The 72,089-nt window shown below is 31.5% G+C and overlaps 4 protein-coding genes across 5 annotated transcripts; 1 reads left to right on the forward strand and 3 right to left on the reverse strand.

The window, feature by feature from the left end:
• Positions 1 to 30,446: 30,446 nt before the first annotated feature.
• On the reverse strand, positions 30,447 to 35,763 carry LOC117908511 (putative pentatricopeptide repeat-containing protein At1g53330). 2 transcript variants are annotated; one of them, XM_034822141.1, is made up of 3 exons: positions 32,783 to 35,763; positions 32,564 to 32,666; positions 30,447 to 30,824 (listed from the first exon to the last, which is right to left on the reverse strand). In XM_034822141.1, exon 1 carries the CDS (start codon positions 35,582 to 35,584, stop codon positions 34,190 to 34,192), a length of 1,395 nt encoding a protein of 464 aa, XP_034678032.1. In that variant the 5' UTR covers positions 35,585 to 35,763; the 3' UTR covers positions 30,447 to 30,824; positions 32,564 to 32,666; positions 32,783 to 34,189. The 2 variants fall into 2 exon arrangements, with proteins under 2 accessions (XP_034678032.1, XP_034678031.1); XM_034822140.1 differs by having other exon boundaries at positions 32,564 to 35,763.
• Positions 35,764 to 36,362: 599 nt separating this feature from the next.
• LOC117909501 lies at positions 36,363 to 37,741 on the reverse strand. The gene is made up of 2 exons (XM_034823541.1): positions 37,378 to 37,741; positions 36,363 to 36,835 (listed from the first exon to the last, which is right to left on the reverse strand). Exons 1-2 carry the CDS (start codon positions 37,672 to 37,674, stop codon positions 36,815 to 36,817), a joined length of 318 nt encoding a protein of 105 aa, XP_034679432.1. The 5' UTR covers positions 37,675 to 37,741; the 3' UTR covers positions 36,363 to 36,814.
• Positions 37,742 to 42,126: 4,385 nt separating this feature from the next.
• Positions 42,127 to 57,975, reverse strand: LOC117908600 (epidermis-specific secreted glycoprotein EP1-like). The gene is made up of 2 exons (XM_034822252.1): positions 57,820 to 57,975; positions 42,127 to 43,485 (listed from the first exon to the last, which is right to left on the reverse strand). Exons 1-2 carry the CDS (start codon positions 57,968 to 57,970, stop codon positions 42,302 to 42,304), a joined length of 1,335 nt encoding a protein of 444 aa, XP_034678143.1. The 5' UTR covers positions 57,971 to 57,975; the 3' UTR covers positions 42,127 to 42,301.
• An 11,881-nt stretch (positions 57,976 to 69,856) lies between these two features.
• Positions 69,857 to 71,468, forward strand: LOC117908475 (epidermis-specific secreted glycoprotein EP1-like). The gene has a single exon (XM_034822072.1). The coding sequence runs from the start codon at positions 69,900 to 69,902 to the stop codon at positions 71,232 to 71,234; it is 1,335 nt and encodes a 444-aa protein (XP_034677963.1). The 5' UTR covers positions 69,857 to 69,899; the 3' UTR covers positions 71,235 to 71,468.
• Positions 71,469 to 72,089: the final 621 nt, after the last annotated feature.

A 72,089-nucleotide genomic window follows, 5' to 3' on the forward strand; every position in this document is an offset into this window, starting at 1 on the left:
ATAAAGGTGTCCACTGTGAGATGGCTACAAATGTGACTAAAGAATTTCTATCAACGATCCAAAAAATGAATGAGGTGTGAAAAACAACACTGTCATGAGATCGATACTCCATCTATAACAAAATATCCTTGATTCAACCTTCGACTCGAGCTCCATAAGATAAAAAAAAATGATAAGGTGATCGAGGCGAATCTCTCGAAAAAAGTGTGAATATGAAAACGTGCCTTTCACCTTTCCGTAATGAAAATATGAACATCGAGTCGAAAATTGAATCAATGATCAAACGAAGAATGAGGTATCGGGTTCGTGATAGGTGTACAATGCTAAAACAAGATGATCATGATCGATGAACATATCCCGAAGTATCAAGTAAGTGTCAACAAAGTGAAAGGATGTGTCGAGCCAAGAAAGAAAAACGAAAGCCCTAAGGAAAAACATGACAAACCCATCGAGTGAAAAATGTAATCCAAGGTGACACAATAAAGGTGATCCAACTGATACTCAAACTCAAATTGATCTCTGAGCACTCAACTAGAGACTAAAAAGAGGGAGTGTCGAATCCGAACTATGACCTCAGAGGCTCTGAAGGCTCTCAGATGCACCCACGTGTGAGGAAGGAATCCTAATCAAAGGATCTATAGCTCAACCTACAAGGTCAAGGTGGTTCTAAGAGGAAAATGGTAGACTTTAAAAGATCCCTAGCAGAAGCGATCGTACCCTCCGACGGTACGCAACCCTCTGCACGCCTCCAAAGAGACGGGGCGCTTCCATGCAAGGTGGTCATCACCTCCACACATGCACTACCTCGCATTCCAGGGGGGTTCCTATGGTGAAACATCTCAACACTCAATAGTCAACTAAAATGCACAGTGAGTGGTGTGGGTGCATCCGAAAACCCTATGAATCTAGAGCAGAAGAGGAAACACACTGGTCGCACAACTATCCATGGAGAAGAAAAAGTTGTCTTTTCTTAATTGGGTCAAAGTAAATGAAGATCTAAGCAAGAGTTGTGAAAATTTATATAAAAAAATATAAATATCTTAAAGAATTAAAGAAATATGCAAAGATGCAGGCAACATATATTAAAAAAAATCATGAAAATATATATTAATATAAAAGATATCTGATAAAGTAATTAAATTTTTAGTAAGAGTGAAGAATATATATTAAAGTAATATGGAAAGAAAATGTTTAGAGAAATATGGAAATAAAAGAATTAAATGAATAAATAAATAAATAATCTATTTTTTTTAAAGAATAATATATATTAAAAATAAAGAAATATAAAAAAGGGTTAAGAGAATGAGAAAGAGGCATAGAACATATGAATAGATTATTTAATTTTTTTTATGAAAAATATATTAAAGAATAAAGAAATATGAAAAAAGAATCCATGGGCAATAACAAGAATTTTTAATAAATAAATTATTTAATTCTGTATAAGAATTTATGAAAATATAGATTAAAGAATAAAGAAAGATGAAAAACAAGGTTTACTAAATAAACTATTTAAATTTTTTATAAAAAAAGGATAAAAAATATGGAAAAACAGTAGGAATTATTAGCAAATACTTAATTTTTTATAAAAAAAAATAAAGAAATAAGGAAAAATGCATGGAACATAATAGGAATGTTTAGTAAATATTTAAAATTCTTTGTAAAAAGAATAATATATATATATATATAACAATAATAAATAAATATGGAAAAAGAAGGTTCACGTGAAAGCATATAATTGGAATTTTTAATAAATAAAAGGGTATTTTAGATTTAAAAAAGTTGATCATGATTCTTCATACTTTTATAACTATATATATATATATTTCCTTCATGTTTTCCTTATTTTCTTTTTTCTAATTAATGTCTGAGGTTTGGCACTTAACCAGCTCGAGGGAAAGTACAAGTAAAAGAAGGTTCACACACTGGGATATAGATTTTTCAGACAGAGGTGATTCTTCAAATTTCTACAAGTAGTATAAATACAGATTTTTTCCCTTCATGTTTTCCTTATTTTCTTTTCCCTAATTTATATCTGATGTTTGTAGGCACTTCACATGCTTGAGCGAAAGCACAGAGTAAAAGAAAATAGAAAAGAAAAATAAGAAAAATAAAGAAACAAAAGGGTGAAGCAAACTAAAATAGTAGGTTTAAACTTCATATAAGATATTCTTACACGACTTTTAAAATTTGTTCCTCTTATTTTCCTTTTTCATAGAAAGAATAAAGAAGTTCAAAATGAAAGAAATTATAGTAGCTTCTTGATCCAACTAAGAGGCTAAACATGTTGAGTCAGCAAGCAAACTTCTTCTTTAGGTTGAGTTTGTAAAATGTATAAACCCTAAAGAGCCAATGCAAAGAATGTCTATGTATATAAACCCCACAAAGTCCCATACAAAGGGCTCACTGCAATAGACCCCATATCTTAAGAGCCCCCTCAATTTCTTTTTGAGTTAACTCTCTCACTGTTCTACATGGCAACGTCAAGCTCAATTTCCCTTATCTTTATTCTTGTACTGGTCTTCTCTATTCCAACTTTTGAAGCAAGAAAGGTGTTGAGCTTGAAGAAGGGAGAGGTCTCCTCAATGGATGATGAAGGTCATGCACGGGTGGTCAATATCAATGGGAGACTTTTCACTCTTCATCTTCCAAGCATTAATGATCATAGGATGCTCCCAGAGTCTATCCCAAGTCCTGGAGATGGTAATAGCCTACATTAGATGTGTTATTGTCTTCTTTCTATGCCAAATAAGATAGTACAATGTGTTTGTACTTGTGGTGATGACCAAATATGTTGTTTAAAGATATCAACCATGAATAAAATAATGCTACTCTTGTTATCCTCTATACCATTTCTTTTTACTAGTTTAATAAGGTGACAAGTGATGATTAATGAAGAAATGAAAATAATAGTGAAAAAAGAAATTTTCTTAAATAACTTTTCATTCTAGCACCATTTGTAATTTATAGAATAGTTAGAAAGAAAAACATGTGTGATAAAATATGGATGGACAATAACATTTTCTTGCTACATACTTGAATATATAGGTTTGGTTACAGGATCAAATAATATTTTTTTTAATTATTGAAAATGCACCATCAATTAGATATTGTCACATATACAATTTTTGGCTTTAATATTGCTTGTACATTAGTCCCATTTGTTAATAACCTTATACCTTTATCTCATTCATTTGTACCCTTATTTAGTAGTCTACATCTTTCAATACATATTTCAACGACACATATCTTTTATTCGATAGTTACCACTTCAATACCTTAACATTTTTATAAATATATTTTCCTTGATCATGGAAAGAAACTTATTAGGCTAGTAGCAGATGTACTTTCTATCTAATATATACTTTTGACTTCACATCCAAGTAGTCCACAAAATTCGGAGACTTGTAAATGTCCTTTCCAAATGTGGCCATCACAAAAAAAAAAAAAAAAAGTATATAATTGGACCTACCACTCTACTAAAGTTCATATGTTGTAGATAATTTAATAGGAAAAGTTTAGTTGATTATTGGAATGAGAAAATTGCTAGTAAGTCATTTTGGGCTCATAATCTTTAGGTTTTTGTCAAAATGTCACATGTACATGTTAGGTAATTTGATCCAAATGGTATCAAAATGTCACCTAGGTCCTATAATAAAAGAGAAATTCTATGGCACCTTCAAAGGTGTCACGCCTTATTTTATGTATCACATACTAGATTTGTTTGAAAAAAGCTATTATGATTAGGTTTAAAATAAAAAAAAATAAAAATTCGAGATACTGTGCTTTCATTATTATACATACTTTCTTGTAAAAATAAAATAAACAAAAGAATATTCTAATATCAATGCTAAAAGTGCTTGTAAACACCATCGGTGATCCAATTTTAATTGATAAAATCAAAATCATGTAGGAGTTACATTTTCCTAGTTCTTTGTACCATATAAATGACTGATCAATTTGCAAATCAAGTCGGTTTGATTCACCTTAAGATACTTCAAACTAGGCACAAACCAAACTGACTAATAGGAGAGCAATTTGAGTGAGTTGGTTGGACCCAACTTGAGCTCAATAGGATATTGGAACAAGCTTGAATAAACATTTTTCAAACTCAAGTTGAGTTTAGGTTAAGATTTTTTAACTTAAACTCAATTTGAGTTGTGCTCAGGCAAGGTTCAAACAACTTGAGCCTAACTCGAACCTAATTTAATGTTTTTATAATATTTATAATATCTATTATCTTGTAAAATAATATTCATTTTATTTTTAGATTAAAAAAATCATATATTAAATTATAATTATATCATATGTTTTTCATTTTTTTAAGAAAGATATATGTTATTTTTACTTTTTTATTGTTATCTTGAAATTTTTTTATTTACTCTTTAAATTTTGGTATAAATATATTAAAAAAAAAATGGTTTTTTAAAAACCACTACGAATGGATTTTGAATCATGTGACCCAATCAACCTAAGTCTAATCTAACCAATCCGAGTTTAACTCAATCAATCTGAATTCAACGAGTTTAGAAAAATGAGGTTGACTTCAACTTACATTGAATACCTCGAGTTAGAGATCAGGTTAGGTTGAACTCGGGTTGATTGTTTTATCATTCAAGTTGAGCTTAGGTTGATTGTTTCATATATAAAAAAGATGAAGAAACATAAAATTGATGAATTTTTTATAAATTTTAGTAAATAAATTATTTAATTTTTTTATATAAAAAGTTAAAGAAATATGGAAATATATATTTAAGGGAAAAGAATGTATGGAACATATATAAATAAAAATTCCTATAAATATGTTCCATACGTTCTTTTTCCTTTTATATATATATATATATATATATAAAGTAAAAAATTTAGAAAAATATGGAAATAGAAAAAACAAATAAATAAATAAACAAATAAATTATTTAAAATTCTTTGTAAAAAAAAAAAGTAATATATATTAAATGATAAAGAAATATGGAAAAAGAACGTCAATATAAATATTTTTTTCCTTCATATTTTCCTTATTTTAAAAACACAAGTGAAAGAAAATAGGACATAAAAATATTAAAAAAAAAAAAAGATGAAGCAAAATAAAAAATAGGTTTAAACTTCATATATAATTTTTTTTACATGATTTTTAAAATTTGTTCATCTTATTTTCTTTTCTTATATAAATAATAAATAAGTTCAAAATGTATAAATTTATCAAAACATCTTATTACATTTCTTTTTCTTTTTTTCTTTTTTTGTTTTGTAACTTTTTCAAGTAGTTTCATGGTCCAACTAAGAGACCAAACATGTTGAGTTAGCAAGAAAACTTTGTAAAAAGAGTAAACACATTAAATAATAAAGAAATATGAAAAATGAAGGTTCACATAATGATATATCATCAAAAAATCAATTGATAAAAGGATATTTTTGAGAAAAAAAAATTTATAAATATCGGTGATTCTTCAAACTTTCATAAGTAGTATAAATATAGATTTTTTTTCTCCCTAATTTATATCTAATTTCAAGATGTGTGACACTTGACAAACTTGAGGAAAGTAGGGATGGAAACAGGGCGGGTTTTTACGGGTACCCGCCCCGCCCCGCCCCTAATGGGACGGGGTTTAAATTTAATAAATGGGTTTGAGACAGGTATGAGATTTTTTTTTTTTTTACCTGGGGCGGGTTCGGGTATTGCCCCATCCCGCCCCACCCTGATTATATATAAAATTAATTTTAAAATTAAATTAAATTTTAATTTTAAAATTAATTTTATTTAAAATTTTATTTTACTATTTTTAATATATAGATAATAAAAAAATTAATAAAATAAGCTATAAAAATATAATAATTTTATTATTTATAAAATATATTTATTTTAATGTAATTAAAAAAATTTAAAGTAATTTTTTTAAAAAATTAAAAAAAAAAAAAAAAAAAAAAAAAAAAAAAGCTAAACGGGGTGGGGCGGGGATGGGAATTGTTTTTAATAAATGGGGCGGGGTTGGGATGGGGGCGACCCATCCCGAACCCACCCCGTTGCCATTCCTAGAGGGAAGGTATAAGTGAAAAAATAAAAAATAAAAAAAGTGAAACAAAATAAAATAATAGATTTAAACTTCATATATAAAAATTTCTTTTTTTTTTATTTAAAAAATAAAGAAGTTCAAAGTGTATAAATTTATGGTAGCTTCCTAATCCAACAAAGAGGCTAAATGTCAGCCCCTTAGCCCGTTGACTTAACCATAAAGGAATAGGCCTCATGGGTAGGCCTTGCACCCATGAGAGCCTATGATGAAAGCAAGGAAATCCTGGAGGTTTGGTGGTTCAAACTCCAGGAGCCATGTCATGTGAGGAGGTCGCGGGCGAGCCAAACACGCACCGTGCGTGCACCATGGGCAAGCCAGACGCGCACCACGGGCGAGCCAAACGCACACCGTGCGCGCACCACGGCGAGCCAGACGCACACCGCGCGCGCACCACGAGTGAGCCAAACACGCATTGCACGCGCACTGCGGGCGAGCCAGATATGCACTGTGTGTGCACCAGATGGGGATCGCGCGCACACCTGACTTAGGTGGTGCAGATGAAGGCTAAGGGACTTGGAATTTTAATTTATAATTATTTATTATTCCATTATGTCTCATCAGACATTTTGATGTCTCCTCCAAAAACAATGAAAACGACCCGTATTGCTTTTTAAGGGGGGAGGGGGGTAGGTGACTCAAAGGAGGGAGCCACCAAGAGAAGCCTTGACCGCACCAAGGGGGCACCATGGCACGGCCTTAGGCGTGCCTAAGACACACGATGCGACTTGAGCACGCACACATGGGCTCCACGACATGTGTGGTGTGCACCCCGTGGCCACAACGGCACGGGGCCTGGTGCAGCCTACCCCCCCCCCCCCCCCCCGGGCGCAGGCACGAGGGCACCTAAGCCTTGTGTGGTGTGGTGAGCCAGCTGATGAAACCATGGTCTGATGGCTCCAAGTGATAGCTGACTCGCACCAAGATGCCTACACCACAGCACAGGGGCACAATGCCTTGTGCACTAAGAGGGATCAGTCATGGGCGCAATGCCATGGCTCGTTGCTGGGAAGTTGGGAAGCAAGCAACAAGCCCAAGCCATGGGCACCTAGACATGGCACGGGCTCACACATCAGTGTGGGGAAGGCACACTGATGCACCAGATGCTTGGTCAGACGGTTGGTGCACGTTGTCTGGCTCAGAGGGCCTTGATCAAAGACATGTTGATGGGCACCCGGTCACAAGAGGCACCTTACGGGGAAGGGGTCGACTTGTTAGGGGGACTCTCCAACAGCTTGGCGAGCAAGACCTGAGGAGATGGCAGTGCAGCTAGCTAGTGGCAGCTAGCTCAATGACCAAGTCAAACCGTCATTTAACCTGCAATTGGCTGAGGGATGAAGGCTGGTGCAAGTGGGTGGCATGTGCAGGCCACTATCTGGGTGGTGGGTGGTTATGCAAGGTAGTTCAGGGCGGTTCTGGCCAGTTGCATAACCACCAAGTTGGCTCCAAGATTTGAATTAGGAAATTCAAATTTGTAACTACAGCTTGAGTCTTTTAAAAAAGGGCTCCTGTAGCCTTGAAACAGAGAGAGAGAGTTTGGGGAAAAAGGTTCCTTCTCGTACGCTTGGGTGAGAGCATTGTACTCTGGTTCAGGAAGCAATTTTGTCTTGTAATAGTGAAATAATACAAGTTGGGAAAGGATTCCCGTAACCTCGTGTGTGTGTCCCGGTTGCTTTGTTCTTTCTGTGTTTTACTCTGTTTTCTAAACGCTGGGAAGGAAGGTTGGCTAAGGAAGGATCCTTAGTACCGCACACTCGTGAAAAATTCAGTGAGATATTCAAGGGTGTGACACTAAACATATTGAGTTAACAAGGAAATGTCATCATTAGGGTTCAATTTGTAAAATGTACAAACCCTAAAGAGCCTAAGTAGAGGATGTCTCTCTATATATACATATGAACCCCACAAAATTCCCTACAAAAGGCTCATTCCAATAGACCTCATATCTCAAAAGCCCCTCAGTTTCTTTTTAAGTTGACTATCTCACCATTCTACATGTCTAAGTCAAGCTCAATTTCCTTTATCTTCATTCTTGTACCGGCCTGCTTCTCTCCAACTTTTGAAGCAAGAAAGATATTAAGCTTGAAAAAGGGAGAGGTCTTCTCAATGGAGGAGAGTTTGAAGCTTGCTTCTTCCCTTCCCAAAGGCCATAAACCAACTTCTTCTTCTTCAAGTTATGATAAAGGTCATGCACTATTGGTCAATATCAATGGGAGACGTTTCACTCTTCATCTTCCTGGCATTAATGATCATATGGTACTCTATGAATCTGTTCCAAGTCCTAGAGTTGGTCACATGAATTAGATGTATTATTGTCATCCTTCAATGCCAAATTTTCATCTATTTCTTGGGAAAATTCTAGGTTAGATCTTATCTTTTAGATCTGTTGGATTGAAGATTTCCTATTATTTGGTGTTTGTTAAGGGTTTGGATTTGATGCTTGGTTAAAATAAATTTGCATACATACATAGACCATGTGTATATATGTATAGTTGTTGATTGAACTTAAATAAGAAAGTATGAGTTTGTACTTGCAGTGATGGCTAAATATGTTATTCTTTTAGATGATGTACGTTTGTTTCTAAAAAGTGATAAGAAAAGAAAAAGAATCCTATGGAAAATGATTTTTTTATTATTTATATTTGGTTGTTTTATTAAAAAATTAAAAAATCAAATATAATTAAAATTAATTAAAAATTTATATATTTTTTTAATTATTTAATCTTTATATCAAAGAGTTAAGTGAAATGAGTTTGAAATAGTATATAAAGATAAGTTATTGGTTTTAAATCTATTTTCTAAACTTTATTTCTTCTTTTTTTCTGTTTTTTCTCTTTATTTTCTTTCCCCTACATTTTTTTCTAAATTTTTCGATATTGATATCAATCCTTATGAATAAAATAATGCTACTCTTGTCATCCTCGATACCATTTTTTTTTTACTAGTTTAATAAGGTGACTGGTTATGATTAATGAAGAAACTAATGAAAATGATAGTGAAAAAGAAATTTCTTACACAACTTTTCATCCAATCTCCATTTGTCCTTGATAAAATAGTTTAGAGAAATGATAAAATAGGGAGAGAGAAAAAAGTTTTCTTGCTAATTAACTACATATGTTTTCTTTATGGAAAGAAACTTGTTAGACTACTAGTAGACGTCCTTTCCAATATCTAATATATGCTTTGATTTCACATCCAAGTAGTTCACAAAGTTACACGACTTGTGGATGTCCTTTCCAAATGTGGCCCTTACAAAAAAGTATTGAATTGGACCGACTGCTACTACCAAAGTTAATCCATTGTAGATAATTTAATAGAAAAAGTTTAGTTGATTCTTGCAATGAGAAAACTCTAATAAGTAATTTTGAGCTCATAATTTGATCAAGCTTTTGTCAAAATATCACCTTTGTTGGGTGATTTGATCTAAGTGGTAGCAAAATGTCACCCGGTCCAATAGTAAAAGAGAAATTCTATGGCACGTTTGAAGGTGCCACACCTTGATTTATATATCATTTGCTAGATATTGTTTGAAAAAACTATAATCATTAAGTTTTAAAAAAAAAAATTAAAAATTGGAGATAACATAAGTTCATTTTTATACATTACTGGTGGTAAAAAGTCTCTTGTAAAAATAAATTTCTTTTAACAAGCACAAAAACCTTAGTTACAATAAAATATGAAATTTAATAAACTTAGCAAATGAAAACTAGTAAGGAAACAATATTTAAAACTTCCTTAAAAATTTTTAGATTTATTTTTATGTTGAATTCAATTTTGGCATTCCTTAACCAAATCTAAAATTGCATATTTATATTATTTTCAAGCTCAATGTCTTTAACTCAAACATGATAATGTAAGACTTAGTAATGGTATAATCTTGGACTAGTAATCTTTATAATAAAATTATTATCATAAATCAAAATACAATCATAAACAACAATATCCAAGGTTCAAATTTATTACAAACAATCTTTGAGATTTGGCTATGTGTAATCATTGTTTAATTAGTTATATACTAGCATGATTTTAGAGTTTGAGTTAGTGAAAGCCAACTTTTCTTTGACATGAAAGTATCTATTTACCTTGGCAAGCAAAGCTTCCATGGTATGTAGGTTGTTCTTATCCAATGAGTAGAGTAACTTTATGCTTCTAACTAGTTCTTGATGGCCGATATTATAGTCATTTTTCAATCTTTCATATCATAAGAATTATCTTAGTATAGAAACAACTGATATAATTTCTAAATAACTTCCTTCATGGTTGATTGTAATTTTTTTAACAAGATTAGGTTTTAAGAACAATTCTTAAAAACACTATTATTTTTAGAAACAAAATTCTATTTGAACACTCAATTTCGATAAGATGAAAAGAGAAAAAAGATGATGATGATGATGATGATGAAGGGAGCTTAGGGTTAGGGTTAGGATTAGGGTTAAGGTTATACGAAAGTGATGACAAACCTAAAATTTGTTCAAAAATTAAAATCACTCTTTTTTAAAACAAATTTTTTAAAAAGCTATTTTTAGTTCAAAGCTTTTTCAATTTGACAAATTTAAAGAACAAAAATACTAATTTTTTAACATATCAACACATAACCCTAATAAGCCAATATGTAACTCAATTGTCTTATTTTCAAAGCTTACATAACTCAATAGTCTCTTTTAATTTCCATAAATTCTCCCCCAAACATTATAACAATAATAGTAACCAATCAAATCATTAAAAAAATAAATAAATATCATTATTCCCACAAGTTAATGATCCAATTCAAAATTTTTACCTCGTAAATCAAGTTATTATTAATAATTGAGCCACTTCTTAAATAACTCAAACGATGACTCGTACCAAAAATTAGTTAATTTAATTCCCAATTCCAAGAAAAAACTATAATAAACTACAAAAGTAAGGCTAATCAATTAATCAAGATAGCCCAATCGATTTTTTTTTTCTTTCCATATTTCCAAGATTTCAATCATTTATAGTGAAATTTATAAATTCAAAACGTTGAAACTCATTGATACTAATCCAATTAATTCTCATGTCAAGCATTTTTTTTATAAAAAAAAAAACTATTTAAGAGATAAGCTAACATCAAACATAAAATCAATAGAAATCTAATCAATAATTTGGTCATATGAATCTCAAGCATAGTATAAATAAACAAGATAGAATGAGAAAAAATCTCGGACTGAAACATTATATGAATAAATATTATACAAAATTCTAAAGAAAAACTAGAAAAACCAAATAGATGTAATAGCCATCAATACAAGTTGAACGGACGTGCACACAGGAGAAAGAGGAAACACTACTAAGAAATTAGAGAGAGAGTTACTATTTTCCAGGTTTTAAAGTAATACGGTGGAATGTCCGACCTAAATTTAAGCTCCACAACTCTTTACTTATACAACAACAAAAAATCCAATTTTCTTGCCTTTTCTTTAGCAACAAGAGTGAACATAATTAGAAATTGATGGAGAAGAAAAGCTCGTTTTTCCTTGGATAAAAGTAAATAAATGTCTAAGGAAAAGTTATGAAAATTTATAGAAAATAATAATGTATCTTAAATAATTAAAGAAATATAAAACGATGCATGCAACATATAGGAATTTTTATTAAATAAATTATTTATTTATTTTATAAAAATTCATGAAAATATATATTAATTATTAAATAAAAAATGAAAAACAATACTTAATAAATAAATTATTGAATAACATAATATAAAAAAAAAATATTTACAAAGTTTAAAAATTTTAATCATGAATATTATTAAACATAAAAGAAATTTCACATTTTTTTTAAATAGAAAATATTAGAACTAATGTCATATATATAATTTTTATTTTAAATATTAAAAAATATATATATTTTATTTGATTTTTTTTATTCATGTTACAAACTAAATATTAGTATATATAACATATATCATTGATATAATATCATATTTATTGGATTTAATATCAAATGATATCATATCTTATTGAAAATCATATTTTAGGATATATATATTTTATTTAATAGGATATGATATCTTAAGATATGCACATATCCTATCAATCAAACGTAACATAAAAAGGTCATACATGTATATAAACCCCACAAAGTTCCATACAAAGGGCTTATTGCAATAGACCCCATATCTCAAAATTCCCCCAGTTTCTTTTTGAGTTGATTTTATCACCATTCTTCATGGCTAAGTCAAGCTTAATTTCCCTTATCTTCATTCTTGTATTGGTATGCTCTATTTCAACTTTTGAAGCAAGAAAGGTGTTAAGCTTGAAGAAGGGAGAGGTCTCCTCGATGCAGGAAAGTTTGGAGCTAACTTCTTCCCTTCCTATAGGCCCTAAACCGGCTTTTTCTTCTTCAAGTGATGATGAAGGTCATGCACCGGTGGTCAATATCAATGGGAGACTCTACACTCTTCATCTTCCAAGCATTAATGATCATAGGCTGCTTGTACAGTCCATCCCAAGTCCTGGAGCTGGTAATGGCATGCATTAGATGTGTTATTGCTTCTTTCTATGCCAAATAAGAAAGTGCAATATGTTTGTACTTGTAGAGATGGCCAAATATGTCCTTTAAGGATATCAACTATGAATAAAATAATGCTACTCTTGTCATCCTCTATACCATTTCTTTTTACTAGTCTTTTTACTAGTTTAATAAGGCGACAGGTGATGATTAATGAAGAAATGAAAATAATAAAAGAAATTTTCTTAAATAACTTTTCATTCAGGCACCATTTGTCATTTATAAAATAGTTAAAAAGATAAATATATGTGATAAAATAAGGAAGGAGAAAAACATTTTCTTGATAATTGAATATATAAGTTTAGTTATTGTATCGAATAGTATTTTTTTGGGTACCATATATATAATTTTTAATCTCATTATTTGTATTTTACTTTTATTTGTTTGTAACCTTATATCTTTACCTCGTTAATTCATTTGTACTCTAATTTAACGATTTACATCTCAAAATATATATATTTCAACAACACATCTCTTATTCAATATATACCACTTTGATATCTTACGATTTTTCTAAATATGTTTTCTTCGTAGAAAGAAACTTGTTAGGCTATTAGCATATGTCCTTTCCATCTAATATATACTTTGACTTCACATCCAAGTAGTTCACAAAGTTCAACCACTTGTAAATGTCATTTCCAAATGTGGTCATCACAAAAAAAAAAAAAAAGAGTATATAATTGGACTTACCACTCTACTAGAGTTCATTCATTGTATATAATTTAACAAGAAAAGTTTAGTTAATTATGGGAATAAGAAAACTTCTAATAAGTCATTTTGGGCTCATAATCTTCAGGCTTTTGTCAAAATGTCACCTGTGCTATGTAATTTGATCCCAATGGTATCAAAATGTCACTTGGGTCCTATAAAAATGAGAAACTCTATGGCACCTTTGAAGGTGTGACACCTTAATTTATGCATCATGTGCAAGATTTGTGTGACATCCCACATCGGATAGGGGAGAAAATTCCTGACGCTATATAAGTATAGACTCCTCTTAACCCTATAGATGCGTTTTAAAGCCGCGAGGGCTCCCTTGGGTCCAAAGCAGACAATATCTACATGGTTGGGTGCAAGTTGTTACAAATAGTATCAGAGCCAATCTTTGACCTCAGTGTGGGGGTTTGTTTGGCCTTGTAAGGGTGTTCATCTGTTTGGCCCCAAAATCTCGTAGGACACAACGAGAACGTTGTGTCTGCATGAGGGGGTGTTTGTGACATCCCACATCGGATATGAGGGAAAGTTTATAGTGCTATATAAGTATGGAATCCTCTTAACCTTATAGACACGTTTTAAAGCCGTGAGGACCCCTTTGACTCCAAAGCGGATAATACCTATACGGTTAGGAGCGGGTCATTACAAATTGTATCAAAGTTGATCCCCGACCTCGATGTGATGATTTGTTTAGCCCCTAGGAGATGTTTGTCTATTTGGCCCCATAATCCCATGGGACACAATGAGGATGTTGTGTCTGCATGGGGGGTGTTTGTGACATCCGACATCGGATATGGGGGAAAGTTCTTGGCACTATGTAAGTATGGACTCCTCTTAACCCTGTAGACGCATTTTAAAGCTATGAGGACCCCTTTGAGTTCAAAGCGGACAATATATACACGGTTGGAAAAGGGTCGTTACAAATAGTATCAGAGCCGATCTCTGACCTTGATGTGAGGTTTTTTTAGTCCCGTAAGGGTGTTTGTTTGGCCCCACAATCCCATGGGACACAACAAGGACGTTGTGTCTGCATGGGAGGGTGTTTGTGACATCCCACATCGGATATGAGGGAAAGTTCTTGGCGCTATATAAGCATGGACTCCTCTTAACCCTATAGACGCATTTTAAAGCCATGAGGGCCTCTTTGGGTTCAAAGCGGATAATATCTACACGGTTGGGAGATGGTTGTTACAAATGGTATCAGAGTCGATCTCCGACCTCGGTGTGGGGGTTTGTTTGGCCCCGTAATCCCATGGGACACAACGAGGACGTTGTGTCTGCATGGGGGGGTTGTTTGTGACATCCAACATCGGATAGGGGAGAAAGTTTCTGACGCTATATAAGTATGAACTCCTTTTAACCATGTAGACGCGTTTTAAAGTTGTGAGGGCCCCTTTGAATCCAAAGCGAACAATATCTACACGATTAGGAGCGGGTTGTTACAATTTGTTTGACATAAGCTATAATAATTAGGTTTTAAAAAAAAATTAAAAATTGGAGAAACTGTGCTTTCATTTTTATACATTAGTGGTAGAAAATCTCATGTAAAATAAAATTAAATAAACAAAAAAATATTTTAATGTCGATGCTAAAAGTGTTTGTAAACACCATTGGTGATTCAATTTAAAATGATGAAATCATGTAGCTGGGAGCTAAATTTTCCCAATTCTTTGTACCATATAGATGATTCATGAATTCAAAAATCAGGCGGGTTTCAATTTACCTTAAGAGACTTTGAACTAAGCTCAAACCAAACTGATTGATGGGAGTGCAACTTAGGCAAGTTGGCCCAACCCAACCTGAGCTCAACCCATGTTTGAGTGGACTTGGACAAACATTTTCAATACTCAAGTTGAGCTTGGGTTAAGTTTTTTCAATTTGAACTTAATTTGGGTTTAACTCAAGTTAAGGTTTAAACAATCCTAGTCTAATCCAAACCCGATTTAATGTTTTTACAATATTTATAATGTCTATTATATTGTACAATAATATTCATTTTCTTTTTAGATTTATAAAAATAAATATCAAATTATAATTATATCATTTTTTTTTTCACTTTTTAATAAAGATATACAAGTTTTTTTTTTTTGTTTTTTTATTGTTATCTTGAATTTTTTTTATTTACTATTTAAATTATGGTATATATATATATAAAGTTTCTTAAAAACCACTATGGATGGATTTGAATCATGTAATATAATCAAGCTCATTCTAATTAGACCAACTCGATGAATCCAAATTCAACCCAAGTTATAGAAAAATGAGGTTGAGTTGGACTTGAGTTGAGTAGCTTAGATTAGAGGTTGGGTTGGGTTAAATTTAGATTGATTATTTTATAATTTTAGTTATTTTATAAGCACTATAAACATATTTTTTTTTTCTTTTTTTTCTTTTTTCATAATTTATATCTAGCTTCAAGATGTTTGGCACTTGACAAGCTTAAGGGAAAGTACAAGTAAAAGAAAATAGAAGAAAAAAAATAAGAAATAGAAATAAAGAAAAAATGAAGTAAAATAAAATAATAGGTTTAACTTTATATATATATAATCTTTAAAAACTTTTAAAATTTGTTCATCTTATTTTCCTTTTTATAGAAAGAATAAAGACTTTTAAAATGCATAAATTTATAATAGTTTTCTAAACCTATATAGGATATGTTAATCCCAAACTAAGATGTAGGATATACATGTCATGTATCATAAACTTTTTTTTTATCAATTTTTTTATATTACTTATTTTTTAAAATGTTTTTTTATTATGAAATTAAATTTATGTTTAAAAAAGAAAACTAAATATTTATTTATAAAATGTATTGTAAAATAATATTAATATATGTATTATTTAAAATATATATGTATTGAAAACATAATATAAAAATTTTTTATCTATAAAGTTTAAATGTTTTAATCATGAATATTGTTAAATGTAAGAGAAATTTCATTTTTTTTCTTTAAATAAAAAATATTAGAATATAATATAATTTTTATTTTAAACAATAAAAAATAATATATATTTCATTTTATTGTTTTATTCATGTTACAAACTAAATATAAGTATAACATAACATAGTTTATTAAATATGTTATATTACGACATCATATCCATTGGATTCAATATCAAAGAACATCATATCCTATTATAAATCATATTTTAGGATATATATTTCCTATTCAACAAGATCATATATCTTAAGATATGTATATTTTATCATATCTCATCCCACCAATCAAACATAATCTAAAGAGCCCATACAGAGAATGTTCATGTATATAAACTCCATAAAGTTCCATACAAAGGGTTCATTGCAATAGACCCCATATCTCAAAAGCCCCTCAATTTCTTTTTAAGTTAACTTTCTCATCATTCTGGCTAAGTCAAGCTCAATTTCCCTTATACGGTCATTTTTATAATACTGGCTTGCTCTACTCCAACTTTTGAAGCAAGAAAGGTGTTTGAGCTTGAAGAAGGGAGATGTCTCCTCAATGAAGCTAATTTCTACCCTTCCTAAAGGCCCTAAACCAGCTTCTTCTTCTTCAAGTATGATAAAGGTCATGGACTGGTGGTCAATATCATCAATGGGAGACTTTTCACTCTTCATCTTCCAAGCATTAATGATCATAGGATGCTCGTAGAGTCTATCCCAAGTCTTGGAGATGGTAATAGGATGCTCACAGAGTCTATCCCAAGTCCTGGAGATGGTAATGGCATGCATTAGATGTGTTATTGTCTTCTATCTATGCCAAATAAGAAAGTACAATGTGTTTGTACTTGTAGTGATGACTAAATATGTTCTTTAAAGATATCAACCACGAATAAAATAATGCTACTCTTGTCATCCTCTTTACCATTTCTTTTTACTAATTTAATAAGGTGACAGATGATGAGTAACGAAGAAATGAAATGAAAATAATAGTGAAAGAAGAAATTTTCTTAAATAACTTTTTATTCGGGCACCTTTGTCATTTATAGAATAGTTAAAAAGAAAACATGTGTGATAAAATATGGAGGGAGAAAAACATTTTCTTGCTACTTAAATATATAGGTTTAGCTACAATATTGAATAATATTTTTTTCGATACTTATCAAAAAGACACCACCAATCAGGTGATGCTATATATACAATTTTAGTCTCAATATTATTGGTACCTTAGTCTCATTTGTTTATAACTTTATACATTTATTTCATTCATTTGTATCATTATTTAATCGTCTACATCTTACAATGTATATTTCAACGACATAGATCTCTAATTTGGTAGGTGCCACTTTCGTACCTTAACATTTTTCTAAATATATTTTTGTCGATCATGGAAAGAAACTTGTTAGGCTACTAGCAATTATATTTTCCATCTAATATATACTTTGACTTCACATCCAAGTAGTTCACAAAGTTCGATGACATGTAAATGTCCTTTCTAAATTAATGTGGCCATCACAAAAAAAAAAAAAAAAAAAAAAGTATATAATTGGACCTACCACTCTACTAAAGTTTATCTGTTGTAGATAATTTAATAGGAAAAGTTCAGTTGATTATTGGATTGAGAAAATTTCTAATAAGTTATTTTGGGCTCATAATCTTCAGGTTTTTATCAAAATGCCACGTGTGTTAGGTAATTTAATCCAAGTGGTATCAAAATGTCACCAAGGTCCTATAATAAAAGAGAAATCCTATGGCACCTTTGAAGGTGCCACACCTTATTTTATGCATCATTTGCTAGATTTATTTGAAAAAAGCTATTATGATTAGATTTTAAAAAAGAAAAATTAAAAATTCAACATACTGCACTTACATTATTATACATATTTTCTTATAAAAATAAAATAAATAAAAGAATATTCTAATGTCAATGCTAAAAGTGCTAATTGTAAACACCATCGGTGATCCAATTTTAATTGATAAAATCATGTAGAAGCTAAATTTTCCCAATTCTTTGTACCTTATAGATGATTGGTCAATCTAAAAATTGGGTTGGGCTCAATTCGCCTTAAGAGGCTTTGAACTAGGCTCAAACCAAACTGACTGATAAGGGTGCAACTTGAGCGAGTTGGTTGAACCCAACTTGAGCTCAACATGATGTTGGAATGGGCTTGAATAAACATTTTTTATACTCAAATTGAGCTTGGGTTAAGTTTTTTCAACTTGAACTCAATTTGGATTGTACTCAAATCAAGGTTCAAACAACTTGAACCTAACTCAAACCTAATTTAATGTTTTTATAATTTTTATAATATCTATTATCTTGAATAATAATATTCATTTTCTTCTTAGATTCAAAAAATTATATATATATATATATATATATATATATTATAATTATATCATAATTATATCAAATTATGATAACTTCTCTACCTTCAATTCCCACCAATTTTCAAAGATTGCTTTACAAAAACCATACTTATTTCTTGAGTGTATTTATGCTTATTTTCCTTATAATGCTTAGAAAGATCTTGTTTTAACATAAGAAACTATCTAGAAGAGAGTAAATGTGTAGTCTAAGTGATTATCCTCATAGTTTTTATCCTTATTTGGATGTTTACTCTTTTTCCTTATATATCAATAATGTGTGTAAAAATATATCAATCTCACGCACAATAAAATTCATCACACAATTGACACAAGAATTAATATGGTAAAACCATCTAGAAATCCCTAGGATTTAAAATTATGGGTGGTGTATCAACCTCAAAAAATCCACTAAATATGAAGGAATCTTACATGGTTTTACCCGATTCACATGCTTCTTCCTACAAGGCTTATACTGACTAGCACCTACACAAATTCTTCATATATGTGATGCAACACTCCTTTCGTGTTCCTTAGTAGATCACCTCAAAAACCATATTGTGGCTTAGTGGCTTGAATACTCAATCTCTTGTCTTCCTTCCCTAAAAGGATTTTCAACTTTCTCTAATCGAAATCATAATTATAAGGCTTCTTGGATTAATAGTAAAGTAATGATAAAATACTTATTTTCTCTCTGCATATATTTCCTTCCTAGGGTTATGAAAAATAAATTTCTTTTTATAAGCACAAAAACCTTAGAATAGAATTTAAAGTTAAATAAAGTTAGAAAGTAAAAATCAATAAGGAAACAATATTTTTAAACTTCCTTTCAAATTTTTAGACTTCTTTTTATATTAGATTCAATTTTTTCATTCTTTAACCAAATCTAAAATTGCATTCTTACAATGCTTTCAACTTGAACATATCACTCTAAGATTTAGTGATATTGAAGTAGGCTTGGAGTAGTAATTTTTGGGGCAAAATTCCTAACATAAATCAATACATGATCATCGTTACAAACAACAAAAATAAAGGTTCAAATTTATCTTAAACATTCTCTTAGGTTTCGTTATGTACAGTTGTTTAATTAGTTACTAGCATGATTTTTCTAGTTTGAGTTAGTCGAAGTAGACTTTTCTCTAACATAAACATATTGATCTGCCTTGGCAAGCAAATCTTCCATGGTTTCTAACTAGTTAGTTCTTGGTCAATAAGTAGACAACATCATGCTTCTAACTAGTTCCTCATGAAGGCCAATATTATAGCCGTTTTTTTGCCAGCAATGTCAAAAATAGTTTTAAAAGGACTAGGTTTTAAGAACAATCCTTAAAAACGTACATTCTGTTATTTTTAGAAACAAAATTCTATTTGAATACTAATTTTTTTTCAGATGAAAAAGGAGAAAAAGAAGATGATAATGAAGGGGGCTTAGAGTTAGGGGTAGCATTAAGGCCATATGAAAATGACGAAAACACTTTAAATTTGTTCTAAAATTAAAATCACATTGTTTTTAAAGCAAATTTTCTAAAAAGTTATTTTTAGTTTAAAGCTTTTTAAATTTATTTTTCAATTTAACAAAGTTAAAGAACAAAAATACTAATTTTTGACAAACAATTGCCTTATTAATTAACAAGAACTGATCAGCACATAACCCTAATTAATGAGCTAATCCTAAGAAAATGCCCCAATTAGTTAATCATCCAACACTATGTTCAGTCTCTATAAAGGGAGAAGGAAAGAACCCATGAGTCCAGGCGGCTCACTTTAAATTTGAGTGGGGGCACACCATTCATTTGTGCCTCAGCCACGACCAAAATGTACATGCATGTATGGGTATTTTAGCACTAAAAATGCTGATAATTGTAGGCCATGGCGTGACGTAAATGGGGATTGCAGGTACAGAAAAATCACTGTAAACAATAGGTCCATCCCAGACAAGGAAGATGAATACCTCCATCACATTGGAGCACTCAAAAGAAAAGGTCTCAGGATAATGCATCCCTTACCCAATTTCCACTGTCCATTCCCAAAAACCACACATGCTAACTACTGAAAAAATGGAAAAAAAAAATAGAAATTCCCTCTTGGCTCCGTCTGAATCACGGAAGGTAGCAGGGAAAAGAAAAAAGAATCAAATGGGAATGTCAACTGCCTTGATGGATTTATTGTGTAAAGTACAATAAATAAATATAATAAAATTTCTATATTTTAAAGTTCTCATTTTTATATTGAAAAAAATATAAAAAATAAATTTGGAGAAAGATATATGATGTAACAAAAGCTTATAAAGTTTGAAATCTTTTTTTTTTTTTTTCAGGTCTTTTAAAACTTTTTCGCCCCATTTTTCCTCTACTCTCTTTTATGTAAAAACTGAAGAAATTCAAAATGTTTAGTCAGTGAGCAAACTTCATCACTCACTAGGTTGGGTTTATCATAGGTACAAACCCCAAATAGCCCATGCAAAGGATGTCTATATATATACATAAACCCCACGAAGTTCCATACAAAGAGCACATTGCAATAAACCCCATATCTCAAAAGCCCCTCATCAGTTTCTTTGAGCTAACTGTCTCACCATTGTACATGGCTAAGTCAAGCTATATTTCCCTTTTCTTCATTCTTGTACTGGTCAGCTCTACTCCAGCTTTTGAAGCAAGAAAGGTATTGAGCCTGAAGAAGGGAGAGGTCTCCTCAACGGAGGAGAGTTTGGACCTTGCAACACTTCCCAAAGGCCCTACACCACATTCTTCTTCAAGTGATGATGAAGGGCATGCAGTGGTGAATATCAATGGGAGACTCTTCACTCTTTATCTTCGCAGCATTAATGATAGGATGCTCGAACAGTCTGTCCCAAGTCCTGGAGTTGGTCACTCTCCTTAGATTTATAGTCACCTTTCTATTCCAAATTTCCATCTCATTCCTGCGAAAGTTTGTGGCTATATTTAATCTTTTACTTCTCTTAGATTGAAATTTCCCGTTGTTTGGTGTTTGTTTGGGGTTTGGATTTGATCCTGTTTGATGTATATATATGTATTGTTGTTGATTTAACTTGAATAAGAAAGCATGTGTTTGTACTTTTAATAATGATATGCAAATGAAAACCTTCACTTGCTGTATTGTTTAATGATGGGATTCACTTGTGAGTTTTTCATACAAGGCCAATATTAATACAAAGCCTAGATACTATTAATTAAGTATTTCTGATTATATAAATTGGTATTAAAATTTCAAAGTGACAAAAATAGATGCCATTTCTTACTCCTTTCCTTTATGGAAAGAAGCTTGACTTCACATCAAGCTCAAGTAGATCACAAGTTAAGAGGATTAGAAGATGTCTTTTCCAAACGTGACCATCACAAAAAGGTTGAGAATTGGACCTGCTACTAGTCCCCTACTAAAACACTTCTTTCAATGTAGATAATGTAACAGGAAAAGTTTATTTGATTATTGCAATAATGAAATTTCTATTAAGCAATTTTGGGGTCATAAATTGATCATGTATTTGTCAAAACATCACCAGTGATAAAAGAGAACTTCTATGGCAATTGGAAGTATTTAAAACTACTTTTAGTACATTTTGTATCAAAAAATTTTAATAAATAAATAAAAACCTTCTTATCTTAGAATTTGTAAATATTTTTGTATATTATAAAAGGAAATTTTTTATTTTAGTCAAATTTTTGGGGAAAAATATTTCTTTCACTCCAAAATAATAATATTTTATTCCAACCTTAATCCTAAAGTAATAATTCTTGACTCAACCAACATAAAGTAGGTTCAAATTTCTAATAATATTTCTTGTGCATCTACTGTTTTTTTTTTAAATAAAGTTTATATATAAAATAATTAGAATACCTTTTTTTTTTCCAACCTCTTAATATTCACTTATCTAAAGCATTAATCTAATTTCTCCTTCTTCTTCTTTTTTCCTTTTTTTACTTTTTTCTTTCTTTTTCTTCCGTTCTCAATTTTTTTTTTCCTTTTTTTTTAATTCCTGTGTGAAAACAAATTTGACAAAGAAGATGAAAGGGAGGGATGCAAGGAAGTAAAAGAGAAATAGAGAAAATAAAAAAGAAATATAATTAAGATTTTGGATGATAGGTGTGAAAAGGTTGAAAAAAAGGGAATTTTAATCCTTTGATAGGTAAAATTTATTTTTTTAGATGAATACATGGAGAGTTTAAGTAAAAGTCTTTATAAATTATAATTCTCCATACCTATTTACTCAAAAAAAAAAACAAACAAACAAACAAACAAACAAGTAGCGCTAATGCTAAATTTTTTAAAATTTTAATTATGAATAAAAATTGAGGCATCTTCCCTCAACAACTTGTGATAAGTCAAAGGCTGCGCCTTTTGACATGTAACATCAATGTGAATAATAACTGGTGTGACCATTAATTGGTTCATTGGTTCCGGTCTCTGTCTCTATCAAAGGAATATACATGTATGTATGGGTGCTTCAGCACTAAATCTAGGACATGGCGTGAAGCAAATGGGAAGTCCAGCCACAGCAAAAACACTGTAGAAGACATACATATGTATGCACTCTCAACGAATGGAGGAAGCTTACTCCCAGCAAATTGGAGTCAAAAACGGAATTGAATAGCCTCAGTTCATGCATACCTAACCCAATTTCAACCACCCATTTCTCAAAACCCACTTGCAAATCCCATCAATTGCTATACAAAAGGCAACTCACTCCACTCCACTCCCATCTATATAAACCCCACAAAAACCCACCAGATCTCAAAAGCCCCTAAGTTTCTACATATGGCCAAGTCAAGCTCAGTTTCCTTCACCCTTGTTCTTGTACTAGTAGTCTCTTTGATTCCAGCTTTAGAAGCAAGAAAGGTGTCAAGCTTGGAGAAGAGGAAGGTCTCTTCCATGGAGGAGAGTTTGGACCTAGCTTTGCTTCCCAAGGCCCCTCCACCACCTTCTTCTCCAAGTGATAATGCTTATGTGATGGTGAATAGCAATGGGCGAGTCTTCACTCTTCAACTTCCCAGCGTTAATGATGAGATAACATTATCCGCAGAACAGTCTCACCCAAGTCCAGGAGTTGGTCATGATGGTCATAACTAAATAGTGATCATCTTTATATGATAGTTTTCTGTGGAAATCTGTGGATATATTTCATGTTTTCCATCTCTTAGAAATTAGAAAATTTCCTGATGTTTGGTGTTTGCTTAGGGTTTGGATGTAATCCTTGATTAAAGGTACTTAAAAACAATATTGTATGGCACTTATTGTATGGTACTTCTCGTTGATAAATAAATGAATAATGCGAGTTTGTATCTACTTCTGATCATAGAAGCAAACGACAACCTTCATTTACCAGTGGCTGATGGTGTGCATATATATATATATATATATATAGCCACTTGGCATTGATACCATCAATTGGTCAATTTACCGTATAGAGTGCTCGAACTGTTTGATTTTCACCTTATTCAAATTTAGTCTAATCGATGTAAACGAGCAGCTAATTTCTCCAACGCTAGTTTCAGATTATTGGTATCGGCCTAATCAGAAGATAGATATTTGATAAAGACATGGGTTAATTTGTAGCATAAAGTTAAAGATAGTTCATGATCTTGTTTTGGGATATTTACAAGGTGAAAAATGAATTATTGACATTATAACACACATCTATATTAATCTAAATAGATATTTCAACACATGCATCTTTGCCCTTTTGCTAAAGTAAGTTCTTTTGGCAGCAAGAGCCAACTTGGAATTAAATGTTGGAAAAAGAAGTATAAAGTTACATCTAAATGGTAAAAGGAAAGAAAAAAACAAATCTAATTACATATTATTAAAAGTCCATTTGGTAGTATTTAAAAAAAATGTATATATTTTTAATTTAAACAACAGTTTCTTTTATATATATAAAGTAAGTGGTTGATAAAATTTTAAAAATTTTAAAAATTATTTTATAGAAAAACATTTAATAGATGATTTTTTAGAAAATATTTTTACTAAAATCATTCCAAATGGAAATACTTTCACTCAAACTCACTGTTACAAAGTATTCTCATCATAAATTTAGTATAATGAAGAAGATGATTAGGAATGAAACTCTAATTTCAAAAATATAAAATATTTTTCATGGTTTAAATTTATTCTATATGTTGCATAAATCATTTTAATCAAATATTTTGAAAGAAACACCCACTAAATCCTTTTTTCACACCAAAACAATGTGTGTATACACACACGCACTTCTAAAATGCTAAGGAAGGCAAACTTTCAATAGCTCAATTTTAGGAGCCTAAGTTAAGCCCTCCCGTTGGCAGGTCAAGGTTAAATTTTGCTAGCCCTCTAACAACCATAAATTTTCCAGCTATGTTATATATTGAAAATGCCAACAAATTCTAAGACTATAAAGGGCCATCCCCTTTATGATATAATGACATTAGTTATAGCAATGCCAACTTAATATGCCATCAAACTATTAGTTTAATGTAGCTGATTCGACAAAAATCCCTTTTTCTGCTTCCATTATGTTGTGGCTTCAGAGGATCTGATCACAAACACAGAAGTGCATAATACTTGAGCATTTTTCTTTTCCATCTTTTTCATATAGTTTTAATATGGCCTCAATAGTCAAGTAAAGTGGGATTTTGCTAACGAAATTCAATGAATATATAGAATTCATACATATGTTTTCCAAAAAAAAATGTCTCTGTTGTTTTCGAAAGAAAAGATGTCAACAATATTGGTTTGGGTCCTTATATGATGTCCAAGCAATGTGCATGTACGGGTATTTTAGCACTAAAACTGTGCTTACAATTGTAGGGCATGGCGTTACGTGGGAATTGCACCAACGGAAAAATGACTGTAGAATACATGCATGGCACACTAACAATGGATGTAAGAGGCTGCTACCCAGAGAAGGAAGCTGAGTCCCCAAAAATTTGGAATTCAAAAAGGGTGAGGAATAAGTCAGTTCATGCATACCTAACCCAATTCGCAGTAGCCATTTTTTATCAAACACTAGCAACTAAACCCTACAAACTACCATACAAAGGAAAGTCTCTCTGCATGTATATAAACCCCTCATGTGCCATACAAAGAGAATATCGCATTAGACCCCTTATCTCAAAACCCTTCAGTTTCCCTGAACTCTCTCTCTCTCTCTCTCTCTCTCTCTCTCTCTCTCTCTTCTACATGGCTAAGTCAAGTTCAATTTCCATCATCTTCATCCTTCTTCTTGTCTGTTATATTCCATCTTTAGAATCAAGAAAGCTGTTGAGCATGGAGCAGAGAGAGGGCTCTTCTATGGGGGAGAATCTGGACCTAGCTTTGCTTCCCAATGGCCCTCCACCACCTTCTTCTCCTAGTGGTGAAGGTTACGCAATGGCTAATATTAACGGGAGGCTCTTCACTCTTCATCTTCCTATCATTAATGATAGGATACTAGCGTCCGTCCCAAGTCCAGGAGTTGGTCACCATTAGATAGTACCTGGTCATTCGATTTTAATTTTCCATCTCTTTCCTCAGAAAAATTTGTCATTGTACGTGTTTCCTCTTCTCGGTCTTTAAGAAATTTGAAAATTCCCTGTCGTTTGAGGTTTGGGTTTGATAGATACGTGATTAAATATATGCAGACAATGTAAAACTGTCCACTTGTTTAAATTATGTAAGAAATATAAGCTTGTACTCATGTTTATGTTTGTACAAAAGCAAATGAAAATCTTCATATCTACTTCTCTTGATTCTTTTCGATTATCTCTACCAGCAACATGATATTGTTCTATATGCTAACAATCAGCCAACTCATCTGCAGCCACTTAATTTGCTTGAATGCACTTGAGGTTGTGTAAGCTTGGAAGTGTGCTAAGACTTGGTTTAAATTCTAAACAATTTGATAGACATTGTTCTCTTGTTACCTTAAAGGTTAAGCCTTTTGTATTAAGAGATCGTTTAATTTGGAGATCCTAAGTTAAAACCCTTACATATACATATGACAATTATATATCAGACAACAATCCGTTATGGCTAAGACTAAAGTTTCCAATTGTAATACAGTAACAAATCATTTTTCATTCTCAACATATGAAAGACATTATGAAGTTGTACTTGATGAAGATCAAAATGGGGTATGATCACCGCCATCTTATCAACATAACTATAATTGGAAGCATTAAGTTGTCTGTTGTCACTCGTACTCAATCCCCTCTATACTCAGAATAATCCTTCTTTATCATGACCCGTTATGTTATTAATTAGAGCAACCAACATTAACTACCTAGTCATGATTGTAGTTGATAGCTCCAATTTTGGTCATGGCTGTAAATGTTGACTCTCAAGCTTTGTCATAGTGGATCTCATATTTAATTGCTTTACCCTAGTAAATGTTGCCAAAGATACGTGAGAATATATATTTCAATTTATTTTCAACATTTTCTAAATGACTAGCTAAATTGAGTCCCATGACTTTTAAATTTTTAGAAAGAAAAAAATAGAAAAACACTTTGATGATAACAAATAATAGAAAATGATTTTCTATTTTTAAAAATAAAAAATAGCAAAATATTTTTTATTTGTATTCATTTATTTTCTGATAATTGTTTCAATAGCTGAATTTTAAGAGCCTAATTCAAGCCCCACCCAATTAAGAGATACTCCCAATTGACTCTATTGGCAGGTTCTGATTAAATTTTGTTATTTAGCTCTCTAACAATTATAAATTTTCCAGCTAACTATATTAAAAATATCAACAAATTACATATACTATAAAGGGTCATCCTGGTTACAATAAGATAACGGCCTCAAGACCTCATAATTAAACACAAAATACATAGGCTATGTTTCGTTGTTAGAAAATTTGAGGGAAAAATGCGAAGAAAAGAAATTAGTGAAGAAAAATATAAGAAAAAAATGAAGGAAAATAAATAATATAAAACCTATAAATGATTTTGATGTGTTACTTCAAATCATGTTTCCTATTTTAAATCTTATAAGATTTAAATAATTTGAAATATATATATAAACATAATTAATTTTAATTATATTTTATCTTTTCACATTTTTCATAACAAAATCAAATATAAGAAAATCATTTTGCATAACATTTGATATTTCCCTAATATTTTCCAAGAACCAAATATGCCCGTAGCATTTCTTTTAGTACATCAAACCCAATTAACATGTAATTACCATGAACATATCACATCCATTGAACAAATATAGGTATAATCAAAATTTATTTACCAAGTACCAAAACCAAGCATGGTATCATTATGAACATAAAGTCACAATATTTGTTCCATCTTTTCCACATATATAATCTAACCATTTGTGAAGAGAAGATGGCTTCTTAGTGATCCCAATTTACTGATAAAAGAAAGAAAAATATCTAAGTAATGTATACTAGTTGAGAGCTAATCAACCTAAGGTCATTATTTACTTATAATACTACATACAGTAAAACGTGGGCTCCAAATTTGAATCTCCCAAGCTTTCATAAACTATTAATTTTGTCCTTTCTCCGATAGTGTGATCTATTTCATTGGCCTCAGTAGTGAAGTAAATTGGGATTTTCTGAATGAAATTCTCTGAATAGAATTAATATGTTGTATATATCCAGAAACAAAATATCTCAAAGGGTTGAGTCATGAGCGTTGGTCTATGTCACTGTCATGGGCATTTACGGGTATTTTAGCACTAAAATATGCTTATAATTCTAGGAGATGGCGTGAAGAAAATGGGAATTTCCAAAACAGAAAATTCACTGTAGGAAAGTACATGCATGGCACACTACCAATGGATGTAAGAGGGGTTGCAGCCCAAAGAAGGAAGCTGAAGAGTCCAAGAAAATTTGGAGTCGGGAAAAAGGGTGAGGAATAATAACTCAGTTCATGTATACCTAACCCAATTTCCACTAGCGATATTGAGCACATGCTTGCAATTAAGCCCTACAAGCTACCATAAAAGCCTCTCTGCATGTATATATATATACACGTATATAAACCCCACAGGGTGCCATACTAGAGCATATAGCAATAGATCCCATATCTCAAAAGCCCTTCAGACTGTCTCTCTCTCTATTCGATATGGCCAAGTCAAGCACAATTTCCCTAGTCTTCGTTCTTCTACTTGTCTGTTATAATATTCCATCTTTAGAGTCAAGAAAGATGTTGAGCATGGAGAAGAGAGATGTCTCTTCTATGGAGGAGAGTCTGGACCTAGCTTTGCTTCCCAAGGGCCCTCCAGTACCACCCTCTTCTCCCAGTGGTGAAGGCTATGCAATGGTGAATATCAATGGGAAGCTCTTCACTCTTCATCTTCCCAGCATCAATGATAGGGTACTTACACAGTCTGTCCCAAGTCCAGGAGTTGGTCACCACTATTAGATATTACATAGCGGCTCTATTCAAGCTAGTTTCCTGTCACTTTCCTGGAAAAATTCGTCATTGTATTTCCTCCTTTCCATATTTAAGAAAAATGAAAATTCCCAGTTGTTTGGTGTTTGTTTGGGGCTTGGGTTTGATACATGATTAAATACATGTAGACATTGTAAAACTGCACACTTCTTGTTGATTTAAATTGTGCAAGAAATAATGAGCTTGTACTTGTGTTGGTGATTGTATAAATAAAAGCAAATGAAAATCTTCATTTCTATTTCTCTTGATCCTCTTTAATTATCTCTACCACCAATGCCCAAGCCTGTCACTCCATGATATTGTTCTACATGCTAGCAGGCAGCTAACTCATCAGACAACTGCTTTGCTTGCATGCATTTGAGGACCTGTAGGTTTTGGAGTGTGATAAGACTTGAGACTTGATCTAAATGTTAGCCAATTTGATCAACATTGTTGGCTTGCTACCTTGAAGGTTAAGCTCCTGTCATGTGATATCAGAATCTTGGTACATGGGGACCCTAAGTTTATGCCTTTGTATAAGTCTCCTCATAGGGCGTTTAAGGTTTCGCGTCAAGTGTTAATTGACTAGCTTGATATACATTGTCGTCAAATCATCAAAATATTTTGTACTTTTAGATTAAACAGGTGGTTGTTCCATAGTTGTCATGCATATAATCATGATCAGTATACAAGATAGTGTGGATACAACAAATCCGCAAGTCTTGTTCTTCCACACCACATTTACATATTATGATTTGATTTGTTGACATTATCTTGACAGACTTAAGCTTTCTTTCATTCTATGACCCGCATAGTTAGCGGCTTAAGACTCAGAACATGTATTTATGTATATCTTATTGTCCATGCAAGCATACAAAATAATGGTTTGAGGTTACTAATCATGATAGTAACAGTAAGTTATTTTTCATTCTCAGCGCATGAAAGACACTTTGAAGTTGTACTTGATGATGAAGATCAAAATGGGGCATGATCATCGTCTAATCAATATAAATAATTGAAAGTCTTTAAGTTACCAACGACTACTCCTACTCTAATCTGCTAATTTATACTTTGAGAAATTGAGTTACTTTTCTTCATTACCTATTATCTGATGAATTAATTATCGAGAGCCGCTTGCATCAACTAGGTAGTCATCTTTGTAGTTTATAGCTCCAATTTCTGAGTGTAAATGTTGATTCTTGAGCTTTGTCACAATGAAACTTATAGGTTATGTTTGGTTCCCCAGAAAATACTAAGGAAAAAAAATGCTAAGGAAATCTTAGTCTAAACTCTGCCAAATTCTCCCGTGATGCATTTCTAGCTTCCCTTTCTCAATTTTTCCTTTGAAACTTGGAGCATTTCCTTATCTTGATTGTCTCCTTTTCCAGGACTGGAAAGAGCTTCCTCTCAGTCTTGGATAAATCAAAACATTTTCTTGGCTAAACCCTAATGTTTTGATAATAGATTTTCCGAGTCTAAAAGTAATGGTTGATTTAATTATCCTCAAATAGCAGAAACAAACTCATTGTAATATTCATGTTTTAAACCATGAATGACAATTCCCCAAGCTTCAACCTCATGTTTCTCTCACAACCTTCTGCCTTCTGCCCTTGAGAAATAGATGGAAGAGAGAAGTGGGTTTCCCTTTAATGGAGGATGGAAGGTGATCATGCTGACACTGCTGCTCTAGAGTTCCCGAGCAAGGTGTAGCTATGGTAGTGAAGAAGAGCTCTCCTCTAGTTGGCCTGTGAATGTGGTAGCTAAGGGGGCAATGACAGCAGGGAGAGGAGCTGATGGTTGTATCACAATCCCTGTCTGTGCTTCACAGCTCTCCTCTGATGGCAATGGAGATGACTGCAACAATGCAAAGTAGTTATGGTGGTGGTCAATGACAATGGTAGAGGCATAGGCCAGTAAATTGTGATTCTGTGAACATGTTTCATAACAATACATTTTCATCACAATTGTATGTCATCATAAAACTTTAGGGACAATATGTTTGCATCGCAGTTCTGTCATTATTTAGCATTAACAATGATATATTTTTCATACCAATTACATCATTTTGCAAGCTGTGTCAAGTTTGCAAGTTACACAGAATCCTCCTATTGAATTAGATGAAGCATAATAAACAATACTATGAAATATATTTCATATAATTTACATGAATTACATAGCATGTGAAAGAACCACTACAAGTCCGTAGCACAAGATGACAGTAACAATGTTAGTTAAGAATTAATAACCATGTTAGTTAACAACAGAAGAGTAGTGTTTGCTTGGGATAATCAACAGTGCATTGAACTAATTAAGAATGAAAAACAGGTCTTATTCAACCCAACTCAGAAAATTGTGTTGGAAAATAGCTACATACTGGACTCGATCAATTTATGCTTTGATTTCAGTCATCAACCAGAAATGTTCTATAGAACAGTGATTGTACCTTAAATATCCATCACCAGAAAGATGAACCTGTGCCTAAGTTGCAATTCATCTTCATCTCACTGAATGTGTACTGGGAATTTCACTTCTCTGCACTGATGCACTCTAGGTATTCTAATGAATGGTTAGTTGGACTTGGCTCACAGTGGCTCACTCATATGCAGTAGACAAACCATAAGGCTTATATTCTTTTACTTATTATAAGGCTTCCAAATAGATGACTGGCTGAAACACAAGGGTTTATCATTGTTAATGTCAAATACTATTGCAATGCACTGAGCACCTATACACAACTATGTAAAGTTCTCAAAAATTTCCACATACAGTGATCCAACTACCTAGAAATATCCTTAAGATCCTTAACAGCAACCTGTTTTCATATCAAAACTTTGTGATGCACATAAAGACACACATAAGGTTTATGTGCAACAAAAAGCCAATGTTCATGGCTCACTTCCCAATAATCTTCCCTTCCATTTCCAAGCTCAAGTCAGATTTTGGGTTTTGTTTGTCTGCATTGTGAGAAGTCTCACAATTAACAAGATCATCATAATAAAAGAAGTTATCTCATATTCTAAACATTTCATAAATTTATGAACAAGCGAGAATAGGAACCAGGACTGATGATGGCAACAATAAATCAACAACAGATTTTATTCAATGTGCAATAGATCAATAGAGTATGAATTATCTCAAAAGCACATCCTTCTTACACAAATCTTCCTATTCTTTTCTTTTTTTAAATCCAGTTAAATTTGCTGCTGCAGGGGCCATCCAAGTTGTGTCTCTCCCCTGTGAGTGTATATATAGTTGTTGAGCTAAAAAAGCCAGCCACAATTTTTTTTTTTTTTTATGTTCATTATGCATTATATTTGAAGATGGATGTGATAAAGCTTCCCAAAATTATCACACAAAAAGGTTTACTGCTGCAAAACATCTGCAATATCAACAAGAACAACTCTTAAAATATATTCTTTAATCTGTTCTAGAAAACAAAAATCTGACAGAAGAATGCAAGCAGTGACACATCTAATGGTAAAGAGCACATATTTGTGTGAAACAAAATCAATTACCATATAACTTTTTTTATAATTACACCATATATTTATTTATTTATTTATTTATTTATTTATTTTTCAATTAGAACTTACATTATATTTTTAGCCCTTCTTTAGCTCCAAAAACTGCCTCTGGGTTGTCTTCCCTGCTTGAAAAAGGCCAAAATGCATTCATAAGCAAAGTCCATGTCTTCCCCTGTTAGGACATCAGTAAGTGTATGTGCATAAGAATTTCCATTTGAGTGTGCAGCAAAAAACAATGAGAGCACAACATGCAATAGCATCAAATATGTTTCATGTACTACCAAACACCTTTTGTTAGGATTAAGAAAGAATGATGCATGTCAAACTCCATTTTTTTCTTCTCATCCAGACTCCCTTTCTATTGATAGAAAACCAGCTGTGGAAAGTTTTCCAGGAAAAGGGAAAAACCTTTCAGGCTCCTTTCATCTCAATAAATATTTTAGCATGAAGCTAAGCTCGGAGAATATTGGAGAATATTTATCATGTTTCTTCAATTAGCGTAGGGCAAAAAATTACACCATGCTGCAGTAGAAGACCATATTTAAAGTATGTTTTAGCACATTGTGGAGTAAATTTACCATGCTAAGGATAGAACAGAGACAAGGACATAGCAAAATCATTGTGTGCAAGTTCTTTTCATTAATTCTCTTCCTTTTCTATGGAAATTAAAAATAAAAATAAAATAAAACCAGCCCCAACAGTAAATGCAATTTAGATTGATCGACTGTAATTATACATTTAATAACCAATTTAATCTAACAACATTAAACTTCATAGTTCCACTCAAAATGAACCAACATTTCCTTTAGTTCTGCATAAACATAAAAGAAAAAAACAAAACAAAATGCATTAGAAAGGAAGCCTATTTTGATCATTTTAGCATTTTCTTTCCCTTTCTTCACAATATGGAGTTGGGAAATTCAATACACATTATATAGTAGTACATAAATGCAAAGCAACAAGGGCAGCTTTGAAACATGAGCATTCGAGCATGAATGTAAAGAATGAATGAGGAATAGATAGTGAAGCATGAGAAAATCAACTCCTGGGAAACTGCCCCTTTGGTTGGTTTCCACTCTGAATCAGATTTTCAGCAATTTTCCATATTCAGTGAAATCTAATCTCCACCAATTTTGACTTTTCTGCATTAGCACCCTAGAAATTTATTTGACAACTATAAATGACAAAGAAAAATATATGAAAATATAAGTGTAGAGGACAAATGGTTTCAGATGATCAATGCAGAAAAACAAGTTGAATATCAAAGAAAGCCTTAAAACCAAGACAAGAACAATAATTTTTTTTCACCTAATTCACAAATTATGAAAATACACATAAAACACTAAAAAAATTACAGAAATTCAAGAAAAGATATGAAACCCCCCAATAAACAAAAGCAATGCCATTCTGCAATCCCATGTTGGACTCCTTGGAGTTGATACTGAAGAGAACACCCTCATGTCTGATCTGACTCTTCAACATCAAGCTCATCTAGCTTCTGCTGTACAGATCCCCACATGGGCTTCATCCTAATTGAAGAGTAGGCACGGGGGGAGGGGGGTATGGTGGCAGAAGATACTAAAGAATCAGAATTTCATCCATGTGTCACTATTTTATCAGGATGGTAGAATTAGATGCCTCACCCTCTAATGCATTAAGGAGGAGCCAGACCTACAATTGTATGAAAGCAACTATTTATCTGATTGGCACAGTCTCAGTATCCTTCAGGAAGATATCAACAAGTTCAGAGCCATTTGACAGCTGTTCCTTCTTGCAAACCTTAGAAACTGCCAAACCCCATGCATCTCCATCAATAACATTTCCTTTTACCAAGCTATTCAAAACTTTGCACAACAACTCCAAGTTCCCTTCCTGACACAATGCCTCAACAAATTTAGTTTTACTGGCACTCTTAGGAGCATAACCTTTAAAAACCATCTCATCCAAAATAAATGCTGCTTCATTGAACTGCATCCCTTCACAAAGCCCATCAAAAAGAATCCGGTATGACCCCACATCAGGAGTGCATCCCCGTCTTGGCATATCTTCAAATAAATCATTTGCTTCTCTCCATTTCCCCTCTTTACACAACCCACTAATAATTACATTATAACTAATGACATCGGGCTTACATCCCTTCGCCACCATCTCTTCCAAGACACCATATGCCGCTTCAAAATCCTTCTCGTTACAAAACCCACTAATCATAGCATTATAAGTCACAGTATCAGGTTTGCACCCGTTCTCTCTCATCTCCTCTAAAACCACAAAAACCTCGTCCTTCCTCCTGACCTTAAACAATGCAGCAATCAAAGTGGAATAAATTCCTGAATCTAATCTTAATTTATTTGCCACCATCTCCTTCTTAAGCTCAAAAGCCAAACTCAACTCATTAACCCTACAAAGCCCTTTCATCAATGAAGCATAAACAAAAGCATTTGGTTTAACATTAAAAACCTTCACCATATCCTCCTTCAACCTAAAAGCCTCGTCCAAGCGCGAATCCCCACAAAGCCCACTAATCAAGGTCCCAAAAGTCACCACATTGGGGCAGACATGCTTCCTCAACATTTCATCAAACACATTCCATGCATCGCCCAAACTACCACTCAAGCAGCAAGCATTAATCAATATATTATAAGTACACACATCCGGAGTCGCAAACTTATCAATACCCGACAAAATCCCATCAAATTTCTCAAATTCTTTACAGTTCAACAGAGCATTCAAAAGCGAATTCAGAGATTTTACCGTTCTCTGACAGCGAAATTCCGGGATGGACTCAAAGGTCTGGATTGCACGATCGGGCAAGCGGGCCCGTCCATAGAAGGAGATGACATTGCAGAAGATGATCTCTTTGGGAGAGAATCGAGTTTCTCGGCGCAATTGGGAGAGGATTTGTTCCATTTCGTGGAACATTCTGGAGCGGCCGAGCTTGGTGATGATGAGGTCGTAGGAGAGGTGGGTGTAGCGAAAGGGTTTAGGGTCAGGATTAGGGTTCTGGAAGAGCTGGAGAGCGAGTTTTGGATCATTCTGGAGGCGAAGAAGAGAGGAAAGTCTGAAAGGCGAGATGGGTTTTGGAGGATTCATTTTTCTAACTCATCTGAAACCCAGAGCTTGGAATTGAAAATCTAGGGTGTTTTTTTCCCGCCACAACGCGCCAACCCAACAATAATAACCGTGTTTCCATCTTGGAAAACAATAGATACGTTTCCTAGCATGTTGCCAATGAGTTTTCAAGTCTATGTTTGTTCCATGAAATTTGAAGCAAAGGAAAGAAAGTATAAAAGAAAAATATAAGAAAATAAAAAATGAAAAAAAATAAAAATAAAATAATAGATTAAAAATTAATAAATTATCTTTTTTTACTTTAAATTCATTTTATTTATTTTAACGGATGAATATAAAGATTAAATAATTTAAAAATATATAAATTTTTAATTAATTTTAATTATATTTAATTTTTTATGATATTTTTTATAAAATAACTAAATATAAAAATATCACTTTTTTTGTATTTTTTTTTATTATTTTGTAGGAACCAAACATAACTTAAGAATTATTTTGTAAATATTATTACATTAAAGTTCATTACTCTTATTTTTTAAAAAAATAAAAATCTTTTTATAAAAATCTTTTTTTTTCCTGGTAACAACATACATAATATTAGGATTTGAAAAATATTTGATGCAAATATTATTTTAAGTTAAATTTTGTAGTATTTAATATCAATTTATGTTCAATAAAATGTATTTATTTCCGGACCCGGATCCAACCCTTAAAGCGAGAGAGAGAGAGAGAGAGAGAGATGACTCAAAAAGAAAATGAAAAACACAGAAGTAGCACAAGAATGGTCTTTTCTTAACGGATCCATTCCCTTTGACAAAACAAGAAAAGAAACAAAAGGCATCCAAAGCATCTCCAAACCACACTCCATGCCATATTCCACAGCTTTAATCCTCCAAAAGCGAGAAAAGGGGCAGACCAATTCAAATTCTACAACGGCCACCACAACACATCAGAACATACAACACCACAGACAGACAACCCAAGACACAAATTTGAAGAATGAACAGAGCCTTTTGATCATACTGTCAGCCTCTCTGCAAATCTGCATGCAGTTTGTATATACCCACTTAAAAGTACGTGCCAAAGCTGCATGTTATCACATTTCACCATGTGGGTGTCCGTATAAATCCTTGTATTTTCGTATAAATCTACGTATTTGAAGGCTGCTCTATCCTTTGACCACAATCTTTTTGACTGTTGGGTGGGTATGAGTAAAAGAGTTACAGTCTGCCCATCTGCAATTTCTTCTTCTCATGTGTAGCCCCAAAAGGCCTGCAACATTCATGGAAAAAAGTAGCACAACTTCATTTTTATAGCCATTCAAACATTGAAGAAAGCCCACTTACTATTTTTCTTTTATTTTGGAATATATATTTTTTATTAAAAAAACTGATTAATTTATGAAATATTACTAATTTCAAAAAAAAAATACCCTTAATTAATTTATCAAATATTAGTAATTTCAATAAAAATAAAATTAAAAATAAAAGAGAAATGTTTGTCTTGAAATTGGATTTTGGGATAAAATTAAAAAAAAAAATTAAGGATATTAAAAAAAAATGTTATATTTGATTTTTCTAAAGAATGGAGATTAGTCTTTTTAAATATGTGATTATTTTGTAATTTTAATTAATTACCCAAATGAAAATTCATATAAAAAAACCCAAAAATAAAATTATTCCTCATTAAAAGAAAAATTACACCCTTTATTATTATTTTTTAAAATATTTTCACAAATAAAAATTAATATTAAACAACATTAGTTCTTCTTCTTTTTGGTACATTTTTCATTAAAAAGAAAAATAAGATCATACATAGAAACAGAAAAAGCGCCTCCACAGCTGCGCCTTCTTCACATTACTTTTGAGCTTCGCAAGCATTTCACCGCCGGAGCCGCAGTTTTCCGACGACGTCAAGAACGCCCTTCGCTGAACCGGAGGCGACCAGAGACCGCTTTGCTCGTAAACAAAATCGAACTGCGACGCATCAAAGAACTTGCCGAGAAGCCTGTCCGACGCCGACTTGGAGACAATCTGAACGCTGGGAATACATGGAGAAGAACTCCCCGGAGATGATGAGGACGCCGGTGATGAGAGCCCAGATGTGGGCATCGAAGCTAATGAAGAAGTAGCAGAAAGAGATGGAAAATGAAAGGTGGAAGATATAAGAGGTTTTTGAGGTACATATAAGAGTGAAAAAAAAAAGGAAGAAGTATATGGTTGTTGAGGGGTTGTAAGACTTTATTTATTAGCTCTAAAAGGTTAGATTTGATTTGATTACTTCTAATCATGATTTAAATTTTTTTTTTTATTATTCTATAAACTTTTGTAAAAGAATCTGAAATAAAATTACAAAATAATTAAAATTTAAAAAAAAAGTATTTAAAATTTTTAAAATTGAAAAAACTATTATTATTATTATTATTATTATTATTATTTATCATTATTATTATTATTATTATTATTATTATTATTATTATTATTATTATATCAAATACAATTTTTAATTAGAATACTTTCAAAATATTTTATTTCAAAATAAAACTAATCATAGTAAAAGAAATTATTTTATTTTATTTATTTTGTTACTAAAAGCAAAAATTAAAAATTAGTTGTATTCTATGTTTGTTAATAAAAAATTGAATTACAAGTCTTATATATTTATTATATATTAAAATTTTGACCCAATTTATGAAAAGAAAAAAAATGTAAGATGGTATTTTCTCAATAATTTTGACCTAATTTACCTATATTTTAAAACATTTTGTATTTAATTATTAATTTTATTTTAAAATTAAACATTTCATTCCAAACACAAAATCAATTTTCAACCAAAGTAATTATTCTTCAATTATTAAAAATAGAAGTTAAAATTTAGTCATATATAGAAAAAACAAATTGTAAGATGATATTGATTTTTGAATTTTGATCTTATAATAAACAATGGCAACTTGTAGGATGAAACTTTAGACCATGTGGCTTTTGACATCATTCATGTGGTGTTGGGGCCATGGCTTAAAAAGGATGTGTGAACCAAAAATTAAGAGAATCATGGTATGCTTTTTAAGAACAGTGAGATCAAACGGATATAAATACTGTTTAATTAAAAATAAATAAATAAACAACATTATGGGGCCAACATTAAATTTGAATAATTAAAGCATTTTAAGAAATTTAAAATTTGGAAGATTTTAAGGAAAATTATGTTTGAAGGACAAAATTACTATGAAGATGGTATGAGCAATTGGTTAAGCAAAAATGCCAATAAATCTTTAAATTCATGTCTAATTGATATAGAAATAAAATATGTTAATATTATGTTTGATTTAAGGAAAATATCAAAGAAAATGGTAAATAAAATAATTTTTTTCATGTTCAGTTTTATTAGGATGAATGTTAAAAAAATTAAATATAATTAAAATTAGTTATAAAATCATTTAATTTTTATACAATTGAAATATGTTACACACCACCCATAATCCAAACATAATATTTCTATGATGGTGAATTAACGTAGGCCATATGGTCATTTCTCTCAAGACATGTGAGGCCTATACTTGTTAGGCTACATTTGTTGAGAACTTAGTATAAGTGAACATTGATAGGCGAAAAAACAAAGATATTAAATTATATACTTATATTAAGTGTAAATGTAGGAAGTGATCGTAATGTTATTATTTTTGTTATTTATTTTAAGGTTATTATTATTTAATATTAGTTTCATTAGGGTTAAAATCTTTTATAAGATTATTAAAATTAGTTTTTTAATTAGGATTGTCTATGTGTGTAAATATATATATAAACTTTTGAATAATAATATTTAAATTATTTAAATTTCTCTCTTCTATGTCTTGTTCCGCAATGGTAAGGTCCATCTTTTGACTTTAAACCATTAAACTATTGGTATTGAATTATATTCAAAGTCAATTTTTGGACATGTTTTGTAGGTGTCACAAAGTTTAATACGATACAAACCCAACACACTTTTTGTAGGTTTGGATTGTCAGTATCAATGATTTTGGACCAAATTCTTATCAACATGTATAACTTGTTTAATAAATAAGTAATTCTTTTATCAACATGCATAACATGAATTTGAATTCACTCATTTAATAATCTTGTTATTAACATAATTATATTTTTAAATCATTTAACTCATATTTAACTTATTTAAATTTTCTTTTAAATAAATAGGTTAATTTAGTTATAAACAAGTTTTTAGACATTATATATATATACCATTTTAACTCAAGTTATTTATTAAATAGGAAGATCTAATTATTAAATGGGTAAAATAAGTTACAAAATGTGTTATCTGTTTAATAATTAGGTAGTATTTGATTTTATGTTTTTTACATGATTATTATTCATATCGGGTTTGAGTTGAGTTATATGTATAATAGAATACCTAAGTTTTGATACGACATGAACATGAATTGTCATCCCTAATATTTTGTATATATTTTGGCAGTCTTTATATCAATCTACTTACAAATTTATGCTTTTTGTTTCAAAGTATTAGGATTCTTGCTTTTATTTTCCCATTTCCTTTTAATAACCTATCAAATTACTTTAAAAAAAAAAAATCTATCCGCACCCATTACTCTCTATTTACTCCTTTAGATAATTGTATGATGAACAATAGAATTATGTTGATCATTTTATATTCTAATCACATTTTTATTTTTCTACCTTCTTACTATGAATTATCTAGTGATCGTACGTGGAGACATCAACAAATGGTGATGAGTTGTATTATTATCATCATCAAGACATCCATAAATGGTCGGTGGTAGAGTTCAATATTGTGGCCTCCTTTCTACCTACTAAACCAACTAGAGTCAATTGCCATTTATGAGGATCAGATTCCATACCCCCTCTTTATGACACTTCTTTCACTCGACATGCCATTTACTTTGAGTTGTTGTGGTTTAGAGGTTGGGTCCAAATAAGGTCTCTGACAAGTCCCCATCGTTGGATGGTCTATAGGAAATGAAGCATTAGGTTTTTATCATGTGAAATGCCTCTAGGGCTTTCAAGGGAATTTAGGCTTTAATTGAGAGGAAGACAATATAGGGAAAGAAAAGTTTTCTAAAATTTTATTAGTTTAATATAGGATTATCAAACTTGAATTAATTTTATTGTGTTACACAGGACATATAAGGGCTCGAGCTTCTTATTAAGCTTGTGGGGATCGAATTGCTCGGTCAACTCACAAGGATTTAGGGGGCATTGTACTCAGAATTTTTTTTCTTTATTTATTGAATAATGAGTTTCTTTATATTGTATTTTAACCCTCTTATAATTTCAAGTTTGATTTTTAAAAAGAAAAAATATGTGTAATCACAATTGAGAAGAGGGGAAGAGTCTTTATCATTTTAATATTTCATCTTCGTTTGATTAATAGATTATTGAATATTAATGTGTTCCATGACCGTAAGGACCATGTATATAATTAGATTAACATCTTTTTTTTAAAAAAAATTAACTTTAAATTTATTTTTTATTTTTTATTTTTTGAAACCAAACATACTCCTCTAAATGAAAATTATTTCTACCAAAATATGTAAAAGCATTTCATGCTAATGAACTACTTTTTCTACCCACCATTTAATAAAGTTTAGCATCAACTAAAAGGAACTTCGAATTTCCACCACAAAAATATTGCCTCTTTAATATGAACCAAATAATTTTAAAAAGTTTAAAAACTAAAAAAGAAAGTAAAAAGGGTAGAAGGTGAGTCTGGTAATTATTTTTTAGAATAATTTTTTATTCTTTAAAACAAAAAAATCAGAAAAACACATTTGACATTCATTTTTTTTTTTTTTTTATGTTCTTAAAAGTAGAAAATAAAAAGTTTTCAAAGAAATCTTATACTTGTTTTTAATTATTTTCACCTTTTTTTTAGAGTTATTTTAAAAATAATTTTACAAATACGTAAAATGATTAAAAATAAAAATAGTAAATATAAAAATAATTTTTAAAACATATTTAAAAATATTAAAAACATATTAAATTTTTAAAAAGAATTTTATTCCACAAAATATTGAAATAACAGTTTTTGAAAAATTTTCAAAAACTATTTTTTACACTCAGTATTATTGGCTCTTCATGGGATTTAAGGGATGGGCACCAAAATAGTAGCCTATTCTTCTGTCCTCTGATGGGGACACTGATCAATGCATGGAGAAGAAAATTAAAAATCCAACAAACTGTAGCATTTATAAAAAGTATTTCTTGTTCCCCTCTGGGGAAGATACTGCAAAAATTATAAATAAAAAAAAAGTATTAATTACGAGGAATTAATATCGGCTTTTACCATAAATTAATTTGTGATTAAAAGAGAAGATGTGATAAAAGAGCTTCTTCCACAAAAATTATTTTTGTGACAAACAAACCTTATTTGACATTTAGGAGACATTAAGCTAAAAAAATAAAAATAAAAATAAAATTTTATAGGCTAAATTAAGACAACAGTCAAAATGGTACATCGATTTCTATGATTTATCTTCTTTCTTTCTTTTTTCTTCTTTTTTTTCATGAATAGAACAACCCATGCCATCAAAAGAAAATAACAGTTTCAAACATAATACATTTACTTATATTAGTAGCTTACAATGCTCATAAAGAAGGAAGAAGGAGATGGGAAAAAGAAACTTCACCATTAATCTTTTCCACTTCCCCTTATCCATCATCATCATAACAAAGATTAACCCCAAACAACAAAGCTCTGCTATGCTCAGTACTTATTTGGTGCCTTTATATAAGCCAAGTGTGTTGAATTCTGGACTTTGGATAGGGTTTTCAGGTCATATGCGATCCAACACCTTGATGTGTGGGTGTGGTAGAAGTAGCCCAAACACTTACAGTCCTTGCTACATTTATCCCCACATTGCTTCTCCTTCATGGGTCCATCTCCATCACTGTACTTGCTCATGAAATGATCGACCCCTTCAAGTTTGTAGTAGTGAAAATCATTCACCCCACAGCCAGATAACTTCAATGGCGCACAGTCCTTGCTCCACCCCATCAGGCCCTTTGGTGATGGGCAAGCAACACACTGGCTGTCCTCACAGAGGCCAAACTTCCCACATCGCTCTGGCAATTGGCACTCAGTCTCATCACCTGAATCTCTATCAAAAAGAGTGTAGGTCACTTGCCAACCCTGATAATCCACCTTGTCAAAATACGTATACAATCTGATGTTCCCATCCATATCAAGACGAAGAAATGTTGATGTACTATTGTACTTGGGTCTAACCAAAATGGCGCCCCCTGTCGGATATGGTGAGTTGGAAAGATGGTAGTTCAAGTTTAGATGATAAGCATAACCAAGATCATCAAGAGAGCCGGTCAGAGTCACATTCTGTAGAGAACCCTTATCAATAGTAAACCATACTGAAGATGTAGCATAGAGCATTGGGGTTGGGGAGTTGCTGCCCTTATAGTACATGGCCAATCTTTTGGGTTCCATAACCAAGCTATATTTCCCATCTGAGTTGTCTGCCTTAGATGCCCGGCTAACAAGCTTGGTTACACCCCCTACCCGAAGGGACTGACCCACCAGCAAGACATCAGTGGGATAATCGAAACTCTGCCAAATAAATTTACCTGTAGAGTCATGGAGAATCAAGTTCCCATTTGAAAGCAGTTTCAGCCCCACCACGCCCTTGTTGGCTGTGCCGGTCTGCCAAGCAATTCGGCCATCTGCATGGGCTAAGACAAGATTTCCATCTGTGCCAAAGGTTAGTGTTGCATTCTCTCCGACTGGTTTTCCTCGGTTGGCCTCCCACACCCAACGATAGATTGGCTCAGTCCGCTGAACCGCCATTCTTAAAGCAAGGGTGTAGGCATTAGGAGTGGTGTTATAGAAACAAAATTGGAAGGGTGAAGCAAAGATCGGAAGGGTGCGGTAGTCTCCACCATACTCGACGATATAAGGCCCGAATCCGCCTTCATTGACATACTTGAAAGTGTTCTTTAAGGGAACAGAAGCATGAACAGTGAAAGAAGAGATAGAAATGAAGGATAGGAAGATAAATGAGAGTGTGAATGAAGGGGGAGAACAAGACATCTTGGCTACACTCTTACTTGTTGATGTGCCTTGGGCTAGAGCCAAGCAGGCCTCTGAGATTTATAGCAAGGAGAGGATGGGGTTTAAGACCGATGCAAGTTGCGAGTTGTACAGTATATAAATTTTTTTTCTATAGTGAAGATGTTGAAATTCTTCAAATAATTCAGTGAGCGGAAGAACAAAAATTACCTCTTTGTTCAAAAATTTGCCATGAAAGCTAGTTATAAGAGAAAACCTAAATTTTGTTAGCATTGAAGAAGATTTCAATGGAGGATGACTTTACCCTTTCCTTTACTCTTATTGAGGAAGCTAAATTACTTTTTGTATTGTTAAGGGAAATTAGGCTCTTTTATTTGTACTTCTTCCCAAAAATTTCATGTTTGCAACAGTTTTTTTTTTTATGGTAGTTGCGTTTTGCATGTGTTTTTTTCTTCTAATAAAGTCATCAGGTCACATGATTTTACTGGCATTCAGAAAAAAATGTACTTTAGAGTGTCGGTGGTAGGTGTCACACCCCTGGTTATCTCACTTAATTTTTCACGAGTGTGCGGTGCTAAGGACCCTTCCTTAGCCAACCGTCCCTTTCAACGTTTAGAAGAACAGAGTAGAATACAGAAATAAACAAGCAACAGGGACACACGAGGTTACGGGAAACCTTTCCCAACTTGTATTAATCACTCTTACAAGACAAAATTGCTTCTGGAACCAAAGTACAATGCAGTCACCCAATGCATACGAGAAGGAACCCTTTCCCCAACTCTCACTCTCTGTTTCAAGGCTGCAGGAGCCCTATTTAAATGACTCAATCTGCCGTTACAAATTTGAATTCCCTTAATTCAAATCTTGGAGCCAAGTAGGTGGTCATGCAACTGGCCAGAACTGCCCTCAACTGCCCTGCATAACCACCCACCATCCCAGATAGTGGCCTGCACATGCCACCCACTTGCACCAGCCATCATCCTTCAGCCAACTACAGGTCAATGGCGGTTTGACTTGGTCACTAGTTGTTTGAGCTAGCTGCCACTTGCTAGCTGCACTGCCATCTCCTTCAGGTCTTGCTAGCCAAGCTGCTGGTGAGTCCCCCTAACAAGTCGACCCATCCCCGTAAGTCACCTCTTGTGACCAGGTGCCCATCAGCATGTCTTTGATCAAGGCCCTTTGAGTCAGGCAGCGTGCACCACCCCTCTGACCAAGCGTCTAGTGCATCAGTGTGTCTTCCTCACACTGATGTCTGAGCCCGTGCCATGTCTAGGTGCCCATGGCTTGGGCTTGTTGCTTGCTTCCCAGCAATGAGCCATGGCATTGCACCCATGGCCAATCCTTCTTGGTGCATAGGGCATTGCGTCCCTATGCTATGCGTAGGCATCTCGGTGTGAGTCAACTATTGGAGCCATCAAACCATGGCATTGCGCCCATGGTTTCATCAGCTGGCTCACCGCACAAGGCTTAGGCGCCCTCGTGCCTGCGCGGGAAGGGGGTAGGCCGCACCAAGTCCCGTGCCATTGCGGCTACGGGGTGCACAGCACACATGTCGTGGAGCCCATGTGTGCGTGCTCGAGTCGTGTCGTGTGTCTTTGGCACGCCAAGGACGTGCCATGGTGCCCCATTGGTGCGGTCAAGGCTTCTCTTGGTGGCTCCCTCCTTTGAGTCACCTACCCCCCCCCCCTCCTCCTCTCCCTCCCCTTAAAGAGCAATACGGACCGTTTTCATTGATTCTCTGAAGATGCATAATGGAATATAATTTTAATTATAAATTAAAATTCCAAGTCAGCCTTCATCTGCACCACCTAAGTCAGGTGCATGCGTGATGCCCATCTGGTGCACATGCGGTACATGTCTGGCTCGCCCGGGCGCGGTGCGTGTCTGGCCTGCTCGCGGTGCGCATCTGGCTCACCCGTGTGCGCGCGCGGTGCGCATCTAGCTTGCCCTTGGTGCACATCTGGCCCGTTCGCAATGCGCATCTGGCTTGCCCATAGTGCGCACACGGTGCACGTCTGGCTCGCCCACGGTGCGCTTCTGGCTCGCCCACGGCCTCCTCACATGGCTCCTGGAGTTTGAACCACCAAACCTCCAAGATTTCCCTGTTTTCATCCTAGGCTTTCATGGGTGCAAGGCCTACCCGTGAGGCCTATTCCTCCATGGTTAAGTCAAGGGTCTAAGGGGCTGACAATAGGGTTGTTACATTTCTACACCTGCATATGGCATGATACAAGCACAATGGTAAATATTAATTTGAAGGTGCTTGAAAGGGATGTTGTTTGGCTGATTTTTTATAAGAGTGCGGTAATTTTAAAAAATAATTCTATTTGGCGGATTTTTTATAAGAGTGCAGTAATTTTAAAAAATAATTCTTAAATTATCGTAGTAGAAAAAATAATTCCAAATCTACGGTAGTTTTTGCCAAATAGGAGGTAATATTTTATAAGAGTATGGTAATTTTAAAAAATAATTCTTAAATTACTGTAGTGGGAAAAATAATTCCAAATCTGCAGTAGTTTTTGTCAGGTAGGAGGGAAAGATGTTTGTTTTCTTTATGAAGTTGGAAATCGTCTATTGAAAAGACGATTTCCACCAATATATATATATATATATATATATATATATATATATATATAACAAAAATTAACAACTCAAAAATCATCTGTTGAAAAGACGATTTCAAAAAAAAAAATTGGAATTGGAAATCGTCTCTTAAAATAAAAATAAAAAAATAAAAAATTAGTGGAAATAGTCTCTTGAAGATACGATTTCCCAAAAAATAAAAATAAAAAAAATACCACAATAGGAAATCGTCTCTTGAAGAGATGATTTCCACCAAAAATTAAAAATAAAATAAATTTTAATATATATTATAATACAATTAATTATCTATATATTATAAGAAAATAATACAATTTAATATAAAAATATATTATAAATCTAATTTGGAATTAAAAAATTAATTATATTCATACAATTATTATAAATATATATTATAAAATTAATTAATTGTATTTACTAAATTTAATATAAGAAATAATATTTTGCAAATAATTTCATAATCAATAATTTCACCCCTAGTATAACACAACATTGTGGTGTAACAGTCCATTATTAAACCTATTCAAAATATCAACAAAGAAATATAACAAAACACTGTGGTATAACCGTCTATTATCAAACCTATTTAAAATATCAACAAAAAAGTATTATCATCAATAAATTTTATAATAATAATTTATATACAATATGTATTTTGCAAATCTATTTTACTAATATTATGGTGCATTGTCCATTACTATATCTTTCTTTTCTTTTTAAAATGGATATTTAAATGTATATAATATGACATTTTAAATATGTAAATTTACATATTATATAAGATAAATTCATAATTTCGGATAATGTTCTACTTATATTTCTTATATTTTAATCTTTTTTAATAATATTATATACAAAAAAATAATTTAATACTAACAACCTTTACTAAATTTATTTATTTTATTTTATTATATATTCTAACATTTTACAACTATATATTTCTTTTCTTTTTTTAAAATGGATATATATATATATATATATATATATATATATATATATATATATATATATATATATATATATTAAAATATCCATTTAAATAAATCAAATAATATTTTAGTTTTATTTCAACTTTTATTTATATTTTTATTTTTAGCTCTCAATATCTTACAAGAATTTTTTCAACAATTTAAGACTAATATTAATTTTTATAAAATATATAAGATAAATTCATAATTTCGGATAATGTTCTACTTATATTTCTTATATTTTAATATTTTTTAAATAATATTATATGTAAAAAATAATTTAATACAAACAACCATTACTAAATTTATTTATTTCATTTTATTATATATTCTAACATTTTACAATTATATCTTTCTTTTATTTTTTTAAAATGAATATTTAAATGTATATAATATTTTAATATTTTAATAAATATTATATACCTTTAATACTCACCATTACTATTTTATATTATACACAATTACTTATATATATACACATTAAAATATCCATTTCAATAAATCAAATAACATTTTAGTTTTATTTCTACTTTTATTTTTATTTTTATTTTTAGCTCTCAATATCTTACAAGAATTTTTTCAACAATTTAAGACTAATGTTAATTTTAAAAATATATATAAGATAAATTCATAATTTCAGATAATGTTCTATTTATATTTCTTATATTTTAATATTTTTTAAAATAATATTATATGCAAACAAATAATTTAATACTAACAAATATTACTAAATTCGTTTTTTTATTATATATTCTAACATTTTACAACTATATCCTTTTTTTTTCTAAAATGGATATTTAAATGTATATAATATAACATTTTAAATGTAAATTTACATATATATATATATTTAATATTTAAATATATATTATATACATTTAATACTCACTGTTACTATTTTATACTATATACAATTACTTATATATATATATTATATACATTTAAATATCTATTTAAATAAATCAAATAACATTTTAGTTTTATTTCTACTTTTATTTTTATTTTTATTTTTACATTTGGCTCTCCTGCTCCACTTTCTTGCTCTTCGTTTTTTCTCTCAAACTCCTTCATGCTCTGCTTTCGCTCCCCGAAAAATCTTCATCCAAAAAGCTCCCCCCAGCTGGTTTCTGAGTTTTTTTCCTCCTCTCTCACAACTCCTCTTGCAGCTCTAGAAATATCTCTCCATTTCCGTCCAACTACTCTATTGTTCCATGTTAATCCAAAGGTCTCCATCCCAACCACCATCATGGCAAGGTGGTGGTATCCTTAGCCATGCGTCCCCAGCTTGGCTCCTCCGAAAACCGACCCCACCCCAAAAACAAGTTGTCAACTCATCTCAGGTTTGAGAAAAAACCCATAGTCCAAGAGGGGTCTACACTTTTATTTTTTTCGAATGATTTAATCTATTTAAAATAAGAATTTCCAATAAATATTATTCAAACAAATATTACATAATTCAAATAAATTTAAAAACTTATATAATAATAAAAACTATACATTACAAAATAACTTGAAATAAAAATAAAACAAAAATATTACCTTATAAACAGCGTGAATATCAAAGAAAAGAAATGAGATATGCTAAGAAGTCTCCCAAAAAGAATGAAGGATATGGATAGATGAGAGAAATGAGAATAAAGAAATTTGAAGGTGAAAATGAGAATGAAGAAGTTTGAAGGTAATTTATATTGTAAAAGAAGTTGGAAAAAGGTAGGATGAGTGTAGTGTGTAGGATAGGGGGTGAACGTTTGAGTTTCAAACGGTCAAATTGGTAAAGTATTAAATTGGTGGAAATGACAACACGTCTTCAAATTGGTTGAATGCAATAGGTAAGATTCTCCTATGGGCTAGCTATAAATGTAGGAAACGGTCTTCAAATTAATTGAGTGCAAGTGATGAAGTATAATAGGATAATAGGTAAGATTCTCCTATATGGGTTATGAGTCTAATGCATTGGAATTGGGGATTAATAGGTTAATAGAAAAGATTCTCCTATATGGGTTATGAGTCTAATGCATTGGAATTAGGGATATGAAACGTGTAGTGGAGGTCATACAAAAGTTAAATTCTCCTACAAATTTTAACTTAAAGATTAATATTTTTAATCTTAAAATTTATATAATAAAATTAATTTAAAAATTAAAACAAAACAAAATTATTTATTTTGTAAATAATTATTTAATAAATTAATAACAAATTTATTTTTTTAAACTCATTTTTTCACATAAATTGATAATAGTTTTTTTTAATTGCAAAGTGAAAGAAAAAAATAATAGATAAATATTATTTATCTTATATTAAATTTAGCAAATAAAATTAATTAATTTTATAATAACTGTATGAGTATAATTAATTTTTTAATTTCAAATTGGATTTATAATATATTTATATTAAATTGTATTATTTCTTTTTATTATATATAGTTAATAATATAGATAAATATTTATTATATTTTATTTTATTTTTAATTTTTGGTGGAAATCAAGAGACGATTTCCTATTGTGGTATTTTTTTTTTTTTTTGGGGGAAATCGTCTCTTCAAAAGACGATTTCCAATTTACTTAAATTTTTTTTTTTAGAAATCGTTTCTTCACTAGACGATTCCCACTTAAATTATTTTGTTTTTTTTTAGAAATTATCTTTTCAATAAACGATTTCTAAGTGGTTAATTTATATATATATATATATATATTGTAGACCCCCTTTGGTGGGGAGGACCCGGGAGTTTGTTTTTTTTGAATTTTCATCATGTTATTAGAAGGGGTAGGGGACCCCCAGTAGAGAGAGGGGATGGGTAGCAGGTCAAGCTGACAGGGGCCATGCTGGTGATTAGAGGGCCATGCTGCTGAGGTGAGGAATAGTGGAGCTGGTAATGGCTTCCGGGGGAAGATAGAAACAGGAGAGAGGAGAGTTTTAGCTGGAGGGGACTACGGGGAAAGGAGGGATTTTTTCCGTGGCTGGTTGCTTGAGAGGAAGGGTGACTGAGAGAAAACAGAGGAGGTGGCGCCTTTGCTGTCACACAGAGGAAAGTCTCTGGATTCCTAGGTACGTTTCACTCTCTGTTGCTTGTCTTGGACATCAAGGACTACTGATTTGTTATGCTAAAGTTGTTTGTGTATATATGCTCTGTTTATTTCTTCTTTGGCTCCCTGGGCTTTCCCTGCAAATATTTGACGCATGGTTTCATTCATGAACTTGATGTGGATAAAAGAAAACATGCTTCTGTCCCTTGTTTATGATACTTGCCCCTAGCTCCTTTGATCACCCATAAAATAGAGCTAGGTTCATATTATGTCCCCATGTTTTGCTTCCTTTCTTTATCACTTTGTTTCTTGTTGATTGAGGCCCCGGGGCATGCTTTTTTTTGCTCGCCTGCTGAGAAGCTACTTGAGTCAGTTTGTAGTTACACCAAGTTTTGATGAGCATGACATGAGACGTTGATTTCTTCCTAGAAAACGTGGTGACCAGCTATCCGTTTGACAACCCAATGACCCATGAGGCTGCTGATTCCTACAGTTTCTATATGCTGCCCTCGTTCATCTTTGGTCCTCAGGATTACCCCACTTTTAAAAGCCATTTATTCCTGCCAGGATGCCTCAACAAAGACTCTCTTGCTTCAGTTGTTGAACGATACACCTACCCTTACAAAGCAAGTGGATTGTAGCGTTTTCAATGCACTGGATGTCTTGCATGATTGGGGTCATTCATCCACCTCCTATCCTCTCAAGAGTCTTCATACCCCTTGTCATCCATTAACCCATCTCATCCTTCGTTCATTATACTCTCTCTCTACACCACCCTTATCCACTACCCAAATACTTCACTTGCCCATCTCTGTGTTCTCGTCACTCATTTCATACCCATTTCCCACACCCTGTTGCGGCTGCCCTCAACCTTCCGCTTCATCTATGCATGAAACCATTGCAACCCGCCACTCCGTCCTTCGAAAGCCCACGCTCGATCCTCAGCTTCAGTCACACAGCCTCGTCCTCATCATAAAGAAAACGACAACCACAAGACTCGCAAGCAGCCCCTGCTTTGGCGCTCATCAAAGTCCCCAAACGTTGACCCATGGACCCTTACAAGAGGGGCACGCCAGGAACAGAATTCTTCACAAAATATGAAGAGGCTCCATGCTTGGTTTGATGCGGTCCCGGGCACTATCATGGAGGAGCACGAGACCTGAAGCCCCGCTGGTTCTGAACGTCATGTAGACGCATTCAGCATGATGGACTTGGTGAGGTATAATGCTGACATAGAGTGGGCCATTGCAAGGTCCACTGGCCGCCCCGACACATTGGATCTAGTCCAACGAGAGCTGGACGCGGTAGTGGGCCGAGGCGGGCTTGTAACTGATATGAGACTTACCCCAACTCACTCACCTCCAAGCCATAATCAAAGACTTTTTAATCTGGACCCACCTTCACATGTCTTTTTTTTTTCTTAGTTGCATGGCCACCTTCGGCATGCAAACTTTGGTCACGTGGTTTTTCTACTTTTATCTATTTACCTAGTTATTCATTTGATTTGTTTGTTCATTATTATTATTATTCTTATTTTTAAAAAAATAATTCCCATTTTCCCATTTCTTCAAGTAATTTCCCCCAAAGTCCCGTTCTTCAAGGAAACTTTCTATATTTCATTATTTATTTACTTGTTGTCTACTTAGTTATTATTATATATATATATGTGTATATATACATATTTATTATTATTATTACTATTATTATTAACGGGTATCATCATTATTTATTATTATTATTATTATTATTATTAATTATTATTACTATTACTATTATTATTATTATTATCATTGTCATTATTATTATTTGTTCAATTTTCCGAATCTTATTATTATTATTATTATTGTTAATTCAACCTTCAAGATCTTATTATTATTATTATTATTATTACGAATTCAACTTTCAAAATCTATGTCCCTGCAGCTTAATTCTCTAAAGTTCATTTCTCATTTTCTTTGGCGAATTTCATTTTAATTACCGAAGCTCTAATCTTTTAAATTTAATTCTCAAAATCTCCAATTTTCCAATAAACTCCAAGAATCCAGTTTTCACCCGAATAGTTCTAATTCCATTTCATTTCCTAAAAAAAATCTTCTGATCTTCTTGATTTTACATAAGCAACAGTGAATTCTTCATAATTCTAAAACACGGAATTTGTGAGACTAGTTCGTGAATAATAAATTGGACTTGGGCTTGAGTTAGAGCCAGGCCCAGTTCGTGTAGATGATAGGATCCATGTCAATCCCTCAAAAATCCTAGGTTTAATTTAATATTTCAAAATATTTGCTCAAATCATATTTTCGTAATTCGAATTATTATTCCCATATTGGTTATTTATTCAAAGTCCAAGAAAATCAAGTTCACATGTTTTAATTTAGTTCTTCAAATACTCTTTTAAATCTCACATTTATCAACTAGAATTATTATCCTATATTATTCGTTTAATTATCTATACCAATCCTCCAAAAATCTCGTTTTTAATTTAATTCCTCAAATACTTGTTTAAATCATATTTTCATAAATCGAATTATTATCCCATATTTATTTAGTTGTTCAAAGTCTAATCCCTCAAAAATCCCCTGTCTTAATTTAGTTTCTCAGTAAATCATTTGAATCTTATTTTCGTCGATCAGGATTATTATCCCATACTCATCTATTTATTTAAAACCTAGTTCTTCAAAAATCTCATGTCTTAATTTAATTTTTCAATCCTAAAAATTCTATAATTCGTCTAAATTTTATCCTCACCCATTAGAATCGTTATTCCATATCTATTCCAAGTCCAATCTTTTGAAAACCCCCTGTCTTAATTCAATTTTCGATCCCAGAAATTCCATTATTCGCCTAAATATTATTCTCGTTAATTAGTATTATAATCTCGTATCTACCTACTTATTCAAAGCCTAATCCTTTAAAAATCCAACGCCCTAAATTCAAATTTTCAATTATAAAAAAATTCCACTATTTTATTCGTTTGCATATTTGTTCATTTATCTATTTCAATCATTAAAATTCAACTCCTCAAAACCGGATTTCCAAATTTAACCTTTAGACTAAAAAATTTTCCATCATTCATTTTTATTCATTTAAATATCATCTTCGTTATCATTATTATAAATTCCACTTTTACTCGTTTCTTTCTTCTAAAAATTCCAACAATTAGAGTTCAATTATTCAAAGGCCTGACTTTCGAAATTAATTTTCAAAATCCCACTATTCATTATTCATCCGTCTAAATATCGTTTTGATTAATTAGTAACATTATTCCATACTTACCCATTTATTTCTCTTATAAATTTCAATGATTAAAGTCTAATTCTCCAAAATTCCGATTCCTAAGTTTAGCTATTCGAAATTCTAATTGTCCTATCTCCGAACTTCATTTTCAGTTTCTCGTGCTCTAATTCCCGTATTTATCCCGCTACTTATCATTATCATTGTCACTATTGTTTTATTCATTATTTCTATAAATTTTGCCTTCAAACGATTTTCAGGATTGCCAACTTTTTATAAATCGACTCCCATAATCTCTACTTCTCAAAATAACTCACAATTCTGTTTTCTTTCAAAATTTAATTCCCAAAGCCCCGATTTTCGCAACTTAGTTTTCCTCAAAGATCCCGAACTTTCGAATAATCCCTCAAAATCCCAATCTCTTTCAAATTTAATTTCTAAAATTCCCATTCTTACATCTAATTTCTGCGAATCCAATTTTCAGATAAATTTTAAAGCTCCAATTTTTTAAATAAATTTTCAAATGAATTTCAGAAATCCAGCTTTCCTTCGAACAATTTTAATCCCTGTTTAGTGATGCATGTGATATGTTTTGTGCTCTATATGGTGTACTAACCCCCTCTATTGATAGCGCATGGTGGCTCGTGGCCCAGGTATGTACCCATTTTCCCTCTAATCGTTGTCTATTGCGTGTTTTGATTCTTATATTGTGCATGATTTAGGCGGGTATCCATTGACTTTCTCGTTGATTGCCATGATTGCTTCATTTTATTAGTAGAGACCCGACTTTAGGGACTTAGAGGGGTGCTACGGTCTCTACCGTACCTTCCCGATAAGTAACCTGACCCCCGAACCCGATCCGGTTTTTCACAGATCGCCTTTTCCAAACCAGGAGTCGCACTTAGGGTTTTTTCTTTCTTATTTTGTTTACCCTTTTAAAAATAAAACAAAAATAAGTGGCGACTCCAAGTCATTTTTAACCAACAAAATCAATCTTTCAAATTAAAATCGAGCTCGCCATCGAGTGGGAAACGCATGAGCCGAAATACGGGGTCCACATATATATATATATATATATATATATATATATATATATATATATATATATATATATATATCCCGGTAAAAATCGTTTTTTCAAGAGACAATTTCCAACTTTATAAAAAAAATAAGCATCCTTCCTTCGTATCTTACAAAAACTAATATAAATTTGAAATTATTTTTCTTACTACAAAATTTAACAATTATTTTTTAAAATTACCGTACTTTTATAAAAAAAAAAAAAATCCGTTGTTTGGCCCCTAGAGATCCGGTCTTCATTGGTGGCTTTGAACACTCAAAGCAGCTAGCAGTTAATATTGTGGCAGAAGGAAGATAAGGAAATTAAATAACTCATTCTCTCATACGTAATGTATCTAGACATGGATACGAGTCTGCATATATGATATATCCAACCCCTTTGAGCATGGGTTTGCGCCTTGAGGTGTACTGTCAGAAGTAACCCCTTTGGGAAGAACTGAGGCCGCCAATTTTGAACCCAATTTGAGCGGGATTGAACTGTGGCACGACCACGTAATTACTGTGTAAAGAGTCAGCTTTATGTGGGAAATTGAAGAAGTGAAGCCTCTTGTGAACATGGTGACCAATACAAGGTGCTCATGATCAGCTTGTTCTGACCACCTCATCTACCCTCCATTATTTCAATTGGCATTATTCCTCTGGGATGACAGATACCTCATCCACTTTCATTGTGTGCCTTTAGTACATATGACAAATCTCTTATAACCTTGGGCCATATATAGAAGAGATGTGATCAAGTCAAAAACCACCACCCATGAATCTGTCTTTTGTGTTTTCCTTTGGGCTACTGTGTTTTGCCATTCACTTGGTGCGGGAGCAGAAGTTATTGTACCACTGTGGATAAGATTTGAACTCGATCTGTGACATGAAAACAAATGAAGAAAATAAAATAAAAGAAAATTAATAATTTATTATTTTTTCCTTTTCTAGTATTTTCTATTATTCAAATAAAAACTAAGAAAATAAGGAGCAAAAAATGAGAAAAAAGAAAACATGAAAAAGAAATTAATTAGATTTAAAATTAATAAATTATTATTACATGTGTTTTAAATTTATTTATTTTTATCTCTTATATAAATAAAGAAAAAATTCGAAATACACAAGTTTCTAACTAGGGTTGACTTATAATTATAAGCTAAAACAAAGTTCAATCCCTATAATTATATAGAGAATCAGTTAAACATAATCAACAAAGTCCCACCTTTTATAGTCAATTTAATCATTTGCATGGTGTTAATTATCTCAATAATCATGTGTATTAAGGAAGAATCAATCTTAATCAATCTCAACATTGAAGCTACAAAAATGCACCTCACCCACAAATGTGTTAGCCTAGTCTAAATCAAACTAAATTCATCAAATGTCTCCTTTAATAAGGAAGCCAAATGCTTCCCTTGATTGGTAGCCTTGGCCTCTCCCGACATCTCATCAATTTTGAAAACCAAACAAAAGAGATTATGGGCTCTCTAAGGTCACAAATCATAACTATGATGATTGGATCAACAATATTGACGGTCTCCTTAATCGATGTGATACAATTTGTCAAGTTTGGTGCTCATTTCAAAACCAATTATTGCCTAATAACATCCAGGAAAATGAAGCACAATTGAAGAACAACTTGTATACCTTGACTAAGAGATCATTGTCGTTTGAAGAATATATACATTAGAAAATTCAAAATCATCTGCAACAAACTATCAACAATTGAAAAACCAATGACTCGCATAGACAAAGTCCTCCAACTATCAAGAGGCTTTAGCCCAAAATTCAAAGATTTAAGAGTGGCAATACTTAATTTCTAAACAAAATTATTGGAATTTTGTTTACAAAAGGTTCATTCGGATTTTGAATATTTTTCACAAAATTTTCATCACACCAACATTTGATCCCTGTAAAAGGACAAGAACATTGGTGTCGTCCCTCATGAAAACTAAGGTAATCATATTAAAATTAATACTACCTAAACAGCATATCACAGTCTCAAATTGGGTCCAAAACCTGGCTCTGATCTGATCATTTACTGCGAAAAAGGACTGACTTCATTACATTTGAAGCAGATGCTTAAAATTAAGCATGGATATATCTTCATTTGGTATACTAATTCATCTTCTTAGACTCTATATATATACTTATCAATGAAGACCATATGTATATTACTATATGCTAGTTCCATGCCTCCAGCCTGTCTCTGATTATTGGTCTCCCCCACTCTCCATAACAATATATATGATATTACTTTGTGCTAGCTTTTGAACACAAAAGTCGATTAACTTTGTCTAAATTGCAATATATAAAAAAAGATGGCAACCAACATATATCTTTGTTTTCATTTACCGATCAAAGTTGCTTACAGGGATTACAATAATATGCTCCTTCACATGGACAGATAAATTAATGAGAAGAGAATGATGAAATATTGTTGCAAGAAAATCTAATATTGATATTCTTTCATATTAATTAAACTAGAAAGATAATTCAATGAATATAGATTACTTCTTTACCTTCTATAAGTGGAGGTTTACTTGATAATTAAAGACGTATTATTCTTGTACATAATACTTTTCCAATAAGTAACGTGATCATAGATTTGAACTCAATTCTTTGTAAGCATATTTTTCCTTCAATAAGGAGTTATCTTAGGGTTTTATTTTTTATTTTTTATTTTTAAAATAAACAAAAATATATATATAACGACTCTGATTTTCACAAATCAATTTTTCACAATAAAAACAAGTCCGATCATCAAACAACAACACAACAAGATACATCTAAAGTAATAGACAACCAAGATATCTTTTCTCCCTCTCCATTCATATTCTCATTTCTCATCCTATTCTCCATTTCAGTCTTTTCTCCCACTTTTCTCATCTTCACAATTCCAATTTTGCTTGTATAACACTACCCCTAATTCAACCCATAGAAAATACTAGAAAATTATAAATAAATAAAAAATAAAAAAAGTATAAAGTAAGGAATGTACTTGATTTATTGTGAAAAGTATGGGAAGAAAATAAAATATCTATCTTGCTTAAGCATATCCTTATTTTCCTTTCATTTTCTTTCCTTCTTATCTACAGTTGCAAAGAGGAAGGTAAGCTCGCGATACCTAGTAAAAAGCCAGCTGATTTATCTCTCTTTCCATGGCTAACAAAACCATCGGAGGGTGTGTCCGGACACCCGGTCCGGATGCCTTTTGCAGGAACAGTTGAGTCAAGAACCTGTGTTGATTGAGATCGTGTGTTCATCCATTTGGCAACTACGTGGATCGCCAAGGACGCGAGGCCTCAACAGTCTCCACCATACTCGACGATATAAGGCCCGAATCCGCCTTCATTGACATACTTGAAAGTGTTCTTTAAGGGAACAGAAGCATGAACAGTGAAAGAAGAGATAGAAATGAAGGATAGGAAGATAAATGAGAGTGTGAATGAAGGGGGAGAACAAGACATCTTGGCTACACTCTCACTTGTTGATGTGCCTTGGGCTAGAGCCAAGCAGGCCACTAAGATTTATAGCAAGGAGAGGATGGGGTTTAAGACTGATGCAAGTTGCAAGTTGTACAGTATATAAATTTTTTTTCTATAGTGAAGATGTTGAAATTCTTCAAATAATTCAGTGAGCGGAAGAACAAAAATTATTCTCTGAATATACCTCTTTGTTCAAAAATTTGCCATGAAAGCTAGTTATAAGAGAAAACCAAAATTTTGTTAGCGTTGAAGAAGATTTCAATGGAGGATGACTTACCCTTTTCCTTTACTCTTATTAAGGAAGCTAAATTACTTTTTGTATTGTTAAGGGAAATTACGCTCTTTTATTTGTACTTCTTCCCAAAAATTTCATGTTTGCAACAGTTTTTTTTCTGATAGTTGCGTTTTGCATGTGTTTTTTTTCCTAATCAAGTCATCAGGTCACATATTTTACTGGCCTTCAGAAAAAAAGGTACTCCGAGTGCCGGTGGTAGGGTTGTTACATTTCTACACCCGCTTAAGGCATGATACAAGCACAATGGTAAATATTAATTTAAAGGTGCTTGAAAGGGATGTTGTTTGGCGGATTTTTTATAAGAGTGCAGTAATTTTAAAAAATAATTCTATTTGATGGATTTTTTATAAGAGTGCAGTAATTTTAAAAAATAATTCTTAAATTATCATAGTAGAAAAAATAATTACAAATCTACGGTAGTTTTTGCCAAGTAGGAGGGAAGGATATTTGTTGTTTTTATTAGATTTTTGATAAGAGTATGGTAATTTTAAAAATTAATTCTTAAATTACCGTAGCAGGAAAAATAATTCCAAATCTGCAGTAGTTTTTGTCAGGTAAGAGGGAAGGATGTTTGTTTTCTTTATGAAGTTGGAAATCGTCTATTGAAAAGACGATTTCAAAAAAGAAAAATTGGAATTGGAAATCGTCTCTTAAAATAAAAATAAAAAAATAAAAAATAAGTGGAAATGGTCTCGTGAAGAGACGATTTCCCAAAAAATAAAAATAAAAAAAATACCACAATAGGAAATCGTCTCTTTAAGAGACGATTTCCACCAAAAATTAAAAATAAAATAAATTTTAATATATATTATAATACAATTAATTATCTATATATTATAAAAAAAATAATACAATTTAATATAAAAATATATTATAAATTTAATTTGGAATTAAAAAATTAATTATATTCATACAATTATTATAAATATATATTATAAAGTTAATTAATTTTATTTACTAAATTTAATATAAGATAAATAACATTTTGCAAATAATTTCATAATCAATAATTTCACTCCTAGTATAACACAACATTGTGATGTAACCGTCCATTATTAAACCTATTCAAAATATCAACAAAGAAATATAACAAAACACTATAGTATAACCGTCTATTATCAAACCTATTTAAAAGATCAACAAAAAAAGTATTATCATCAATAAATTTTATAATAATAATTTATATAAAATATGTATTTTGCAAATCTATTTTACTAATATTATGGTACATTGTCCATTACTATATCTTTCTTTTCTTTTTAAAATGGATATTTAAATGTATATAATATAACATTTTAAATGTAAATTTACATATTATATAAGATAAATTCATAATTTCGGATAATGTTCTACTTATATTTCTTATATTTTAATATTTTTTTTAAATAATATTATATGCAAAAAAATAATTTAATACTAACAACCTTTACTAAATTTATTTATTTTATTTTATTATATATTCTAACATTTTACAACCATATATTTCTTTTCATTTTTTAAAATGGATATTTATATATATATATATATATATATATATACACACATTAAAATATCTATTTAAATAAATCAAATAATATTTTAATTTTATTTCAACTTTTATTTATATTTTATTTTTAGCTCTCAATATCTTACAAGAATTTTTTCAATAATTTAAGACTAATATTAATTTTTATAAAATATATAAGATAAATTTATAATTTCGAATAATGTTCTACTTATATTTCTTATATTTTAATATTTTTTAAATAATATTATATGAAAAAAATAATTTAATACTAACAACCATTACTAAATTTATTTATTTCATTTTATTATATATTCTAACATTTTACAATTATATCTTTCTTTTCTTTTTTTTAAATGGATATTTAAATGTATATAATATTTTAATATTTAAATATATATTATATACCTTTAATACTCACCATTACTATTTTATATTATACACAATTACTTATATATATACACATTAAAATATCCATTTCAATAAATCAAATAACATTTTAGTTTTATTTCTACTTTTATTTATATTTTTATTTTTAGCTCTCAATATCTTACAAGAATTTTTTCAACAATTTAAGACTAATGTTAATTTTAAAAAAATATATAAGATAAATTCATAATTTCAGATAATGTTCTATTTATATTTCTTATATTTTAATATTTTTTAAAATAATATTATATGCAAACAAATAATTTAATACTAACAAATATTACTAAATTCATTTTTTTATTATATATTCTAACATTTTACAACTATATCGTTTTTTTTCTTTCTAAAATGGATATTTAAATGTATATAATATAATATTTTAAATATAAATTTACATATTATATATATTTAATATTTAAATATATATTATATACATTTAATACTCACTGTTACTATTTTATACTATAAACAATTACTTATATATATATATATATATATTATACATTTAAATATCTATTTAAATAAATCAAATAACATTTTAGTTTTATTTCTACTTTTATTTTTATTTTTATTTTTATTTTTACATCTCAATGTTTTACAACAATTTTTTCAATGATTTAAGACTAATATTAATTTTAAAAAATATATAGGATAAATTCATAATTTTGGATAATGTTGTATTTTTATTTTTTTTTTAGATTTTAATATTTTTTAAATCATATATTATGCAAAATATATAGATATATAATTATTCTATTATAATTATTTTTCATTCTCATTTTACTAATATTTTATTTTATTTTAAATTTTAATTTTAATATTTTATAAAACGTATTGTTTGATTGATAAACATAAGCAATAATCCTATTATTTCATATTAATTAAATAAACTAATATCATTTTTATTTTTTGAATGATTTAATTCATTTATCTTTATATAATGATAATTTACAACAAATAATATTTTAACAAAATTACCATAAATCCAATAAATTAAAAAAAATACATATAACAATCAATATCTATCATGCATTACATAATAAATATGAAACAAAGGCGAAAATATTACCTACGAATAAAATAATATATCTTTTTTTGGACCCTGCATTTTGCACGATGTGTTCCCACTCAATGGCAAACTTGCTTTTTATTTGAAAAATGATTTATTTTTTAAGAAAATGACTTGGAGTCATCATTTATTTTTGTTTTGTTTTTAAAAGGTAAAACAAAATGAGAAAGAAAACCCTAAGTGCGACTCCTTATTTGGAAAAGGTGGTCTACGAAAAACCATATCGGGGCTCGGGGGGTTCGGTTATTTATTGGAAAGGTACGGTAAAGACCGTAGCACCCCTCTAAGTCCCTAAAAACGGGTTTCTACCAATAAAATGAAGCACGTGCAGCAATTGCTTGATTAAACGTGGATACCAAAATATGATCATACACTGGGAGCCAAAACAAAGCGTAGAGAATGGTTAGAGTGAGAGCGGGTGCGTACATTGGCAGCAAGCGAATAATACGCTATCATGAAATGAGGTTAGTGCACAAGAATAAACATAAAATATATCACATGCATCACCAAACAAAATATGAAATCACCTATGACACACATAACATTTCACTCAAGTTTATTTTTATTTTAAATAAAACTTCTTTGATGTTGGGCCTCCCACCAAAGCCCAATTTATCTTGTATGAATTGGTCTGACAAATTTCATTATTTCGGAATTATGAAAAATTCATTCTTACTTATGTAAAATCAAGATAAATAGAAGGTTATTTGAAAATTAAAGTGAAATTAAAACTGTTCGAGAGAAAACTAGATTTTTGAAATTTATTTGAAAATTGGAGTCTCAAAAATTATTTGAAAATTGGAATATTGAGAATTAAATTTAAGAATGGGAATTTTGGAAATTAAATTTGAAAGAAATTGAAAATTTTAAAATTATTTGACAATTAGAGTTTTGAAAATTAAACTAAGGAATTGGAACTTTGGAAATTAAACTTGAGATAAATTAGCAAATTATTTGAGAATTAGAGTTTTGAAAATTAAATTTAAGAATTGGAATTTTGGAGATTAAATTTGAAAGAAATTAGAATTTTGAAAATTATTTAAGAAGTAGAAACTATGAAAATTAAATTATAAAAATTGGAATCTTGGAAATTATTCGAAGGTGGAATTTTTAAAAATAAATAAATAAATAAATGTGAGAATTGGAATTTTGAAATTGGAAATTAAGTTCGAAAATTGGAAAATTGGAATTTCAGAAATTGAGAACTAAATTTAGAAATCGGAATTTTGAAGAATTGTTTAAGGATGGAATTTTTTTTAAATAAATAAATAAATGGAATAATAATAATAATAACAATAAAAATAATAATTAAATAAATGAACGTGAATATTGGAATTTTTGAAAAATCGAAAATTAAATTTGGAAATCGGAATTTTGAAGAATTGTTTAAGGATGTAATTTTTTAAAAATAAATAAATAAATGAAATAATAATAATAATAATAATAATAATAATAATAATAATAATAATAACGAAAATAATAATTAAATAAATGAACGTAAATATTGGAATTTTTGAAATCGAAAATTAAATTAGGAAATCGGAATTTTGAAAAATTGTTCAAAGATGGAATTTTTTAAAAATAAATAAATAAATAGAATAATAATAATAACGAAAATAATAATTAAATAAATAAACATGAATATTGGAATTTTTGAAATTAGAAATTAAATTCGGAAATCGGAATTTTGAAAAATTGTTTAAGGATGGAATTTTTTTTTAAATAAATAAATAAATAGAATGATAATAATAACAAAAATAATAATTAAATAAATGAATGTGAATATTGGAATTTTTTAAATTGGAAATTAATTTGGAAATCGAAATTTTGAAAAATTGTTTAAGGATGGAATTTTTAAAATAAATAAAGTAATAATGATAACGGAAATAAAAGTGCTGAAACAAATGAATGTAATAATTGGAATCTTTGGAAATTAATTTGGGACATCGAAAAATTTGAGGGAATGATAAATAAAATAATGAAATGGGTAAAAAAAAAAAATGCAATGGTCGGCATTACAGGCCTGAGGATGGCTATGCAACGTGTGGGCTCGGGATGGAATATCTTATAACATAATAATAATAATAATAATAATAATAATAATAATAAAACAATCTCAACCTTACATATTTTAATACTGTTTACACGTGAAATTTCATCACCACTATGCAACAACAATTCTTAAAATAACGAAGTTAGTGAACTTTGGAAAATCTTATAACATAGTAATAATAATAACAATAATAATAATAATATAATAAAAGACAATCACATACCTCAAAGAATTGGTAATGATTTATCAATTTAATGACGGTTGTGCCTGAGGCTAGTGAGAACATGTAACTGCTTCTCTTGTGCGTATGGGATATGCCTCAAAGTGGGTGCCACTAAGAATTGACTGTCTAACCTGTATTTCATTACATGAGTATGAAGGGATTTACCATACCAGCAGAGTACTCACAACAGGGAATAATGGACACAAAAGTGATCACATTTGGCTGCATATTGGCTTGGAGCATTTACTGGAACATTTTAAAGGCTTCACTAGACTTCTGATTCTGACCATAGGTAGAGATCATAGAGTTCCAGATAACAACATTCTTTTCTGTTATAGAATCAAACAAGTCTCTAGCAATAAACAAATTCCCACCACTAGCATACATTGAAATTAAAGCAGGTGTCAAAAATTCATCAGAAGAAAATTCAGATTTTACAACGAAGCCATGGATAGACTTCCCAATATCAAGACATTTCATTCGAGTACACAACAGAATTATGCTGGCAAAAGTGCTCACATTGGGTTTCAAACCCATCACATGAATTTAACTCAAAACCTCAAAGGCCTCTTTATCAAACCCATTCAAAGAATAACGGGATATCAAAGCATTCCAGTCACCAAGTCTGGTTGAGAAATCTTATCAAGCGTCAAACGTGTCTTCACCATGCGACCAATTTTTTTTTTTTTTTTTTTTTTTTGTGCATAAAAATCAACTAAAGCAGTTTATATAACAAGATTTTCTTCAAACCCAGTTCTCAAAACAACACAATGATCCCCTTCCGCACCTAGACCGCCAAAATCAACAGTTTGAAGCTTGGGAAGCTCCTCTCAGGTAAAGACTTGCTTGGCTCTCCTGCTCCACTTTCTTGCTCTTCATTTTTCTCTCAATCTCCTTCATGCTCTGCTTTCGCTCCCCGAAAAGCTCCTCCAGCTGGTTTTTAAGTTTTTTTCCTCTTCTCTCACAGCTCCTCCTACAGCTCTAGAAATATCTCTCAATTTCCATCCAACTACTCTATTGTTCCATGTTCAGCCAAAGGTCTCCATCCCAACCACCATCATGGCAAGGTGGTGGTATCATTGGCCATGCGTCCCATGCAGCTTGGCTCCTCCGAAAACTGGCCCCCCACTCCAAAAACAAGTCGCCAGCTCTTCTCGGGTTTGAGAAAAAACCCATGCATGGTCCAAGAGGGTCTATACTTTTTTTTTTTTTTTTGAATGATTTAATCTATTTAAAATAATAATTTTCAATAAATATTATTCAAACAGATATTACATAATTTAAATAAATTTAAAAACTTATATAAAAATAAAAACTATACATTACAAAATAACTTGAAATAAAAATAAAACAAAAATATTACCTTATAAACAGCGTGAGTGTCGAAGAAAAGAGAGAAGATGCTAAGAAGTCTTCCAAAGAGAATGAGGGATATGGATAGAAGTGATGAAAGGTGAAAAACTGACTTTTAAGTGGGGAAGATGAGGAAAATGAGAATAAAGAAGTTTGAATGTGAAAATGAAAATGAAGAAGTTTGAAGGTAATTTATATTGTAAAAGAAGTTGGAAAAATGTAGGATGAGTGTAGTGTGTAGGATAAGGGGTGAACATTTGAGTTTCAAACAGTCAAATTGGTGGAAATGACAACACGTCTTCAAATTGGTTGAATGCAATAGGTAAGATTCTCCTATGGGCTAGCTATGAGTGTGGGAAATGGTCTTCAAATTGGTTGAGTGCAAGCGATGAAGTATAATAGGTTAATAGGTAAGATTCTCCTCTATGGGTTTCGAGTCTAATGCATTGGAATTGGGAATTAATAGGTTAAATGAAAATATTCTCCTATATGGGCTATGAGTCTAATGCATTGGAATTGAAGATATGAAACATGTAGTGGAGGTCATACAAAAGATAAATTCTCCTACAAATTTTAACTTAAAAGATTAATATTTTTAATGTTAAAATTTATATAATAAAATTAATTTAAAAACTAAAACAAAACAAAATTATTTATTTTTGTAAATAATTATTTAATAAATTAATAACAAATTTATTTTTTTAAACTCATTTTTTCACATAAATTGATAATAGTTTTTTTTAATTGCAAAGTGAAAGAAAAAAATAATAGATAAATATTATTTATCTTATATTAAATTTAGCAAATAAAATTAATTAATTTTATAATAATTGTATGAGTATAATTAATTTTTTAATTTCAAATTGGATTTATAATATATTTATATTAAATTGTATTATTTCTTTTTATTATATATAGTTAATAATATAGATAAATATTTATTATATTTTATTTTATTTTTAATTTTTGGTGGAAATCAAGAGACGATTTCCTATTGTGGTATTTTTTTTTTTTTCGGGAAATCGTTTCTTCAAAAGATGATTTCCAATTTACTTAAATTTTTTTTTTTTAGAAATCGTTTCTTCACTAGACGATTCCCACTTAAATTATTTTGTTTTTTTTTTAGAAATTATCTTTTCAACGAACGATTTCTAAGTGGTTAATTTATATATATATATATATATCCCGGTAAAAATCATTTTTTCAAGAGACAATTTCCAACTTTATAAAAAAAATAAGCATCCTTCCTTCGTATCTTACAAAAACTAATATGAATTTGAAATTATTTTTCTTACTACAAAATTTAACAATTATTTTTTAAAATTACCGTACTTTTATAAAAAAAAAAAAAAAAAATCCGTTGTTTGGCCCCTAGAGATCCGGTCTTCATTGGTGGCCTTGAACACTCAAAGCAGCTAGCAGTTAATATTGTGGCAGAAGGAGGATAAGGAAATTAAATAACTCATTCTCTCATACGTAATGTATCTAGACATGGATTCGAGTCTGCATATATGATATATCCAACCCCTTTGAGCATGGGTTTGCGCCTTGAGGTGTACTGTCAGAAGTAACCCCTTTGGGAAGTAACTGAGGCCGCCAATTTTGAACCCAATTTGAGCGGGATTGAACTGTGGCACGACCACGTAATTACTGTGTAAAGAGTCAGCTTTATGTGGGAAATTGAAGAAGTGAAGCCTCTTGTGAACATGGTGACCAATACAAGGTGCTCATAATCAGCTTGTTCTGACCACCTTATCTACCCTCCATTACTTCATTTGGCATGATTCCTCTGGGATGACAGATACCTCATCCACTTTCATTGTGTGCCTTTAGTACATATGACAAATCTCTTATAACCTTGGGCCATATATAGAAGAGATGTGATCAAGTCAAAAACCACCACCCATGAATCTGTCTTTTGTGTTTTCCTTTGGGCTACTGTGTTTTGCCATTCACTTGGTGCGGGAGCAGAAGTTATTGTACCACTGTGGATAAGATTTGAACTCGATCTGTGACATGAAAACAAATGAAGAAAATAAAATAAAAGAAAATTATTAATTTTTTCTTTTTCTTTTTCTAGTATTTTCTATTATTCAAATGAAAACTAAGAAAATAAAGAGCAAAAAATGAGAAAAAAAGAAAACATGAAAAAGAAATTAATTAGATTTAAAATTAATAAATTATTATTACATGTGTTTTAAATTTATTTATTTTTATCTCTTATATAAATAAAGAAAAAATTGGAAATACACAAGTTTCTAACTAGGGACGGATTATAATTACAAGTTAAAACAAAGTTCAATCCTTATAATTATATAGAAAATGGGTTAAACATAATCAACAAAGTCCCACCTTTTATGGTCAATTTAATCATTTGCATGGTGTTAATTATCTCAATAATCGTGTGTATTAAGGAAGAATCAATCTTAATCAATCTCAACATTGAAGCTACAAAAATTCACCTCACCCACAAATGTGTTAGCCCAGTCTAAATCAAACTAAATTCATAAAATGTCTCCTTTAATAAGGAAGCCAAATGCTTCCCTTGATTGGTAGCCTTGGCCTCTCCCGACATCTCATCAATTTTGAAAACCAAACAAAAGAGATTATGGGCTCTCTAAGGTCACAAATCATAACTATGATGATTGGATCAACAATATTGACGGTCTTCTTAATCGATGTGATACAATTTGTCAAGTTTGGTGTTCATTACAAAACCAATTATTGCCTAATAACATCCAGGAAAATGAAGCATAATTGGAGAACAACTTGTATACCTTGTCTAAGAGATCATTGTCGTTTGAAGAATATAAACATTAGAAAATTCAAAATCATCTGCAACAAACTATCAACAATTGAAAAACCAATGACTCGCATAGACAAAGTCCTCTAACTATCAAGAGGCTTTAGCCCAAAATTCAAAGATTTAAGAGTGGCAATACTTAATTTCTAAACAAAATTATTGGAATTTTGTTTACAAAAAGGTTCATTTGGATTTTGAATATTTTTCACAAAATTTTCTTCACACCAACATTTGATCCCTGTAAAAGGACAAGAACATTGGTGTCGTCCCTCATGAAAACTAAGGTAATCATATTAAATTTAATACTACCTAAACAGCATATCAGAGTCTCAAATTGGGTCCAAAACCTGGCTCTGATCTGATCATTTACTGTGAAAAAGGATTGCAGTTTCATTACATTTGAAGCAGATGCTTAAAATTAAGCATGGATATATCTTCTTTTGGTATACCAATTCATCTTCTTAGACTCTACATATATAACTATCAGTGAAGACCATATGTATATTACTATATGCTAGTTCCATGCCTCCAGCCTGTCTCTGATTATTGTTCTCCCCCACTCTGCATAACAATATATATGATATTATTTTATGCTAGCTTTTGAACACAAAAGTCGATTAACTTTGTCTAAATTGCAATATATAAAAAAAGATGGCAACCAACATATATCTTTGTCTTCATTTACCGATCAAAGTTGCTTACGGGGTTTACAATATTATGCTACTTCACATGGACAGATAAATTAATGAAAAGAGAAGGATGAAATATTGTTGCAAGAAAATCTAATATTGATATTCTTTCATATTAATTAGATTAGAAAGATAATTCAATGAATATAGATTACTTCTTTACCTTCTATAAGTGGAGATTTACTTGAGAATTAAAGACGTATTATCTTTGTAATCCATTTCCAATAAGTAATATAATCATAGATTTGAACTCAATTCTTTGTAAACATATTTTTCCTTCAATAAGGAGTTGTCTTAGGGTTTTATTTTATTTTTAAAATAAACAAAAAAAAATAATGACTTTAATTTTCACAATAAAAATAAGTCTGTCATCAAATAGCAACACAACAAGACACATCTACAAGTAATGGAGATAGAATTTCTTCTTCTTTTTTTCCTTTTTTCTCACTCTTCTCATTTTCACAATTCCAATTTTGCTTATAACACTACCCCTAATTCAACCCATAGAAAATAAAATAAAATAAAGTATAAAGTAAAAATTATACTTGATTTATTGTGAAAAGTATGGGAAGAAAATAAAATATCTATCTTGCTTAAGCATATCCTTATTTTCCTTTCATTTCCTTTCCTTCTTATCTACAGTTGCAAAGTAACTTTTTCTCCTGCATCGAGTAAATGGCAACCATAATTGGCCAGAGGAAAAAACAAAAGACAGACTCATGGGCGGCCCAAGGTTCTAAGAGACTTGTTATATATCCTAAAGGCACTATTAAAGTGCATAGACCACCACCATTATTGAAGGGTGTGTCATGAGCGCCTTCTGTTGGCCACCATGTCCAGTAGAGGCTTCACTTCTTTAGTTTACAACATAAAGATATTCCTTATTATTGCTCCTCCTCTAATTATTATACCACATCGCCATTTTATAATTCGAACCCATCCCATATCCATCCAAAGTTTTAAAACAATTCCTAAATCCGTCATAAACTAGTTAATAACAAGACAAGACCGAGCAGATATCCAAAAAAAATCCCACCATAATAGTAAAAAGTGTTATTAAGTAGCATAGTGAAAGAGTTGTGCCACAGTTCAATCCTAATCAAACAGCACATTCCACTCGAATTGGGTTCGAAATTGGCAGTGCCAATGACTTCCCAGTTCCCAAAGGGATAGCTTCTGACAGTACACCTCAAAAGTTTGGATATGCCTATATAATATACGTATCCATGTCCAGATACAGGTGAGAGAATGATTTCTTTAATTCCCTTATCTTTCCGCCACAATATGTTACTGCTGCTTTGACTGTTCAAGGCCACCAATGAAGACCAGATGTTATCTGGGGGCCAAACAACACCTTCAAATATTTACCAACGTGGTTGTATCACGCCTTAAAAAATTTTCATTCACAACCCCATCTCTTGCTCTCTCTGCTATAAATAGAGGCCTGTTTGGCTCTAGCCCAAGGCACATCTACAAGCAGTAGAGCAGCCAAGATGTCTTGTTCTCCCCCTTCATTCATATTCCCATTTCTCTTCCTATCCTTCATTTTACTCGCGTCTTTCACTGCTCATGCTTCTGTTCCCATCAAAAACACTTTCAAGTATGTCAACGAAGGCGAATTCGGGCCTTACATCGTTGAGTATGGTGGAGACTACCGCACCCTTCCGATCTTTGCTTCACCCTTCCAATTTTGTTTCTATAACACCACCCCTAATGCCTACACCCTTGCTTTAAGAATGGCTATTCAGCGGACTGAGCCAATCTATCGTTGGGTGTGGGAAGCCAACCGAGGGAAACCAGTTGGAGAGAATGCAACACTAACCTTCGGCACAGATGGAAATCTTGTCTTGGCCAATGCTGATGGCAGAGTTGCTTGGCAGACCGGCACAGCCAACAAGGGCGTGGTGGGGCTCAAATTGCTTTCAAATGGGAACTTGGTGCTTCATGACTCAAAAGGTAAATTCATTTGGCAGAGTTTCGATTATCCCACTGATGTCTTGCTGGTGGATCAGTCCCTTCGAGTAGGGGGCGTAACCAAGCTTGTTAGCCGGGCATCTACGGCAGACAACTCAGATGGGAAATATAGCTTGGTTATGGAACCCAAAAGATTGGCTATGTACTATAAGGGCAGCAACTCCCCAACCCCAATGCTCTATGCTACATCTTCAGTATGGTTTACTATTGATAAGGGTTCTCTGCAGAATGTGACTCTGACTGGTTCTCCAGATGGTCTTGGTTATGCTTATTATCTAAACTTGAACTACCATCTCTCCAACTCACCATATCCGACTGGAGGCCGCATTTTGGTTAGACCCAAGTACAATAGTACATCAACATTTCTTCGTCTTGATATGGATGGGAACATCAGATTGTATACGTATTTTGACAAGGTGGATTATCAGGGTTGGCAAGTGACCTACACTCTTTTTGATAGAGATTCAGGTGATGAGACTGAGTGCCAATTGCCAGAGCGATGTGGGATGTTTGGCCTCTGTGAGGACAGCCAGTGTGTTGCTTGCCCATCACCAAAGGGCCTGATGGGGTGGAGCAAGGACTGTGCGCCATTGAAGTTATCTGGTTGTGGGGTAAAAGATTTTCACTACTACAAACTTGAAGGGGTTGATCATTTCACGAGCAAGTACAGTAAGGGAGATGGACCCATGAAGGAGAAGCAATGTTCGGATAAATGTACCAGGGACTGTAAGTGTCTGGGCTATTTCTACCACACACTCACATCAAGGTGTTGGATCGCATATGACCTTAACACCTTAACCAAAGTCCAGAATTCAACACATTTGGCTTACATAAAGGCACCTAATAAGTTCTGAACAGAGCAGAGAGCTTTGTTGTTTGGGGTTAATCTTTATTATTATGATGATGAATAAGGGGAAGTGGAAAAGATTAATGGTAAAGTTTTCTTTTCCTTCTCCCTTTTGAATATATGCTTTTTTCCGCTCTCTTCTTCTTCTTCTTCTTTATGAGCATTGTAACCTATCTGCGGATAAATGGAATGTACTAGGTTTGAAACTGTTATTTTCTTTGATGAGTTTTTCCAAATTCCACTATTTGACCTAATAATCAATTGTATGCAACCCCACCCTGCCCGCATTAAATGGTATCTATAATTTAACGAGGTGGATATCATTAACCTTTTAACATTATCTTTGCAATCCTTGAATCTTAGATCCTTCTATTCTTTGATTAATTAACATATTTTAACTCACGAAAAGTATATATCAAATTCTACCAATATAGGAATAACTACAACGACAATTTACATTATCACAAGTTCTAAAGATCACCCAAAAAAATATTGCATCAATCCTAACTATAAGAAATCATAGTGTCCATCTTGAGAATATCTATTACTACTTAATTAAATCCAATGTGTAGAAAATATATGCCCATATTAGGGTTTATTGTTTTGTGATATGCTATTTAGTTAAATGAGAAATTTTCCAATAATTTTCCTCCAAAAAAATCCTTTTTTGTCTCTTTTCTCCGAGCACATGCCACAATATATACCAGATCTAGGACATGATATAATATTGGGAGGAATAGCATGGGAATATCCGGTTGTTTGGCTGCTACTTTAACAATTTGATAATATTATAATGTGAGTGTAACATTGGGTCAGTTTCATACTTAAATAACTTAATCTATCTGAACTTTACAACTATGAG

This window comes from Vitis riparia, chromosome 19 (genome assembly GCF_004353265.1).
Source record: "Vitis riparia cultivar Riparia Gloire de Montpellier isolate 1030 chromosome 19, EGFV_Vit.rip_1.0, whole genome shotgun sequence".
Classification (NCBI taxonomy): Eukaryota; Viridiplantae; Streptophyta; class Magnoliopsida; order Vitales; family Vitaceae; genus Vitis; species Vitis riparia.

Excerpts from the sequence above, each read along its gene's own strand:
- LOC117908511 (XM_034822141.1), bottom strand. The coding sequence starts at position 35,584 with ATGAATCCTCCAAAACCCATCTCGCCTTTCAGACTTTCCTCTCTTCTT.
- LOC117909501 (XM_034823541.1), bottom strand. The coding sequence starts at position 37,674 with ATGCCCACATCTGGGCTCTCATCACCGGCGTCCTCATCATCTCCGGGG. Across the intron at positions 36,836-37,377 it reads GGCGCTTTTTCTGTTTCTAT|GCCTTTTGGGGCTACACATG; the intron begins GTATGATCTTAT and ends TGAATGTTGCAG.
- LOC117908600 (XM_034822252.1), bottom strand. The coding sequence starts at position 57,970 with ATGTCTTGTTCTCCCCCTTCATTCACACTCTCATTTATCTTCCTATCC. Across the intron at positions 43,486-57,819 it reads GCCTTATATCGTCGAGTATG|GTGGAGACTACCGCACCCTT; the intron begins GTGGAGACTGTT and ends TCGTCGAGTATG.
- LOC117908475 (XM_034822072.1), top strand. The coding sequence starts at position 69,900 with ATGTCTTGTTCTCCCCCTTCATTCATATTCCCATTTCTCTTCCTATCC.